This window comes from Zea mays, chromosome 4, assembly GCF_902167145.1.
Source record: "Zea mays cultivar B73 chromosome 4, Zm-B73-REFERENCE-NAM-5.0, whole genome shotgun sequence".
NCBI classification, from domain to species: Eukaryota; Viridiplantae; Streptophyta; class Magnoliopsida; order Poales; family Poaceae; genus Zea; species Zea mays.
Window position 1 is genome coordinate 244012533 of NC_050099.1, and position 72089 is coordinate 244084621.

The 72089-nt window shown below is 45.4% G+C and overlaps 2 protein-coding genes, 1 non-coding gene and 1 pseudogene across 3 annotated transcripts; 2 read left to right on the forward strand and 2 right to left on the reverse strand.

Annotated features, from left to right (window-relative positions):
• Positions 1–20892: 20892 nt before the first annotated feature.
• On the reverse strand, positions 20893–26921 carry LOC542327 (vacuolar proton pump 3). The gene is made up of 19 exons (NM_001319777.2): positions 26684–26921; positions 25900–26026; positions 25729–25784; positions 25584–25640; positions 25384–25495; positions 25226–25263; positions 24997–25098; positions 24843–24899; positions 24681–24752; positions 24434–24535; positions 24123–24318; positions 23769–23875; positions 22714–22908; positions 22509–22595; positions 22130–22234; positions 21863–21960; positions 21692–21770; positions 21383–21471; positions 20893–21301 (listed from the first exon to the last, which is right to left on the reverse strand). The coding sequence occupies exons 1-19, from the start codon at positions 26753–26755 to the stop codon at positions 21187–21189; spliced, it is 1866 nt and encodes a 621-aa protein (NP_001306706.1). The 5' UTR covers positions 26756–26921; the 3' UTR covers positions 20893–21186.
• Positions 26922–30674: 3753 nt separating this feature from the next.
• Positions 30675–33151, forward strand: LOC103656015 (protein ALTERED PHOSPHATE STARVATION RESPONSE 1). The gene is made up of 4 exons (XM_020552369.2): positions 30675–31696; positions 31779–31921; positions 32031–32254; positions 32344–33151. Exons 1-4 carry the CDS (start codon positions 30829–30831, stop codon positions 32984–32986), a joined length of 1878 nt encoding a protein of 625 aa, XP_020407958.1. The 5' UTR covers positions 30675–30828; the 3' UTR covers positions 32987–33151.
• Positions 33152–35927: 2776 nt separating this feature from the next.
• Positions 35928–41674, forward strand: LOC109945968 (vacuolar-sorting receptor 1-like; annotated as a pseudogene).
• A 1319-nt stretch (positions 41675–42993) lies between these two features.
• On the reverse strand, positions 42994–43190 carry LOC111591472 (U2 spliceosomal RNA). Its single transcript, XR_004858089.1, has one exon. It is a non-coding gene; the product is annotated as a U2 spliceosomal RNA (small nuclear RNA).
• Positions 43191–72089: the final 28899 nt, after the last annotated feature.

The window sequence follows — 72089 nt, forward strand, 5'->3', positions numbered from 1 at the left end:
GTGACCAGGAAAAGGGGAACAAAAGGGAGAAGAAGAAGCACTACAAGAAAGCCAAGGGCGAGGCGCATATAGGCAAGGAGTGGGATTCGGATTGCTCCTCCTCCGACTCCGACAATGAGGGACTCGCTGCCACCGCCTTCAACAAATCGGCCCTCTTCCCCAACGAGCGTCACACGTGTCTCATGGCTAAGGAGAAGAAGGTATGTACTCGCAACTCTACCTATGCTTCTTCAAGTGAGGACGAATCTAGTGATGAGGATGAAGTAGATTATTCATGTTTGTTCAAGGGCTTAGATAGATCTAAGATAGACAAAATTAATGAATTAATTGATGCCTTGAATGAAAAAAATATACTTTTAGAAAAGCAAGAGGATTTGTTATATGAAGAACATGATAAGTTTGTAGAGGCTCAAAAATCCCTTGCATTAGAAATTAAGAAAAATGAAATGCTTGCTTGTGAAGTGTCAACATGCCATGATTCTATTTCTAACTTAAGGAGCATAAACGATGATTTAAATGCTAAACTAATAGAAGCAAATAAATCCAACTCTTGTGTTGAATATGTTGAAATTTGCACTAGGTGTAAGGATATTGGTATTAATGCTTGTAGCGAACACTTAGTTTCTATTTCAAAATTGAATGATGAATTAGCTAGTCTTAATGCTCAACTTAAGACTAGCAAGAGTAATTTTGATAAACTAAAATTTGCTAGGGATGCCTACACGGTTGGTAGACACCCCTCAATTAAGGATGGGCTTGGCTTCAAGAGAGAAGTCAAGAACTTGACAAGCCATAAGGCTCCTATCTCCGCCAAGGAGAAAGGGAAGGCTCCTATGGCTAGTAGCACTAAAAAGAACCATGCTTTTTTGTATCATGATAGAAGTGCTTATAGGGGTTATAATGCTTATGATGATTTTGATGCTCATAGTTCTTCCTTTATGCATGGTAGAAATATGTCTAGGAAAAATGCTATGCCTAGAAAGAATGTTATTCATGCTCCTAGGAAAGTAGTGAATGAACCTTCTACAATTTATTGTGCTTTAAATGCTTCCTTTGTTATTTGTAGAAAGGATAAGAAAATTGTTGCTAGGAAGTTAGGGGCAAAATGCAAGGGAGACAAAACTTGCATTTGGGTCCCTAAGGATATCTGCACTAACCTTGTAGGACCCAACATGAGTTGGGTACCTAAGTCCCAAGCCTAAATTTGCCTTGCAGGTTTATGCATCCGGGGGATCAAGCTGGATTATCGACAGCGGATGCACAAACCATATGACGGGGGAGAAGAAGATGTTCACTTCCTACGTCAAGAATAAGGATTCCCAGGATTCAATTATATTCGGTGATGGGAATCAAGGCAAGAAGAAGTGATGGTTCACTAGCTTTTAAGGGTGTATTAGACGGCAAACTTTATTTAGTTGATTTTGCAAAAGAAGAGGCCGGTCTAGATGCATGCTTAATAGCTAAGACTAGCATGGGTTGGCTGTGGCATCGCCGCTTAGCACATGTGGGGATGAAGAACCTTCACAAGCTTCTAAAGGGAGAACACGTGATAGGTTTGACTAACGTGCATTTCGAAAAAGATAGACCTTGTGCAGCTTGTCAAGCAGGTAAACAAGTGGGAGGAGCGCATCACGGCAAGAACGTGATGACCACTTCAAGACCCCTGGAGCTGCTGCATATGGACCTCTTCGGACCCGTCGCCTATCTGAGCATAGGAGGGAGTAAGTATGGTCTAGTTATTGTTGATGACTTTTCCCGCTTCACTTGGGTGTTCTTTTTGCAGGAAAAGTCCGAAACCCAAGGGACCCTCAAACGCTTCCTCAGGAGAGCTCAAAATGAGTTTGAGCTCAAAGTGAAGAAGATAAGGAGCGACAACGGATCCGAGTTCAAGAACCTTCAAGTGGAGGAGTGAGAGCACCTAGAGGGGGGGGGGGGTGAATAGGTGATCCTGTAAAACTTCAAAAACTAAAGCCACAAAAACTTGTTAAGTGTTAGCACAATTATGGCCAAGTGGCTAGAGAGGAGTCAAAACACAATAGCCACAAGAAATCAATCACAGAGATGACACGGTGGTTATCCCGTGGTTCGGCCAAGTACAAAACTTGCCTACTCCACGTTGTGGCGTCCCAACGGACGAGAGTTGCACTCAACTCCTCTCAAGTGATCCAATGATCAACTTGAATACCACGGTGTTCTTGTTTTTCTTTTCTCAATCCCGTTTGCGAGGAATCTCCACAACTTGGAGCCTCTCGCCCTTACAAAAGATGTTCACAGAGAATCACAGAGCAAGGGAGGGATTAGCAACTCACACACGACACAAAGATCACAGCGAATACGCACACACAAGACCCAGACTTGAGCTCAAAAGACTAGCACACTAGAACGGAGCTCAAATCACTAGAATGCCGAACAAGTGCGCGAGATTGATGTGTGAGTGATCAAGAGTGCTCAAAGAATGCTTGGTGTCCTCCTCCATGCGCCTAGGGGTCCCTTTTATAGCCCCAAGACAGCTAGGAGCCGTTGAGAGCACATCTGGAAGGCTATTCTTGCCTTCTGTCGTCGGGCGCACCGGACAGTCCGGTGCACACCGGACAGTGTCCGGTGCCCGATTCCTTTCCTTAAATGGCGAAGCCGGCCGTTGCTGACCGTCGCAGATCTGGCGCACCGGACAGTCCGGTGCACACCGGACAGTCCGGTGCTTCCTTCCGACCGTTGGCTCGGCCACGTGTCGCGCGCCGATCGCGCGGCCGACCGTTGGCCCGGCCGACCGTTGGCTCACCGGACAGTCCGGTGCACACCGGACAGTCCGGTGAATTTTAGCCGAAGTCGCCGGAGAAAAAACCCGAGAGCGGCCTCTTCGGCCGAGGCAGCTTGGCGCACCGGACACTGTCCGGTGCACCACCGGACACTGTCCGGTGCACCAGACCGAAACAGCCTCTTGGCTGTACACAGCCAAGTCTTCTCTTCTCTTCTTCTTTCTGTTTCTAACACTTAGACAAGATATTAGTACACAAAACCAATGTACTAATGCTTAGAAACATACCTTTACTTGTGATTTGCAACTTGTACATCCATGGGCATATTTTCACATTTAAGCACTTGTGTTTGCACTCAATCACCAAAATACTTAGAAATGGCCCAAAGGCACATTTCCCTTTCAATCTCCCCCTTTTTGGTGATTTATGCCAACACAACATAAAGCAACTAGAACAAGTGCAAAATCACTTCAAATAAAAACTGACTTTGAGTTTTATTCAATTTTGGCATATATGGATCATCTTTTGCCACCACTTGGTTTGTTTTTTGCAAATCAAACTCAAATCTCTATCTCTAAGTCAAACACACATGTTGAAGCATAAAGAGAGTCATTCCAGAAGAGATTGATCAAAGATTTCAAAAACTCCCCCTATTTCCCATAATCAACACTTCTCCCCACAAGAAGCCAACTTTTGACAATAGAGACAAAAAGCTTTTGACAAAACAAAAACTCTATTCTACTATTTTCAAAATCTCTCAAGTCAAAATCTCTCAAGTGGTAGCTGATCCATTTATCACTTTGGCCTTTATTTTCTCCCCCTTTGGCATCAAGCACCAAAACGGGATTAATCGTGGCCTTTTTAACCCCATTGCCTCACCAAAATCTTCAGTAAGAATACAAAGGCAATAAGAGTCTAAAGATGAACTTGGAATAAGTTACCCTCTCATCGGAGTGCAGTGGAAGTCTTTCATGGTCCAAGTCCACCTTATCCCTTTCAATCCTCCTTCGAGACTAAATCATCAAACTCAAGCACATGGTTAGTCTCAAAGGGTCAAGTTGTAACACATCTCCCCCTAAACGTGTGCATCACTTTGCAACGGACTTGTGAGGTCCAGGGAGTGTTGGTACAACTTGAGCACCACAATAAGCAACAAAATGCAGAAGGAACCTGATCAAATGCATAAACACATGTATGCTACAATTCAATCCAAGTTCCGCGAATCTAAGACATTTAGCTCACTACGCAGCCTGCAAAAGGTCTTCTCATCTAGAGGCTTGGTAAAGATATCGGCTAGCTGGTTCTCGGTGCTAACATGAAACACTTCGATATCTCCCTTTTGCTGGTGGTCTCTCAAAAAGTGATGCCGGATGTCTATGTGCTTTGTGCGGCTGTGCTCAACAGGATTCTCCGCCATGCGGATAGCACTCTCATTGTCACATAGGAGTGGGACTTTGCTCAGATTGTAGCCAAAGTCCCGGAGGGTTTGCCTCATCCAAAGTAGTTGTGCGCAACACTGACCTGCGGCAACGTACTCGGCCTCAGCGGTGGATAGGGCAACGGAAGTTTGTTTCTTAGAATTCCATGACACCAGGGACCTTCCTAAGAACTGGCACGTCCCCGATGTACTCTTCCTATCGACCTTACATCCAGCATAGTCGGAGTCTGAGTATCCAACTAAGTCAAAGGTAGACCCCTTTGGATACCAGAGCCCGAAGCAAGGCGTAGCAACCAAATATCTAAGAATTCGCTTCACCGCCACTAAGTGACATTCCTTAGGATCGGATTGAAATCTAGCACACATGCATACGCTAAGCATAATATCCGGTCTACTAGCACATAAATAAAGCAAAGAACCTATCATTGACCGGTATGCTTTTTGATCAACAGACTTACCTCCTTTGTTGAGGTCGGTGTGTCCGTCGGTCCCCATCGGAGTCTTTGCGGGCTTGGCGTCCTTCATCCCAAACCGCTTTAGCAGATCTTGCGTGTACTTCGTTTGGGAGATGAAGGTGCCGTCCTTGAGTTGCTTCACTTGGAACCCAAGGAAGTAGTTCAACTCGCCCATCATCGACATCTCGAATTTCTGCGTCATCACCCTGCTAAACTCTTCACAAGACTTTTGGTTAGTAGAACCAAATATTATGTCATCGACATAAATTTGGCACACAAACAAATCACCATCACATGTCTTTGTAAAAAGAGTTGGATCGGCTTTCCCAACCTTGAAAGCATTAGCAATTAAGAAATCTCTAAGGCATTCATACCATGCTCTTGGGGCTTGCTTCAGTCCATAGAGCGCCTTAGAGAGCTTACACACGTGGTCGGGGTACCGTTCATCCTCGAAGCCAGGGGGTTGCTCTACGTATACTTCCTCCTTGATTGGCCCGTTGAGGAAAGCGCTCTTCACATCCATTTGGTACAACCTGAAAGAATGGTGAGCGGCATATGCTAGCAAGATTCGAATTGACTCTAGCCTAGCCACAGGAGCAAAAGTCTCCTCGAAATCCAAACCTGTGACTTGGGCATAACCTTTTGCCACAAGTCGAGCCTTGTTTCTCGTCACCACCCCGTGCTCGTCCTGTTTGTTGCGGAACACCCACTTGGTTCCCACAACATTTTGCTTCGGACGAGGCACCAGCGTCCAAACTTCATTTCTCTTGAAGTTGTTGAGCTCCTCCTGCATGGCCAACACCCAATCTGGATCTAGCAAGGCCTCCTCTACCCTGAAAGGCTCAATAGAAGAGACAAAGGAGTAATGTTCACAAAAATTAACTAGTCGAGATCGAGTAGTTACTCCCTTGCTAATGTCACCCAGAATTTGGTCGACGGGATGATCCCTTTGGATCATCGCTCGAACTTGGGTTGGAGGTGCCAGTTGCGCTTCTTCCTCCATCACTTGATCATCTTGTGCTCCCCCTTGATCAATAGCCTCCACTTGAGGTACCTGTACGTCACCTTCGGTTGGGGAATGCACCATAGTTGAGGAAGAAGGTTGATCTCGTTCATCTTGTTCCTATGGCCGCACTTCTCCAATCGCCATGGTTCGTATAGCAGCCGTCGGAACATCTTCTTCATCTACATCATCACAATCAACAACTTGCTCTCTTGGAGAGCCATTAGTCTCATCAAATACAACGTCGCTAGAGACTTCAACCAAACCCGATGATTTGTTGAAGACTCTATACGCCTTTGTATTTGAGTCATAACCTAATAAAAACCCTTCTACAGCTTTGGGAGCAAACTTAGAATTTCTACCCTTCTTCACTAGAATGTAGCATTTACTCCCAAATACACGAAAGTACGATACATTGGGTTTGTTACCGGTTAGTAGCTCATACGACGTCTTCTTGAGGAGACGATGAAGGTAGACCCTGTTGATGGCGTGGCAAGCAGTGTTAACGGCTTCCGTCCAAAAGCACTCGGGGGTCTTGAACTCTCCTAGCATCGTCCTCGCCATGTCGATGAGCGTCCTGTTCTTTCTCTCTACCACACCATTTTGCTGTGGTGTGTAGGGAGCGGAGAACTCGTGCTTAATCCCTTCTTCTTCAAGGAACTCCTCCACTTGAAGGTTCTTGAACTCGGACCCGTTGTCGCTCCTTATCTTTTTCACTTTGAGCTCAAACTCATTTTGAGCCCTCCTGAGGAAGCGCTTGAGGGTCCCTTGGGTTTCAGACTTATCCTGCAAAAAGAACACCCAAGTGAAGCGGGAAAAGTCATCAACAATAACTAGACCATACTTACTTCCCCCTATGCTTAGATAGGCGACGGGTCCGAAGAGGTCCATATGCAGTAGCTCCAGGGGTCTTGAAGTGGTCATCACATTCTTGCCGTGATGCGCTCTTCCCACTTGTTTACCTGCTTGACAAGCTGCACAAGGTCTATCTTTTTCGAAATGCACGTTAGTCAACCCTATCACGTGTTCTCCCTTTAGAAGCTTGTGAAGGTTCTTCATCCCCACATGTGCTAAGCGGCGATGCCACAGCCAGCCCATGCTAGTCTTAGCTATTAAGCATGCATCTAGACCGGCCTCTTCTTTTGCAAAATCAACTAAATAAAGTTTGCCGTCTAATACACCCTTAAAAGCTAGTGAACCATCACTTCTTCTAAAGACAGACACATCTACATTTGTAAACAGACAGTTATATCCCATATTGCACAATTGACTAACAGATAGTAAATTATATCCTAGAGACTCTACTAAAAACACATTAGATATAGAGTGCTCATTAGAAATTGCAATTTTACCTAGCCCTTTTACCTTGCCTTGATTCCCATCACCGAATATAATTGAATCTTGGGAATCCTTATTCTTGACGTAGGAGGTGAACATCTTCTTCTCCCCCGTCATATGGTTTGTGCATCCGCTGTCTATAATCCAGCTTGAACCCCCGGATGCATAAACCTGCAAGGCAAATTTAGGCTTGGGATTTAGGTACCCAACTCTTGTTGGGTCCTACAAGGTTAGTCACAATTTCCTTAGGGACCCAAATGCAAGTTTTAACACCTTTGCATTTTGCCCCTAACTTCCTAGCAATTACTTTTCTATCCTTTCTACAAATTGCAAATGAAGCATTCAAAGCATAATAAATTGTAGAGGGTTCATTCACTACCTTTTTATGAACATTTGCAACATTTCTTTTAGGAACAACATTTCTCCTAGTAATATTTCTATCATACACATAAGAAGAACTAGGAGCAAACATGGCATGAGAATCATAAACATATGAATCAAAAGCATCATAACTTCTATTTCTAGTTTGTCTTTTATCATGATACAAAAAGGCATGGTTCCTTTTAGCACTAGTAGCCATAGGGGCCTTCCCTTTCTCCTTGGCGGAAATGGGAGCCTTATGGCTTGTTAAGTTCTTGGCTTCCCTCTTGAAGCCAAGTCCATCCTTAATTGAGGGGTGTCTACCAACCGTGTAGGCATCCCTAGCAAATTTTAGTTTTTCAAAATCACTTTTGCTAGTCTTAAGTTGGGCATTAAGACTAGCCACTTCATTATTTAACTTTGCAATAGAAGCTATGTGTTCACTACAGGCATCAATATCAAAGTCTTTACATCTATTGCAAATAACAACATTTTCTACACAAGTTGTTGATTTACTAGCTATTTCTATCTTAGCATTCAACTCATCGTTAATGCTCTTTAATTTTGAAATTGTCTCATGGCATGAAGATAATTCACAAGTAAGCATTTCATTTCTTTTAGCTTCTAGAGCATGAGATTTTTGAGCTTCTAAAAATTTATCATGTTCTTCATACAATAAATCCTCTTGTTTCTCTAAGAGTTTATCCTTCTCATTCAATGCATCAATTAATTCATTAATTTTGCCAATCGTAATTCTATCTAGACCTTTAAATAAACTAGAATAGTCTATTTCATCATCGTCACTAGAATCATCACCACTAGAAGAAGCATAAGCAGAGTTTCGAGTACTTACTTTCTTTTCCTTAGCCATGAGACACGTGTGACGCTCGTTGGGGAAGAGGGCCGATTTGTTGAAGGCGGTGGCGGCGAGTCCCTCATTGTCGGAGTCGGAGGAGGAGCAATCCGAATCCCACTCCTTGCCTATATGCGCCTCGCCCTTGGCTTTCTTGTAGTGCTTCTTCTTCTCCCTTTTGTTCCCTTTTTCCTGGTCACTTTCATTATCAGGACAGTTAGCAATAAAATGACCAAGCTTACCGCATTTGAAGCATGATCGCTTCCCCTTGGTCTTAGTCTTGCTCGGCTGTCCATTGCGACCCTTTAGCACCGTCTTGAACCTCTTGATAATGAGGGCCATTTCTTCATCATTAAGACCGGCCGCCTCAATTTGCGCCACCTTGCTGGGTAGCGTCTCCTTGCTCCTTGTGGCTTTGAGAGCAAAAGGTTGCGGCTCGTTGATCGGTCCATTCAAGGCGTCGTCCACATACCTTGCCTCCTTTATCATCATTCGCCCGCTGACGAATTTTCCTAGGACTTCTTCGGGCGACATTTTGGTGTACCTGGGATTCTCACGAATATTATTCACCAAATGAGGATCAAGAACGGTAAAGGACCTGAGCATTAGTCGGACGACGTCGTGGTCCGTCCATCGCGTGCTTCCGTAGCTCCTTATTTTGTTGATAAGGGTCTTGAGCCGGTTGTATGTCTGAGTTGGCTCCTCGCCCCTTATCATCGCGAACCGTCCAAGCTCGCCTTCCACCAACTCCGTTTTGGTGAGCAAGGTAACGTCATTTCCTTCATGAGAGATCTTGAGGGTGTCCCAGATCTGCTTGGCGTTATCCAAGCCGCTCACTTTGTTATATTCATCCCTGCACAATGAAGCTAGAAGAACAGTGGTAGCTTGTGCATTCTTATGGATTTGCTCATTAATGAATGAAGGGCTATCCGAGCTATCAAATTTCATTCCATTTTCCACAATCTCCCAAATGCTTGGATGGAGAGAAAATAGGTGAGTACGCATTTTGTGACTCCAAAATCCGTAGTCCTCTCCATCAAAGTGAGGAGGCTTGCCAAGTGGAATGGGGAGCAAATGAGCATTTGAGCTATATGGAATGCGCGAATAATCAAAAGAAAAGTTTGAGTTAACCGTCTTTTGTTTGTCGTGGTCGTCGTCCTTTTGGGAAGAAGAGGACTCATCGCTGTCGTAGTAGACGATCTCCTTGATGCGTCTTGTCTTCTTCTTCTTCCCATCTTTTCGCTTGTGGCCCGAGCCCGAGTCATTGGACTTGTCATCCCTTGGCTCGTTGACGAAGGACTCCTTCTCCTTGTCGTTGATCACAATTCCCTTCCCCTTAGGATCCATCTCTTCGGGCGGTTAGTCCCTTTCTTGAAGAGAACGGCTCTGATACCAATTGAGAGCACCTAGAGGGGGGTGAATAGGTGATCCTGTAAAACTTCAAAAACTAAAGCCACAAAAACTTGTTAAGTGTTAGCACAATTATGGCCAAGTGGCTAGAGAGGAGTCAAAACACAATAGCCACAAGAAATCAATCACAGAGATGACACGGTGGTTATCCCGTGGTTCGGCCAAGTACAAAACTTGCCTACTCCACGTTGTGGCGTCCCAACGGACGAGAGTTGCACTCAACTCCTCTCAAGTGATCCAATGATCAACTTGAATACCACGGTGTTCTTGTTTTTCTTTTCTCAATCCCGTTTGCGAGGAATCTCCACAACTTGGAGCCTCTCGCCCTTACAAAAGATGTTCACAGAGAATCACAGAGCAAGGGAGGGATTAGCAACTCACACACGACACAAAGATCACAGCGAATACGCACACACAAGACCCAGACTTGAGCTCAAAAGACTAGCACACTAGAACGGAGCTCAAATCACTAGAATGTCGAACAAGTGCGCGAGATTGATGTGTGAGTGATCAAGAGTGCTCAAAGAATGCTTGGTGTCCTCCTCCATGCGCCTAGGGGTCCCTTTTATAGCCCCAAGACAGCTAGGAGCCGTTGAGAGCACATCTGGAAGGCTATTCTTGCCTTCTGTCGTCGGGCGCACCGGACAGTCCGGTGCACACCGGACAGTGTCCGGTGCCCGATTCCTTTCCTTAAATGGCGAAGCCGACCGTTGCTGACCGTCGCAGATCTGGCGCACCGGACAGTCCGGTGCACACCGGACAGTCCGGTGCTTCCTTCCGACCGTTGGCTCGGCCACGTGTCGCGCGCCGATCGCGCGGCCGACCGTTGGCCCGGCCGACCGTTGGCTCACCGGACAGTCCGGTGCACACCGGACAGTCCGGTGAATTTTAGCCGAAGTCGCCGGAGAAAAAACCCGAGAGCGGCCTCTTCGGCCGAGGCAGCTTGGCGCACCGGACACTGTCCGGTGCACCACCGGACACTGTCCGGTGCACCACCGGACAGTCCGGTGCCCCAGACCGAAACAGCCTCTTGGCTGTACACAGCCAAGTCTTCTCTTCTCTTCTTCTTTCTGTTTCTAACACTTAGACAAGATATTAGTACACAAAACCAATGTACTAATGCTTAGAAACATACCTTTACTTGTGATTTGCAACTTGTACATCCATGGGCATATTTTCACATTTAAGCACTTGTGTTTGCACTCAATCACCAAAATACTTAGAAATGGCCCAAAGGCACATTTCCCTTTCAAGGAGTTCCTTGAAGAGGAAGGGATCAAGCACGAGTTCTCCGCTCCCTACACACCACAGCAAAATGGTGTGGTAGAGAGGAAGAACAGGACGCTCATCGACATGGCGAGGACGATGCTAGGAGAGTTCAAGACCCCCGAGTACTTTTGGACGGAAGCCGTGAATACGGCTTGCCACGCCATCAACAGGGTCTACCTTCATCGCCTCCTCAAGAAGACGTCGTATGAGCTACTAACCGGTAACAAACCCAATGTATCTTACTTTCGTGTATTTGGGAGCAAGTGCTACATTCTAGTGAAGAAAGGTAGAAATTCTAAGTTTGCTCCCAAAGCTGTAGAAGGGTTTTTGTTAGGTTATGACTCAAATACAAAGGCGTATAGAGTCTTCAACAAATCATCGGGTTTGGTTGAAGTCTCTAGCGACGTTGTATTTGATGAGACTAATGGCTCTCCAAGAGAGCAAGTTATTGATTGTGATGATGTAGATGAAGAAGATGTTCCGACGACCGCTATACGAACCATGGCGATTGGAGACGTTCGGCCACAGGAACAATATGAACGAGATCAACCTTCTTCCTCAACTAAGGTGCATCCCCCAACTCAAGACGATGAACAGGTTCATCAACAGGAGGCGTGTGATCAAGGGGGAGCACAAGTTGATCATGTGATGGAGGAAGAAGCGCAACCGGCACCTCCAACCCAAGTTCGAGCGATGATTCAAAGGGATCATCCCGTCGACCAAATTCTGGGTGACATTAGCAAGGGAGTAACTACTCGGTCTCGATTAGTTAATTTTTGTGAGCATTACTCCTTTGTCTCTTCTATTGAGCCTTTCAGGGTAGAGGAGGCCTTGCTAGATCCGGACTGGGTGTTGGCCATGCAGGAGGAACTCAACAACTTCAAGCGCAATGAAGTTTGGACACTGGTGCCTCGTCCGAAGCAAAATGTTGTGGGAACCAAGTGGGTGTTCCGCAACAAACAGGACGAGCACGGAGTGGTGACGAGGAACAAGGCTCGACTTGTGGCAAAAGGTTATGCCCAAGTCGCAGGTTTGGACTTTGAGGAGACTTTCGCTCCTGTGGCTAGGCTAGAGTCCATTCGTATCTTGCTAGCATATGCCGCTCACCATTCTTTCAGGTTGTACCAAATGGATGTGAAGAGCGCTTTCCTCAACGGGCCAATCAAGGAGGAGGTGTACGTGGAGCAACCCCCTGGCTTCGAGGATGAACGGTACCCCGACCACGTGTGTAAGCTCTCTAAGGCGCTCTATGGACTTAAGCAAGCCCCAAGAGCATGGTATGAATGCCTTAGAGACTTTCTCATTGCTAATGCTTTCAAGGTTGGGAAAGCCGATCCAACTCTTTTTACAAAGACATGTGATGGTGATTTGTTTGTGTGCCAAATTTATGTCGATGACATAATATTTGGTTCTACTAACCAAAAGTCTTGTGAAGAGTTTAGCAGGGTGATGACGCAGAAATTCGAGATGTCGATGATGGGTGAGTTGAACTACTTCCTTGGGTTCCAAGTGAAGCAACTCAAGGATGGCACCTTCATCTCCCAAACGAAGTACACGCAAGATCTGCTAAAGCGGTTTGGGATGAAGGACGCCAAGCCCGCAAAGACTCCGATGGGGACCGACGGACACACCGACCTCAACAAAGGAGGTAAGTCCGTTGATCAAAAAGCATACCGGTCAATGATAGGTTCTTTGCTTTACTTATGTGCTAGTAGACCGGATATTATGCTTAGCGTATGCATGTGTGCTAGATTTCAATCCGCTCCTAAGGAGTGTCACTTAGTGGCGGTGAAGCGGATTCTTAGATATTTGGTTGCTACGCCTTGCTTCGGGCTCTGGTATCCAAAGGGGTCTACCTTTGACTTGGTTGGATACTCAGACTCCGACTATGCTGGATGTAAGGTCGATAGGAAGAGTACATCGGGGACGTGCCAATTCTTAGGAAGGTCCCTGGTGTCATGGAACTCTAAGAAACAAACATCCGTTGCCCTATCCACCGCTGAGGCCGAGTACGTTGCCGCAGGACAGTGTTGCGCGCAACTACTTTGGATGAGGCAAACCCTCAGGGACTTTGGCTACAATCTGAGCAAAGTCCCACTCCTATGTGATAATGAGAGTGCTATCCGCATGGCGGAGAATCCTGTTGAGCACAGCCGCACAAAGCACATAGACATCCGGCATCACTTTTTGAGAGACCACCAGCAAAAGGGAGATATCGAAGTGTTTCATGTTAGCACCGAGAACCAGCTAGCCGATATCTTTACCAAGCCTCTAGATGAGAAGACCTTTTGCAGGCTGCGTAGTGAGCTAAATGTCTTAGATTCGCGGAACTTGGATTGAATTGTAGCATACATGTGTTTATGCATTTGATCAGGTTCATTCTGCATTTTGTTGCTTATTGTGGTGCTCAAGTTGTACAAACACTCCCAGGACCTCACAAGTCCGTTGCAAAGTGATGCACATGTTTAGGGGGAGATGTGTTACAACTTGACCCTTTGAGACTAACCATATGCTTGAGTTTGCTTGATTTAGTCTCGAAGGAGAATTGAAAGGGAAAAGGTGGACTTGGACCATGAAAGACTTCCACTGCACTCCGATGAGAGGGTAACTAATTCCAAGTTCATCTCATAAACTCTTATTGCCATTTGCTCTTAATTGAAGATTTTGGTGAGGCAATGGGGTTAAAAGGGCCAAGATTGATCCCGTTTTTGGTGCTTGATGCCAAAGGGGGAGAAAATAAAGGCCAAAGCGATAAATGGATCAGCTACCACTTGAGAGATTTTGAAAATAGTAGAATAGAGTTTTTGTTTTGTCAAAAGCTTTTATTGTCTCTTATTGTCTCTATTGTCAAAAGTTGGTTTCTTGTGGGGAGAAGTGTTGATTATGGGAAATAGGGGGAGTTTCTGAAATCTTTAATCAATCTCTTTTGAAATGACTCTCTTTATGCTTCAACATGTGTGTTTGACTTAGAGATAGAGATTTGAATTCGATTTGCAAAAACAAACCAAGTGGTGGCAAAGGATGATCCATATATGCCAAAATTGAATCAAAACCAATTTGAGTTTTCATTTGAAGTGATTTTGCACTTGTTCTAGTTGCTTTATGTTGTGTTGGCATAAATCACCAAAAAAGGGGAGATTGAAAGGGAAATGTGCCCTTGGGCCATTTCTAAGTATTTTGGTGATTGAGTGCCAACTCAAGTGCCTAAATGTGAATTGATGCAATGGACGAACAAAGTGCAAATCTAGAGCAAAGGTATGTTTCTAAGTCTTAGTACATTGGTTTTGTGTACTAATATATTTGTCTAAGTGTTAGAAACAGAAAGAAGAAGAGAAGAGAAGACTTGGCTGTGTGCAGCCAAGGGGCTGCTTCGGTCTGGGGCACCGGACTGTCCGGTGGTGCACCGGACAGTGTCCGGTGGTGCACCGGACAGTGTCCGGTGCGCCAGGCCGCCTCGGCCGAAGAGGCCGCTCTCGGGTTTTTCTCCGGCGACTTCGGCTAAAATTCACCGGACTGTCCGGTGTGCACCGGACTGTCCGGTGAGCCAACGGTCGGCCGGGCCAACGGTCGGCCGCGCGATCGGCGCGCGACACGTGGCCGAGCCAACGGTCGGAAAGATACACCGGACTGTCCGGTGTGCACCGGACATGTCCGGTGCGCCAACGGTGCGCAGATCTGACTCAGACAGCAACGGTCGGATGCGCTGTGTATGGAAACAAATCGGGCACCGGACAGTGTCCGGTGTGCACCGGACTGTCCGGTGCGCCACGAGACAGAAGGCAAAGATGGCCTTCCAGATTTGTTCCCAACGGCTCCTAGCTGCCTTGGGGCTATAAAAGGGACCCCTTGGCGCATGGAGGAGAATACCAAGCATTCCTACAACTCTTCTAAGCACCAAGACATCAATCTCACGCATTCGTTTCATTGTGATAGCATATAGAGCTCTTGTGGAGTTGTGAACTCTTTGTGTTGCAGTGCGAGCTCTTGTTGCGACTTGTGTGCGTGTTGTTGCTCTGATTTTCGAGTCTTGTGTGCGTTGCTCATTCCCACCTTACTCCGTATTTCTTTGTGAACTCAATTGTAAGGGCGAGAGACTCCAAGTTGTGGAGATTCCTCGCAAACGGGATTGAGAAAAGAAAAGCAAGAACACCGTGGTATTCAAGTTGATCATTGGATCACTTGAGAGGAGTTGAGTGCAACTCTCGTCCGTTGGGACGCCACAACGTGGAGTAGGCAAGTTTTGTACTTGGCCGAACCACGGGATAACCACCGTGTCATCTCTGTGATTGATTTCTTGTGGTTATTGTGTTTTGACTCCTCTCTAGCCACTTGGCCATAATTGTGCTAACACTTAACAAGTTTTTGTGGCTTGAGTTTTGAAGTTTTACAGGATCACCTATTCACCCCCCCCCTCTAGGTGCTCTCACTTACGCACAGACAGATCTGTCAGGTGAGCTGAGCGGCAGTTCAATCGTTTGTGAGAATTGTCCTCATCAATCCATCCCAACAACGCCTTGTTATTTTCCTTTATTTTTTTCCAGGCTTGTTTAGATCCAAGAACTTGCGGCAACGAAAAAACCGCAAGGTTTACCCACTCGTTCTGTTTTTTCTGTCAGAAATCGATTTGCTCCCCCTGCCGTTGTTGCTACCGCCACCTTGAGATCCTGACCCACCACCCATCTGCTCCACTTCCTCCTCGTAGGTAGAGAGCAACACATACATGTGCGTAAGTACAACAATGGCTCAGCCTTCAGACGTTTATGCAGCTCCGACTAACGAAATCCATGCGTGCAGGTAGGCAGGTACCTGTTGAGGGCGAGGGTGGCGGCGATGTGGCTAGGGCGCACTCCGCGATCGACGAGGCCGGTGGCAAGGCTCTGCACGCCCCCGCCGAACTCCGCGCTGGTGAGGCATCGACCGCCTGGGCCGGCAGCGACGACGACAGTGACAAGTGATAAGGGCTGCTGGGCTGAGGCGGTGCGAGGCAAGAAGCCTGCTAGTCGCGCCTCGAGAGGGCAGCGGTGGGGACCGATATCTGGGGTTGTGATGGGAGAAGAAACTGAGGAGAGGCCGAAAGCGGACGGGGCGAGAAGGTTGGTGTGGGAGGGAGAGGAGGAAGCGGACTGCAGAGGTGTTGCCTAGTCGCGCCTGCACGAGGAGGGAGAGAGCGCGGTGGGTGTCAGCGCGGCGAGGAAGAGGACGAGGTGGCGGTGCAGGTACGAAGAGGATGAGCGGGTATGCTCGCATCGTCGAAGAAGAGAGGGGATCGGAGGCGGAGCCGACCGTGGAGGAGGAGGCGTGCGCAGCCATGGTGAATGCGTTGACCGAGTTGGAAAAGGAAGACCGGACGCAACGCTCGCAATTTGGATGATTTGTTGAAGTAAAATTCCGGGTCCGTGGCGTGCGGCCACGCGTTGGCACGCGCGCGTCCGAGAGCGCGTGAAGCGCGGGGAGAGGCTGGAATCCGAGCGTCTTTTAACTAAAGGTAACTAGATCAGGTGGCGCCCCCTCGGGCGCCCTATCCATCACAAGATAAAAATCAATAGCAAACATTTGTTGATGAATTATCTAGCACAATTGTTGCTTCAAAGATGGAATTTCCCACAAAAGTGGTTAGTACGATAAAGACAGAGCAACATAGCAATGTTCATAATAAGCACATAGAGAGACTGAACATAATTTATATTAAAGTTGCGGTTGTTTTCTGTTTCAGCACACAAGTTATCATACATAGAGATATAGCAGTGTAATGAACAGGCTTGATACAGCAAGAAACTGATTCAAAATAAGATGACAGGATCCAAGCCTACGTTAGGTGTTGTACGTAGGGACAGGCTCATAGGCACCACAGCGGGAGGTATATACATGGTATTAGGGCTATTGCAATCCACATAGTTATATACATAAACCTTACAAAACAACAAGCGCTGCTCCACTTCATCTACAAAAGCCATGGGAACAGCCATGTGTTCAAACTCCAGGTTTCACGAGGCTGCAAACAACAAATGCAAGAATGTGAGTATAAAAGCTCCATAAATATTCCCTATGTCATGTTCCATCTACCAAAAATAAATCGGCATCTGAATTCATTGTATACGAGGATGCATACGACACATGCAAAGTTAACCAAAATAAATCTTGCGCTCGCAGCCATTGTTGATGAGATGTTTTTTTTTCTTAAAATACAAATAGTCGACTACACGGATTAAACTGTGGTTAGAGAACATTGGTAGCTTTCAAAGAACATTGGTAAATGGTAAGTACTTAAGCAATGATGGGAAAATGATTCAAAAGAACATGTAGTTTTCACTATATCGTTGAACCACCTCTCTTGAATTAATTTAAGGCGAGCTAGATTGAAATGTGGTTCCTTGGATCAGACTGACTGTTTCGGTTCTTCGAGAACAGCCGTGATCAAATCCATCTATTCTCCAAAAATAATTGTTCAGCCTTAACGGTCTCTCGAGGCATATACTATATTATTATTATTATTATTATTATTATTATTATTATTATTATTATTATTATTATTATTATTATTATTATTATTATTATTATTATTATCATTATCATTGTGTGCTTGCATGAATACAAGATCAGCACTTAACCTAGAGTCCTAGACTGCCTTTTGGCATGATCTAGGATGCAAAACTCAGCTGTTATTAGATAATAGCAAAATTAGCGCTTCCTTGAAAGCTCCAATATTAGAAAATCAAGCTTATAAGTAAGTTTTAGAGGATGGGTCTTCAGTACAAATAATCAGTTAATCACCCACCTAGAGATGGCTGCTTATATCTTCACAGTCATCAGGTGCATGATCCTCTCACGTGTAGCCGCTGTTAGCCACACAAAAAAATAAAATAAAAGGCACATGGTCATGTTTTAGGTATGAGATATACTTACACTTGTTTCCCCCAAGAGATTCGATAGCCTCCAAAAACTTTTTCATGGAGCTCAATGGTCCATGTGACCCGATTCTGCTTCTTTGGCTCTTCATATCCATTGCTTTCAGGATAAGCACTTCCTTGGGCTTTACGGTAGATGGTGAAACATTCTATTTTTTGGTACTATTATTAATACCTAGTGTCCTTGGGGTGCTGCCTTTTTAGACTTGTGTTCCAGTGCTTGGTGCCACAGAATGCTGAAGCTTCTTCTATCCAATGGCTTCAGCACATGGAAGCATGCACCCAGGTGGCCAGGTTCATATATTTAGAAAGCGCAACTTCATCGTCATAAGAACATATTGCTGTAAAGAAGAACAACCATGGAACGTTGAGTTTGGGACATGTGAGAAATTCTTAAAATAATAGAGCACTAAATATAAACTCTTACCGATAAGAGGGACTCTAAGTTCATTCAGTATGTGATTTAACAAATCATAGTTTGTCGAAGTCTCTGGTACCATATTGTTAAGACTAACTTCCACCAACACGAAATCAAGGTTCTGTCCATAGATACAGATCACAGTCTCTTCTTCTCTGCACAAAGAACAAATGTTTAATTCAATAGTCCAATCTCTATGATGCACAAATCCAGAAAGCTACATATTGGGGCTACTTGAGTAACATATCATACCTTATATGCATTTGAACCATGGCTTCCTGAATTTTGCCCTGATCTCCAAAATTCAACACCTGGAATACTGATCATAGTAAGGACCACTCATTATGTCTATCTCAATCCTCAAAACTTCAAACCTTTTTAGAGCACAACATACTGCTCAAACTGCTATAATTTATAATGGTCCAGCTAGGCAACGAAAGGTGATTTCTAGATATCAGACACACAATCAGGAACCATATAAACATAAATTGACAAAAAAAACAAAGATGGCACCAGATGACTCTGAATAGAAAAGGATACATATGAAATACCAAACGTGTCAACAAATCAAATAGCATTTCAAGATTCTAATATAGAAGGATATTACTAACTCGAAATACTCTTAACCCAAGTTGATAAATATAGCAAATAAGATTATCAAGAAACTCATCAATAACATTTTTATAGATTTTGCGCCAATGAAGTGGTAGCATAACAAAATACCCAAAACTCTACCTGCAAGGCTGACCAAACATGATATGGAGAAGGAGTTGGATGATCCTGTAGCTAGAAATAATTGAGGACACTAAACAGTAAATAGATCAGACAAAATTCCCATTAGAATAAAGTATGTTACCATTCTTTGTAAGTTTTAAAAATAGCAAAATTCACAAGAATGGGTAGGCAGGATTCACCATACGTGTCATACTGACAGACTAAGATCACACGTAAGTCTGAAGGGAGGCGGGTTCAATTAAGATCACACACAAGTTCTAACTATATACAATTAGTTGGCTTCGAAATTTCAACAGAAATCATGTTTAACTGATGGGCTAAGCGGTCATTGCTACTTAAGTGTACTTTTAGAATTGAATACCTTAGAAGGGGATGCTATATTTCTAGTCTTCCGGTAGCAATAGCTTCATCATGGGTCACCAGCCCATGACAAAATCAAGAGCTTCTGTGAACCATCACCTAACTTCATAAACGATGACATTTTTTCCTGAACAAACTCAAGGGCCTCTGTGCTGTCAGTCAAAACAGTCAGGTTAACCAAAAAAATGTAAAGTTTTCGCTCCAAACTAAAGTTCAGAAACTCATTTTGTCTACAACGAACAAGCTCACCTAGCAGACCAAACTGCATAACCATATCGGTCTGCAGCAAGTTAGGCGCCATCTCTTCTGTTAGCTCTATCTCTATGGACTTAAGGGTATTCTGTTCCAGCACAAAATTAAGACCTGACGAAAGAAAATCAAGGCTATTTAGATACATGCAATGCTAACATTAATGAATGGAAATATAAATACCTAGTTCCCCATGAACCACATCGGCTACCTGCGCATCGGCGAGGCTCAACCGTGGGATCCACCTCGGCCTTCCCGGACTTAACGAGGGCGATTCGAGGAACAATACATCCAGCGCGTAGGCGAAGGAGACGTCCAGGAGCATCTGGATCGCGCGGCGGCGAAGGCACATAACGACGGCCCGCGACGGCCTCCGCACTGAGCCGAGCGCAACGGGGCCTGCGACGAGTGCCCTAACCTTAGTAGGAGGAGGTGGTGGTGGGTCGGTGGACAGAGCAGTGCAGAAGGCCAGGCACGCGAGGGGTGGTTCTAGGGTTGGCGCGGATGGAGCGAAGCAGCGGCGAAGGTGGCCGAGCGGAGACAGGAGGAAAAGAAAGTGCTCGGTCCATACGCCCATACGGGCGACATGGCGAGATGGAGTGCGCGGCGGAGGAAGACGATGGTCGAAGGCCTGGGCTAGTGGAGCCGGCCGCGACGCCGGGGATGTAGGTCGCGGCGAGATCTGGAGGAGGCAGGTGTGCGGCAGTGGGCATGACGTGGGAGTGAGAAGAGGCGGCAGTGAGCCGACGGCGTAGGAGAGAGAGGAGCACGAAACGTCCATAGGTCGATTGAAGATAAAATTTCGGGTCCGGTATAGGTGTCGCACGCGCACAGGTTGGCACTGGCGGAAACGTGGAGGAGGCCTCGATTCCTAGCGTCTTTTAAGACTTTAGATTAGTCAAGACTCCAAATATAACCTAGCTAATTAATTGGCAGCTAATTATTTAGTGGCTAATTGTTAGCTATTGGCAAACAATTAGGCCATAGTTCAACAACAACCTGACCATTCAAATAACAACACGCCACAACTGGTCGGACGTGTTCCCGTACTCGTATTCACATATATTAAAGGTAGTTTCCAAAACATGATTAAAACTAGCACGAGAGAGGGAGCATGAGTGTCAAGGGCAGACCATCCTGGTTAGACACCTCAGCTGCGTCAGGTCTTGACGCAGCGATGACTCCCCCTTGGATTAAGTTCAACTGCTCATGCAGCACTCAGAATAAAGTTTACTTGTATCGTTGTATGCTCCTTTTCAACCATCCTATGCGGATTATAGCTGGAGATAAAAGGGAAGTTTAACTCTGAAGTCTGCCACACAGCCAAGATCAGCACGAACAAATTCCAAAAAGGCAACATAGTTTTTTCAACAAACAAATAAACATGACGCTGATGTTTGAATACATGGACATTGTACTTATTCAACTACAAGCATGCCCATCGCTTATTACAATGCTAGCAATAAAGGGTACGTCGAAATAAACAGGGTGCCCATCCAGCACTGATGACTAAAATAGTGGTGGCAAAGAAATGAGTAGCGGTGGGGAAAATTCTCATACATGGTCTCAATCTACAACTTCCGTACCTTATAAAACATTTGGCAGCCATTATTGTCTTACACAAAATCTACAGCAGTTCACCGTGCCTCATCTTCTAGGTTGCGGAACCCAGTGGTAAGGTCGTCGTACAGTTTCTTAAACTTGCCGACCAAAGCTTCTTCGCCTTCTGCAGGATCCTCGAACTTTTGGGATCTGTGATTTTATATATAAATAAAAGGATCGTTAGTGATGATGCACCAAAATTAGTGTTGAAAACATGTTGAAAATGCTTACACTAGGCGATAAAATAGATCCCCCAACCGATGCTTTATGACACTGTATGTTATCTTATGGCCGTCAGTACCAGCTGCCCGCTCCACAGCCTACAAATGATACAAGCATATGATAAGATATTCTTAAACCACACAAGCTATTTATTAGTTCAGCTCACTGCAAAGACTATTCATTTCCCCTTGCACTCAGATGGAATTTATCAATCTTTACAAATCTTGACAAAACAATACAATGATAGCAGGTGGAGCAACAATAAATTGTGATAATTGATTGGTTACAAAACAGGGGGGTGGGCATTAAAGACCTTACCTGATTTGCCAATGTGTTGAAGTGAATAATGTTGCGCATCATCCAAACGGATTTGTAGAATGGGCAGAACTTATCATATCTATATAATTAAACAGCACTTGTCAAAAAAATACTTAAAATATAATGGAGAAAAATGAGCATCAAATGTGTTGAAATAAGTAGGGGACTCACGGGGTGAATGCATTTTGTGCCAAATAATCTTCTCTCAAAAGCTTTGCTGTCTCCAGCGTAATCTTGTCAGATTCTGCCAGCGCATCTTTACCAACAAGCTGAACACACGGGAAGTCACAATCAAGACAATGGAGTGCTAGTGATAAAATTTTAGTCATTACCATGCTGCCTGCCAGAAAATGCCGAGGCAACATAATAAAGAAAAAAAGGTTGAAACATCATGGTTTTTATTGCAAGTAAATGAAAAAAAATATGAGCAAAATCTACCTGCACAATTTCATTCAGATCGTCCTCCCTCTGCAACACCTCACGTGCTTTTGTCCTAATATCAATGAAATCTGGATCAAATTTCTCGTAAAAAGACTCAAGGGCCTGCAAGGCAGAAAATGGTATGGTCACATAACATCATCACGGGAGAAGGACACAACAAGCAAATGAAGAACTGTGGATGTTTGAGAGAGAAATAAGACAAAAGTACAAAACACAGTAAGCATTATGGTAAATAAATCAATAGAGCACCCTTGCCAATTTACACAACAATGTCGACATTATCAACAACCTTCTTTTCTTGTGGTCCATATTTTGCATGAAACTTTTGAGATAATAAATGCGAGCAAAACAGGTTTTACACAGGTCAGGAAATAACCTTGGAGTATTTCGAATAGGAAATGAGCCAATTCACAGATGGGAAATGCTTCCTTTGAGCGAGCTTTTTATCTAAACCCCAGAAGACCTGCAAAAAAAAAGAGCAGCATATGATTTAATATATTGAAACAACAAACGCTGTAAATCAGGCTGGACTAATGATCAGAGGACTGAAGTATATTGAAGTAATTTGGCAGCCTTCTTACCTGAACAATACTGAGGGTTGCGGAGGTAACAGGGTCTGAAAAATCACCACCAGGAGGAGAGACAGCTCCAACAATTGTGACACTGCCATTCCTGTCTGGACTTCCCAGACATTTTACCTTACCAGCACGTTCATAAAAGGATGCCAAACGTGCAGCCAAGTAAGCTGGGTAACCACTATCAGCAGGCATTTCAGCCTGGACCAGAAAAAAGTGCACCATTAGTTGTGAAGTCCAGCAGACAGAATGTGAAAAATGATCAACACAACAAAACAGAAGTTCAAAGTATTTCATATTATCTCAGAGCTCAAACTGCTTTACTAGTGTTATAGACCAGTTTGCAACTTAATGTAGGCCCATCTGAGTCATTCATTTTTCTTAATCATCAGTACCACTATGTAAGCTTATAAATCAAAACTAATCGCACGGTATTTACATTTAAAATTATATAGTAAAGTTCTTAAATACTCCCTCCGTCCCAAAATATTAGTCGATTTAGCTCTTGATTTTTATGTCTATGTTCAAATAGCTGATGATGAATCTAGACACACATATATATAACAAATACATTAATTATTGTATGAATCAACAAAAAAGGTAAACCAAATTTTATTTTGGGACGGAGGGAGTATAAGTTTATGGGTCAATCTTAGTATGTGGCCAATTGATGGTACCATAAATGAGACAGCATACCAAATTGTGACAGAAGATTCAGGCAGTGACAAAAATCATTAGTAACTGACAAGTACTCCCTCAGTTCCAATTATAATATGTTTTGGCTTTTCTAGATACATTGATTTTACTATGTATCTAGACACATTGTATATCTAAGTGCCATAGCAAAAGGTATGTATCTACAAAAGTCAAAACACCTTCTAATTTGGAATGAAAGGAGTAAGGTGCAATTAGAGAAAATCCAGCATCATTAAAAGATCATGTTAGCATTACCACCTGCGAACCAGAGACTATTTTATTTTTTAAAATTTTTGTTTCTATAATCTGTTATTTACTTATTATTTTAAAAGAAACCAATTTGAGGACAGAGATGAGTAACATACCAAACGCCCTGAGATCTCACGCAATGCCTCAGCCCACCGGGAGGTGGAGTCAGCCATCATACTGACGTTGTAGCCCATATCACGGAAATACTCAGCAATTGTAATTCCTGAGTTAAAAAAGGTACAACATGATTGTTAACAGAAACTCTGCACTGAAAAGCGACAAGCAGAAATACAGCTGACAAACTGAAAGAGGCACCCATATCATCAAGACTGTCACCTAGTCCTAATCATGTAATATTTCAATTTTGGGAAATATTTCTAATATTGATATGTTCCCTACCACAGCACTAGTTTCAGGGCTTACATCTGTGGCTACATGGCCAAGTGAATATCAAGGTAACAGGGTTTTACCAGTGTAAATGGAAGCTTCACGAGCAGCGACAGGCATGTTTGATGTGTTAGCCACCAGTGTTGTTCTCTTCATGACAGACTCCTCACGGCCATCAGGCAATGTCATCGTCAACTGGGGAAAGTCCATGAGAACCTCAGCCATCTCGTTTCCTCGTTCACCACAGCCCACATAAACCACAGCTTCGGAATTGGAGTACTGCAGATAACATTAGGCAAAGTTTAAAGATGATATCATCAAGACAATGAAGAAAAAATATGTACAGCTACAACAGAAGGGGGAGTAGGAGTAGTAAAGGGTGAGGGAAAATCACCTTGGAAAGTGCCTGACTAATGACAGTTTTACCACAGCCAAATGCTCCTGGAATAGCACAAGTGCCTCCCAGAACCGAGGGGAATAGTGCATCCAGTACACGCTGCAACCATTTGTAAGCAAACAAGACTTAAGGTTAATTCAGTAAGATGAAGTGAAACATCATCTGAAAATGCTTGGCAATTTCAAGTTTTTAGAAAACATTGATAATTATTGACAACCAAGCTCAAGGCAACTTATAGACAAACCTGCCCTGTCAGAAGAGGTGTATCCGCAGCAAGCTTCGATGCAACAGGCCTTGGTGAACGCACAGGCCATGTCTGCAAGGAAATGAATTAAGCATATTAAACGGATGCTTCAATCCTTACGAAATTTGATCTTCTACAAAAGAGAATTAGCTTTTTTTTTACCTGAAGCATGGTAAATTTCTTTTTTATGCCCTGAAATTCCAATTCTAGCACTGTGTCCTGCATAAGAAAGCAATAGCATGGATTGAGATTAAAGCTCAGAAGTAGAAGACACCAAATCAATAAGGCTTAGTATAAGGAAATAACATCAACTAACCTGCAGGTTGTACTGGCCAGCTGGTGCAATGTAACTTATTTTCCCCATAGAACCCGGTGGAAGAGCAACATGGTGCTGCATCAATGTGTTCTCAAAAACAGTCTGCAACACACACCCAGTCCGCAATCATTAGGATGTAAACACGGGTTAACAGCATGCATTTACATATCACAGACAGCTAGTCTTCAGAATGAAGCCATAGATGGAAGTCAATGTCATAAGAACTTACAGCGTATAGATCTCCACCTGTGATGACATCTCCAACACCTGGAAATATAGCACAAGAAAACCTATTTAGATAGCATCAAAGTTCAAATACAACTTAGAGATAACAAAAACAGCATGCAAAACCATTTCAACAATGGAGGTACTATGTTAAGTCACTACCTAGCTTCGTTGGCTGAAATTCCCACAATACATCTTTGTCAAGGGCAGGAACTGAAACACCACGAGGAATATACACATCTCCTGACTTAATAGCGATGGTTTTTAGAGGTCGCTGCAAACATAATAGAGGGCGAGTGAGGATAATAGACAAAAAATAATGTAAATGGCCGCAAAAGTAAGCCCTGTCGTGTTCAGCACACCTGGATACCGTCAAAAATGTTTCCAAGAATTCCAGGTCCCAATTCAACTGAAAGAGGCTGCATGGGAATAGCCATTACATGTTAAATGATAGCAAAAGAATGATATTAAAAGATATAGTAAGATCTGAAGACAACTAAAACAAACCTTTCTTGTTCTCAATACAGGGTCATTAACCATCAGTCCAGCTGTTTCCTCATAAACTGCAACACGCAAATGACGGCACTCGCGAGGTTAGTACCGTGTATTCAACTGGAAAGGAGCTTTTCATGCCCATGGGTGAATAATTTATTATAGATGATCTGCCATGTTGCATACCTTGGATTGTAGCTGAATCGCCCTCAAGACGGATAATTTCCCCAATGAGGTTATCATGTCCGACACGAACAAGTTCATACATGGCAGCACCACCCATTCCATCAGCCACAACCACAGGTCCAGAGACCTGCAATAACCCAGCATCAAGGCTAATCAAAGTGGGGCTTGTTATATACATAACTGCAGTGCGAACATCAGCAGAAGATTTCACTCTTGTAAACAGATGGGAAACAGTCAAGCTAGATAATAAGGTATAGCATCAAAGGTACAAGCAAATGGGGAACTGTATTGTAGCATTAGAAGCTCAAAAAATGAATCTAGCTTCTACAAAATGGTAAACTTATGCACATCTTTCACTAATTCAACTAATTACATGGCAGCGCGAACCAAAGACCCCAATAACTCTCGAGCATCGAGGTAGTCAAATCACAACATTGCAATCAAAACACCACCCCGCAAATCTCCAGAACCACTGCACCAAGCCACCCCCACCTGACCACCAATGCTGGCTAGATCCCAGCAGGCCAGCACCACCTGGACAAGGCCAGCCACGCCCAAGAGATCCACGACAGTAACCGCCAACACCACCCAAATCCCAAGCCGAGAACCCGCAGGTAACCAAATCTGACAGCAATTCAGCTCGATCCGAGCACGCCAGACGCCGACGACCCATACACGGTGCCGTGCAGGCGTGCAGCCCACGCCCACTATAGATCGCGCGAAACCGAGCAGCGGGATCTAGGCGCAAGCGATGCGGGCGGGAGAGGAAGGGGGAGGCGCGGACCTTGCGGACATAGCCGTACTCGCTCTCCTTCTCGGAGTCCTCGAAGGTGGTGACGCGGTCGCCGTACGCCATGGCCGCCGGCGGCGAGAGGGGTCGTCGGCGTCGGCCTGGGTCGGATCGCGCGGCGTCTCGTAGCGATCTGGTCGGGGAGGGGTAGCGGACAGACGCGATGGGGAGGAGGGCCACGCAGGCAAGGTGGATTTCAGCCTTAAATAGATTAGACGTCGTCGTCGATTTTATTTCGTTTTTTTTTAGGAGTATCGTGTTGTGAAGAGATGTGTGTTGTGATTTTGTGAGCTTCTTGTGATCGGATAGTTGCAAGATGTCTTCGCTGATACTCGTACCGTCCGTTTTGTGAAAGTTGAAGACGAGCCTATTTGATGTAGCTTAGACTATCCAACATTTCTTATCTCACTGCATATCTCATTTTCTATTTTAAACTTCACTCTCAAATAGTGTAATTTACAGTACAAAATAGTACTTTACACAACCTTTTACACAGGCTGCTAAAGATGATCTTATATCATCTTACCATCTTAGAACATATCCAAAAAGGCTCTTAAACGAGCTTCTAACTCGAAATATAAGATTTAGAGATAAAAAATAACTCCAACAAAGATCTTATTTTATTAAAATTAATCAAACTAATTTAGGATTTAGTGACTCAGGTCCTAAAAATAATACCTGACTATTTGAGCCTTATCTCTATTTTTCATGCTAAGTTATTTTCGTGAAACTTCGTATCCGTCTACCGTGAACCTTCAACTCCGGCCTAGCGTCACCCGCCACCACCGCCAAGGGATTCATCATCGTAGCCCAAGAGATTCATCGTCGCCGCCACTCAAGGGACTCCCTCGCCACCGAGCTCTGTTACTTGTGTGTTCCATTTTCTTCAGAGACCATACATTCACATCACTTTGAGCTAATTGACAGCACCGAATGACAAAAAACAGGGCTGGTAGAAAAATGACATCTTAGGCCTCCCGTGGCAAGGCCCCGGATCCTCTAGAACAGTTTCGGCTCTAGCTTCTCTGGCTCTTTAGCTTCTTTATAGGAGTCGGAGTTGTTTTGCAATTCGTTTGACAAAACAGCTTCTCTTGTGCTTATTTCGAATAATGTATTAGAGAAATGAAGGAGGATGGTTCTGGACGAGAAGCCGTTTATGACCGTTTGGTAGGGCTTCACGATGAGCCCGAGCTAGAGCCGTCCAAAATGCCATGCCAGAGGGGCCCTTATTTCGTCACAACCAACAAACTTGAAATAGCAGTCAATAGTTAGCATTCATTGGACTACTTGACTACACTACAAAATTGTCTATCATACGATGTATAACGTCTTCTCCATTAGAATTAGTAAATCACTACTGAATAAGTAAAGTGGTATATACATTAAGGGAGAGGTCCACAAGTACTGATCAAGTAGCTCTCGCAATACGGAGGGAAATGGGAATAAGGTGGTAGTTCAACCGTAATAGTGATTATAGTGTCTTTTGTTGGAGTACTAGATATTGTTAGGCCTTTGAACTATTTAAATTGAGTCCTTGTTTTAAATTGTAGGACTCTATTTTAGGACTCTTATAGATACATACTATACGAGGTTAGAGTTTTCTTTTCTCCTTTGGCCTTTGTGTACGTGGAGAATGTGAAATCATATTACCATTGTTAGGGGTGGAAGGGAGTGGCGATGGCTAACGAGTGAAGTCGTTTGTTCTTTGTTATACTAAATCTAAGGGGGTATTTGGTTTATAGGAACTAATTTTTAGTCTCACTATTTTATTACAATTTAATCCATAAATTGGAAAATACGAAAACTAAAATAGAGTTTTAGTTTCCATATTTCACAATTTAGAAACTAAAATGAAATAAAATGGAGAAACTAAAAATTAGTCTCTAAAATCAAACACCCCTAAGTGTTGGTGAACTATTTTCCCATAGTTTCGCCTTTGGTGATTGTGTAGCAGCCATGTAGCTTGGCATAGCTGGAGAATTTCTGGAGCCATTTTCTAGACATTCAAGCTTAGCTCAAAATGAAAACCTTTTGCTGCCTTCCGAGTATAGATTGCCAATAAGTACGAGGCCCGCGAGCCCGGCACGTAGCCCGCTATTTGGGCTCGATCTAAGCCCGTCACGGTCCGGTTCTATGCAGGTCTAGGTCTAGCCCGGCACGGGTGCTATGTAGGGCTCGTTGCGAGTTTTTGACCCACAGGGCTAGCCTGAGCACGGTCTGTTCTAAACGGGCTAGGACTCAGCCCATTTAATAAGGCAAACATTGCAAAAATAGCTCTATTTTTTATTTAAAGTCTATTATTTATTCGTGAAATATGTATTATTTGTAATATGTTATTGTATTTAGTTATATCTTTCAATTATGATTTATAAATGTGTTCAATTTTATGGTGATTTAATTTTAAGTTTGATTTATGCGCCGGCGAGCTTGGACCGGTCGGCACGATCTTTATTTTCGGGCCGGACTCGTTCGGCGAGTTGAGCCCGTCGGGCAGCCCGACCCGGACCAGTTAATTAATTGGGTTTAACCGTGTCATGCTTCAGCATGTCCGGTCCAGACCGGACGATCCGTTTGGACATCTCTAACTTTCAAGCTCTCATTAGAAGGATGTTTTTCTTTGGATCTCTCCTCTTCCTTTTTTTACTTTGTTTTCTCTCCCTCCTTTTCCGTGGGTTCTCAATTCTCCTTTGGGCTTTGGTATTTTTCAGCCAAACTGAGACCACATTTCAGCATGTGCCACTTTATCACATTCTGGATATAAACTGAGCTTCCGCATGTTCTCTAGAGGGATCCTTACTGTTTGGCCAAGATCCTACAAATGATATTACATTGGAACCTAATTTAACGGTATTCATACGTCATGGTGACATGGATGCTGGGCGCAATTGTGCATTGGTTTTGTTTTAACATATGTGTATACACGGATGACAAATTTATGTAGATCATGGCAGACATGCTACTATTTCCAAACAAAAAAAGAAACAAACAATCCATGACACTGAATTCCTTTTCGTATCGGATACAAGATCTGTGTAACAGTAGACATGGACAGAGCAAATTCCATTGCGGGGGTCAAGGATGGAGCCAGAAAAAAAATAGGAGGACTGAATTAAACCGATACATCAATATAATCTTACTAAATCACTTATAATATATATAATAGTTTAAAATGATATTATATCAAAACATCAATGTAGTATTATATTAAAACACTAACAAAAATAAAAAAAAAACATGTATAATAAGTTTAAAATTTTAGGATGGATTTCAATGAGACTCCATAGACTTGGGAGCTATAAAGGGCTAGAGCCTCACTCGCCCACAGCAATATCTGTCCCTACCTGTGAATCTGAGAGCATCATGGCCATTCCACAAGAGCAACAGTCGCCCCATGACATGAACAACAGAGATGTTTGGTTTGAGGAACTGTTCCAATTAAGATGGGGGCCGTATACCATGAGTCCATTATTTAAATTTGGTGGGATAACACAATTTTTTATATTAATGCTAACTAACTAGCTACGAGGAATGGGGTGATGATGGATTAACTCATTTCATTCCATAAAATAAAAAAATGAAGAGTGAGAAGATGATGGATTAGCTTATTTCTCCAACCAAACAATCTAAATATTTTTCTTTTAATCAGATGAAGGAGAAGCACCAGCCTAGTCTAAACTTTTAACTTTCTAATTCCACGGTTAAATTTTATCCTACCTCTTCTCATGAGTTATTTTCTTCATCTTAAAAACAGCATAGGATTCCTATCTCATCAATGAAGTTGAGTGAAAAGAGTGAAAGAACTAGGTAGAGGGCAGCTTTGTGAGCATACCTCGTCAGTAAAGTTCAGAATCTGATAATCGCTTCCATTCATTCGATTGTTCCTAATCCGCAAGCCAAAAAAAGAGTTCTTATCAAGCTAGCATTTTCAGTTACCTCGCCGAGAAAGGTTCGTTTCTTCATCACCCAGCACAAACCAAGAATCTACTTAACCTTCTCTCGATGGCCCAATACCTTATCCACATGCATCCGATACGAAAAGGAAACCACCATTGCTGCTCCCAGTTCCTCCTCTGGTACCTCCTGGCTCCGATCCGGCTCAGGAAGAGGAGGAGGAGGAGGAGAAGGAGCAGGCAGCAGCAATGGGCTGCTCCTCGTCGAAGCTGGACGAGGAGGCGGCCGTGAAGACCTGCCACGACCGGAAGAGCTTCGTGAGGAAGGCGATCGCGCAGCGGGACCTGCTGGCCTCCTCCCACGTCGCCTACGTCCAGTCGCTCCGCCGCGTCTCGATGGGCCTCTTCTACTACTTCGCCGAGGACGAGCACCTCCACCGGCTGCAGGAGTCCTCGTGCGTGCACCGCCCGGGATCGCCCGACAAGGTTCTCGTCGTCGTCAACTGCCTGAGGCCGGCGGGTGCTCCGGTGCATCCGGTGGTCGAGCAGTGGGAGCCGACTGATGAGGCCATTGAGGCTGCCACGATAGACGGATTCTTCGGGGCGGATGGCCCGTTCCTCCGTCCTCCGTCCATTGATCCGATGTTTGGCCCATCGGTGTCGCCGCAGCCGCGGAGATGGGACCTCTTCTGGGACCCTTTCTCTTCGCTGACCGATCATCCGAGTTACAGCGTCGAGGAGGTGAGAGATGATCAAGAAGACGAACAGATACCAGAGCTGGAGGAAGAGAGTGACGGCGGCGGCGGCGACTGTCACCGAGAAGGTGAAGGCGGAGCAGAGGAGGAGGAGGGTGAACAGGCAGCAGTAGCAGCACAGGTGGCGGCGCCGTCGAGGGAGCAGGTGGGGAGAAAGGTGGACCATGTGAGCAACGAGCTGAGGGTGCTGGCAAGCGCAGAAATCGAGCAGCATGGCGCGCCTGGCTTCACCGTGTACGTCGACCGGCCCCCGGCGAGCATGGCGGAGGCCGTGAGGGACATCCAGGGGCATCTCATGAAGATCCTTGACACTGCCAAAGAGGCCTCCGTGCTGCTGGAGGTTGTCCCCTACCAGAGGAGAGGTAAGCGCTCTGTTTCTGACAGCGACATTGCCAGTACATTGAGATCCTTTCCATTGACCACTGCTCTCTTCTATCTAGACAGTTCAACCACCTGTCCCGAGGGACGACGGCGAGGAGCAGGGCGCCCCCGAGGTCCCGCCGGAGCCGTTCGAGCTGTTCCAGAGCCACAAGGAGAGCCTTGACAGGCTCTACGAGTGGGAAAAGAGGCTGTACGAGGAGGTCAGGGTACGTGCATGCAATCCGCTCCCCTGATCCATCTCTCTCTCTTGTGCTGAAAGAAAGCCTGAAACTAGTCACTAAGACTGAGCTGAGAGTTTCCCAACGTGAACGAAAGGCAGGGGAGCGAGTCCGGCTGGCCTACGAGAAGAAGTGCGCGCTGCTGAGGAGCCAGGACGCCAGTGGCGCCGAGCCGTTCGCCATCGACAAGACGAGGGCCGCCGTCAGGGACCTCCGCACCAAGCTGGACATCTCCCTCACATCCGTCGACGCCGTGTCCAGGAGGATCGCCGCGGTGCGCGACGACGAGCTCCTGCCGCAGCTCCTGCAGCTCGTGCGAGGGTACGTGCTTCCTCGATTCGAACCACGCAACAGCACGGCCACGCGAACGAATTATTGCAACACTTTTGTAATATTTGTTGCTCCATCAGGTTGGCGAGGATGTGGAGAGTGATCGCCGACGCGCACCGGGTGATGAAGCGCACCGCCGACGACTCGATCGCGCTGCTCACGGCCTCGGCCGCCGCGGCCGCAGCCGCCCGGCCCGACCCGGTACGCGAAGGAGGTGGTACCAGGGGGCCGCCGCCGCCCCCGGGCGTGGCGCGCGCGGCCGCGGCCGCGGGCGCGCTCGGCGCGGAGCTCCGCGGCTGGCGCGCGGCGCTGGAGGCCTGGGCCGAGTCGCAGCGCGCGTACGCGGCCGCGCTCTGGGGCTGGGCGCGGAGCTGCGTCAAGGACGGCGAGAACATGCCGCGCCTGATCGTGAGCTGGGCGCGCGCGGTGGAGGCCGTGGACGTGGAGCCGGCGGCCAGGGCCGTGGACGCGGCCGCTGAGGCGGCCGCCGCCGTCGCGTCGGCCGCGAAGCGGCAGCGCAGCGGCGGGGGCGAGGAGTGGTTCAACGAGGACGAGGGGAAGAAGAAGGTCTGCGTGGGGCTCGCCGCGGCGCTGGGTGCCATCGCTGAGGCCGGCGCCTTGGCCGTCTTCGGGTACGACGAGCTGCTGCTCGAGATGGAGATGGGTGCGAGGGAACGAGAGCGCGAGATCTCCGGCAGGGACGACGAATGCTTCAATCCGTAACTGAAGCCTGCAGCTGTAACTCGCAAGACATGCAAATGATCCATATATCTGCTGTAAAAAGAAAAATGTTGACAGACACGTGTCCCCGTCTCCAACAGCGTTTGTGAGTTGTGATTGTCATGATCCGCTTTAGGGTGCGTTCGTTTATGCCGGATTTGACAAGAATCATTCCAGCTCATCAACCCTTATATAAATTAGACAAACAATCCAGCTAGGAATCATTCCGGTGTTCAATCCACCAGAACCGAACAGGCCCTTATCACGTACTCGGCCAGGGGCGGATCTAGGAATTAAAGACATATTAGGTCTAGTTTGAATACTCTAATATTAAAGTGGTTTAGAGGATTAGAGAGTGTATAAATCCTCAATAGATCAAAAACTCTCATAATACATCTTAATCCACTTCAATCCCTTTTATTACTAGATTACCTAAACTAGGCCTTAGGTGAGATTACGTTGTGATCTTTTAGACCTGCGCTCGTGCTATGTGCTACATTGATTGCTTACTTTTTGTATTCCCTCACATTATCCATTTCAAGACCCACAAAAACATATCAAAATTTATAATTTAACCTATTGATAATTTATTTTTTCTTTTATTTATGTGGGCCTCCAGGTGATATATGCGAGTGGCTACCAAAGACTAAAAGAGCGTGTTTACCACCACAACTCAAGAAACATTATTGCACTCCCCCACAACTCAACTGAAGATAGTACTGGTTGACAACTATTTATCACCACCTCAATAATATGGTTGACAACTATTTATCACGACCAGCGCGGCGACGAAGCCGGAGAACTGTCTAGCAAAGGAGGAGAAGGGTCTGCACACCGCCCTGAAAGAGCCGCATCCTTGCCTTCAGAATCCGCAAGCCCCAAGGTGAAGGCGAAGGCGAAGCCCCCTGCTCGGTCCATGTCCATGCAGCCAGAGATGTCGAGGGGGAACGTGCATCCGAGCATGCCGGATTTCGACGAACTCGCCGCCCGCATCAGTGCTCTGAGGAACGCGTGAGCTGTGCCCCAAGACTGACTGCCCTTAAGCGACGCATCTGTTGTTTCAGGAACAAACCAGTGCCATGGAATCTGAAACCTGGTAGTGCCTGCGAGTCACGGAGTGATAAGAGGACACTCGAGGAGATGTAACTGGCCTGTTTCCGCAGCAATTTTTTTGTGTGTCTTGGTGGTATACTTGTTCGTGTTGCTCTGAGTGTGTCTTGGTGGTAAGGTATTGTCATCAGGAAGAGTTGTTAAGATGTGGCAATTCATAGGGATACCATACTACCATACCGATAGCAAGCTACAGCGATCTGGATGTGGTTGTTTGTTGTACTCATAGAACAGATATTGTTGGTGTGTAAGATGTCCATTGATGCTGCTACGATGATAAAGAAATTCCTTCTTTTATTATAAGTTTTCCCTCCATTTGCTGATGAGGCCCGGAGCAGATGCCGTTTTCTTCAGCGAAAATCAGGCAGCCTGGCGGCAGGCATTGTCCGCTGGTTCCTTGTTTTTTTAGTCTCTCCTGGGAGAGGAGAAGGGCATGTTGTTGAGTTTGTGATCCAAATTCTGAAGAAGACGACCAAGTTGGCGAGCGAAGCGGAGGCCCGTCGCCGGGAAGGAGGGCATTGTGAGGCACCACACTATACCATATACGCCTCAACAGAACGGTGTGGCAGAGCGTATGAACAGAACAATAATCTCCAAGGCTCGGTGTATGTTGTCCAACTCAGGTTTGAGCCGAAAGTTTTGGGCTAAGGCCGCTTCCACTGCTTGTCATTTTTGAAGAATCAGGAGGGGGGCCCTACTGAGAATTTTATTGAAAATGAGACAAGAAAATGTTACAACTTAGTCTTTTTACAAAAGTTAATCCGAGAGATCTAAACAAGAGGTTTAAATGCAATGGATTAGGAAGAACTACTCCTATGTTTGCCACAAACTCAGCCAATTCGTGATGGAGATGTCAAAGTTCCTACGCGCTCTGTGCATGATCAACCGCAACTCCTTACAGAATTCTTGTGTACAGTGATGAACCGAAGGATCTTTGTTTGAAAACAACCACTCATTTCGGCTTTTTCAGATGCTCCATGTCATGAGAATAATAATCTCCATAGAGAAGGGGACGTTAAGCTGGTGTTTAAGGTTCGCTGATGCCTCCTCAGGATTAGAAATTCTGAGGGGGGTTATGCCAATTGAGTTTCAGCAAGCTTTCGCAAAATTGCATCTGAGGAACAGATGATATAGAGTCTCCTCTCTTTGCCATAAACAGTTCTCGCAAGAATAAGATTCCAGTTCCATGTTTTTCCTTCTCAGCATATCTCTGGTATTTAGTCTATTTTTAAGCCACAACCAATAGAAAACTCTATGCTTAGGGTGACATTTGCTTTTCCATAAGTGCCTGTAGATAGGGTGAACCTGCGTCTGGCCCATAAAATGTCTGTAAGCTTTTTGAGAAGAGTAGTTGTCAGAGCCCCAAATGTATTGCCAACGGTCGTGGGCATTACTGAGGGCAATTTGCTCCCAAACCACCTGCAACTCCAGGTATTGATCATATGCTTGTTCAGAGATAGGCAAATGAAAAAAACCAGCGAACTGATCCTGCTCTTTAGCTTCTTCAATAGTCAATTTTGTGTTTTTGAACAAAGAGAATAATTCTGGGAATTTTTGCCTTGGGATGTTCTGACTCCACTGATCCTCCCAGAACGAAATTGATCTGTCGTTGCCAATGACTGGGAGTGCCAGTCCCTTAAAGTTGGGAAGAAGCTTGATCATGCTCTTCCACCAGAAAGAGCCCATGTTTCTATGGCCTGGGAGTCCACCCGGAGGAACAGCGGCAGGAGGCCCTGCGTGCACGCAACAGCGCCGAAGACCGCGTTAGCAGACTAGCTTAGCTAGCTAGCTAGGCACGAAATGCTGCGAGAAACCACGTGTCGACGTGCTCACCATGCGAGGTTCTGTGGCCGCCCGGCTGCCGCGCTCGACGGACGACGGCGACGATGCATGTGCGGCCTGAAGCGTTAGCTCTCGTCGCCTGTGCTTATTTATACATTGTATATCTATACAACTCTATTAAGACCCTAAAGTGTGCGTCCACACCCTCTGTGCCCCCGCCGTGCCCCCGCCTCTGTCCTCCTCCCACGCCCACGCAAGGCACTTAGCCCCCACCGCCGCCCACGACCACACCCTCTATCTTGCTCCCTGAACCACGCATGGAACCAGCCCCCGACGCCCACGCCAGCTGATCTCGCCTACGGATATCGTGCCCCTCCCCGCCCCTCCCTCGTTGCGCGACGCCAGTGCCTAGCCCCCTCCCCCACGTGATTGTCGCCCTTCCCGCCCCCTCTGCCCCTCGACAAGACTGCCGAAATTGTCGCCATCCTTCACCCCTGCTCCGTTCTCTATGGCGAGACTTTCGCGCCCGCCCCCACTCGCCGATGCACCATGAAGAAGGGAACTCCAGTCCCGCCGACGTCCCTGACCTGCCACCTAGGCCACGAGCCGCCCCCGACCTGAGTTAGCAGCTGCAGATGGTTACAAACTTGAGAGGGATCGCCGTCGTGCTGAGGCAGATGTTCTTTGTGCTGCCTAAGGCTTCGCGGCATCGTTGCGCCATCGAATCAAGGACCAGACAGTTGCCAATGTGCACCTCGCGGAGGAGGCCAACGTCTACATCGAGGACGACATCATCGTCGTCGTCCGCCCAAACATCCCGGTGAGTGCTTGATGACTTATGCCTTCGCGAGATCCACTGGTTAGTTCCCAATTATTTTAGATCCTCATTGTATGTGTTCCACTTGGGTTACCTTAAGACCTTTACCTGGTACAGTAATTTTTATGTCTTGATGTGATGTTGATAATGTCAGAGTAATCGACGTAGCAGGCAAATATGTCATGCCAGGTGAATTCATCCAGGTGGATGTCACGCTGTGACCTTGCCGTCACTCCTCCTGTAGTGACGCTATTAGAAATCCAGGTTGGGGATTCTGTAGGTCGGAGGAACAGACTTGATAGGCTGATGTTCAGGACAAATGAGCGGCTTCCTGGTGCTGTACTGCAAACCCTTAGTTCAGAATAATCCAGTGTCCTAACAAGCGCGTGTCCTGACAACAAACCCTTAGTTCAGAATAAGCTTATAACCACCATGGAGTTTCACTGTTGTAAAATTCGCTGTTGTGGGCATGCCAGTTAATCCGGTGCTCCTATGGCGACATGTAATTTCTAATATCCTAAATATTTTGTGTTGTGTCGCTCAGAGAGGTTTATGGTGTTGTGTGCGAGTGCAGGCTGGTAGCAGTATAGCTTAGAAAGCACCCTTTTGTGTGTATGTAGCGAGGGATCACACAAATGATCTTGTACTACTCATGATAATGTTCTGATGTTTGAATTTCAGTTGTAAATGCATGCTTCTTGTTATGGAGGGCGAGGAGCATGACTTTGCTATTTCAGAACTATAAATCTGTAGTGCAAAGAAATTGAGTAAACTAAAACGTAAGAAGCACTGCTATGATGCAGTTAAAAATGCTCTGCAAAATACTAGGCTGAAGGAGTCAATGTCAGTGTCACCGGCTTTTACATTTCTCTCTCTGAGCTGATTTCTTCCAAAAGCATGATCATTATTATTTTTCTTTCGAAAAGCACTTTGAACTTATTTCTTATCCCTTTTTACATGAGATATGGAATTCGAAGCATTCAGTCTAGATCAGAGCCGATCGATCTGTCCAACGCTAGCAGTTGGTCTGTTCTCATCAACAAGTCGTCGCCTTGCCAAGCTGGTGTTTCGCTGTCGCGTCACCATGACACCATATGTTAATTGTGCCATTTACATAAACTGCAAGCTCGAGACGTCCTTTCAACTTTTATCCTTTGCTGCTCTTGTTTGTTTATCTTGAATGTATCGTCAAATGGAATACAAATGCTTTTTTGTAGTCTGCTTAATATACTTGTGCTAGCCAGTTCTTTCGACTTGCAAATTTCCCCAATGTGCATGCACCAGATATTCCACTAAACTTATATTGGTCTTTTTTTTGTAAACAAATAATTTCTAAATTTTCACACAGTTTTGCATGGTACATACTTTCTTGGCACATAGTTTCTTCCTGTCATGAACTTATTTTTTCATATCAATTTTAGAAATATACCACTACTGTCATTTGGTGAATGTGTTTAGCACATTGCTACTGCTAGGATTTGTGGGACTAAATGGCTCTACAACTCAAACATCATCAAGGCCCAAGATGTCATATGTATGCTCATGAGTCAAAAGAATTTGTTATTAACAAGGAAGAGGTGTTAGTGTACCATGGGTATGCAGAACACTGAATTTATTTTTAAAGCCATAGTGAACACTCTCTTAGTTGACCTTTTGGTTTGAAATAAACCACTATAGAACATTGATTTTTCTTTTACAGTCATAGTGAACACAAGATAACTTAAGCACAATTATAACAGTCTGTCCCATCCATGTATCGAGGAAGGAAGTTTTTCTGATTGACAATTTGTTTCTTAATTACCACTTTATATACTTATGCAGGTTTCATCACCTTGCTCTGTTGAAGTTATAGAATTTTCAGCAAGGATATGGAGTACACCCCCTACACAACAAGCTCCTATGTATCTCACATCTCGCTGCTCGAGGAAGTTCTTGGCTGGAGGTTTTGGCTTTACGGAGACTTCATGTTCATCTGTTTTGTCAACTGCACCTGAGGATCAACCAGCAGTTAGCGACTGCCTTGAATGGTCCCATGCTGTCAGACATTAGGTATGTGCACACTCTCTAATGTAGACATGATCTATTTATGACTTATCATTATGCAGACGTATTCAATATTTTGTTGTCGCAAAAGCATGGGATTAGCATACATAACTTTGAGAGTAGTATCCAGTGACTTTGGTGTTGTAACATCCAAATACACTCATGTTATACAACTATTCTGAAATAAGGGCAGTTCTGTGCACCACTAGCGAATAAAATGGAGAGGTGAAGATGTTCTATAACCAGATGATTATAACAAATTAGAATATTTTCTAAGCTATTTGGATATCTTTTTACCTTGTTTTTGCATTGAGCACTAATGAATATAGTGTGTGATATATGCTTATACAAGATCATGCTAACTAATGTAATGTTCATTTAAACATTAGACTTGTTAAAGGAGTATGGCGTGTACTAAAGGGTCCATTCAACTACATGACTCGTGATGAAGCTGGTATACCCCGAGAATGGTAACTTCTGGTTCACCTTAGTTGTAATTTGACTGCTTATGTACGACAACAAATAGTCATGTTCCAAAATCGTGCATTTCTGGTCATGATAAGTGTTTTTTTTCCTTTCTAACTGCATTCAAGACTTTTTGAGTGCTTTGGTGTTTTACTGTTTGATACTCTTTTTACCCATCTCAATATGAGACTTCCCTTTGTGGGTTGTCATAATAAATGTTTTTCTTTGTGCCTGAGCTCATTCAAGAATTTTTTTAGCGCTTTAGCGTTTTCTATTTTCTTAACAAGATGTGTGATTTAAACAATTAGCATGTGAGATGGAGTGGCACGCCCGACCACGCTTGCCACTGCAGTGCATCCATCGATCCGATCCAATCTCGCCTGATTTGGACACCTGCCTCTCTGCTCTACAGGACCTAGAGGACGAGCCTGGCGCAACAAGAAGGTCGGCGGCGCCAAGCGCCAAGCGCAGCTGCACCACCGAGGTGCACAACCTATCAAAGTTTGTGTTCTTTCTATTCTTGTTCAGTAGTTGTAGTTACAAATCAAGATTATGACCATTTTCCTTTTTTGCTCTCTGTTCAAAACAACCTTCTTTTTGTTTCACGTATAAAAATATTGGTAGCATGGTTAGACAGTAGAACTGCATAAGATCATATAATTGTATATGAGCATTGCAGTCCTGATGGACCTTTGTTTTCCCTTTCCATCTTCTGAAAAAATGCTTGTTTTGTTTTTTCCTTTCGGCCAACCAATTGCAGTGTCGAGTGTGTGTGACTATCAATTCCCATTTTTACCATGTTTCAGCTTGGGGTAGACCTAGGCAAAATTTTCATACGCAATACGGTAAAATTCACTAAAATAAAGGTAACTGAACAATTAGTCAGTAACTTGTCACTCGTATTTGTTTCTCACATTATTCTTCACTAGACAATGCAAAGATTACTGCTGATCTGACAGCAATTTACTAAAGAACCGAAGACTGGTGAATTCTCTATTGAGGTACTACCAAATTTTAGAAACATATTTCTTTTTTTAGGACAATTATTGTTGAATGCAAACAAAACATTGAGAAATCTGTATATGTAGCATGCTCTTAATATTCATTGTATTTTGATCTTAGATATACAAACAAATGAGTGCTTAGAGAAAAATGGTGGCTGTTGGCAAGATAAGGCTGCTAAAATCACTACAATATTTGTTTTGTACAGCCTATACATACAATACTTGTTCGGTTTATATACAGGATTCATGGAAGAGTTTGCGAGTGTCCAATTTGATTTGTGAAGGTACATACAAAGCATTAGGAGATTCATCTTCTAGCATTTTCTTTGATCAGGTGTTAATAAAGCCTTATGGATTATAAAGTGTGTTTTTAGCTTCTGGATTTGCACGATGTGAAATCAATAATTGAGGATGCTGGAAAGATACCAAGAATAGTGGGGCATACTCTACTCTTTAAGTGTTAGCTGAGGTTTTGTTTTCCTTAAAAATGCCCTGTCCAACTTTTTATTAAGGAGTTCTTTAAAATCTGATATTTTGTTTATGGGTCTGTTATATGCTGGATGATGGTTGCAAATACCTAGATGGATTCAAGGGTGGCAGTAGGCACAAATGTGAAGGTAAGGCACATTTCCGAGGCTTGTCTTTCTAGAAGTGCTTGCATGTCCTCCACAACTTCTGATGTAATGTTCTTCAGAGTTGTGTTTCTCTCTTGAGCCATATTATATATCATTGGGCTTGTCACACTTCCCTTTTGTGAATGTAAATGTGAAACATGTTGTGACAGATATTGATGAATGTAAGGAAAGGATTGTGTCAATGCAAAGAATCCAAATGCAAAAACACATGGGGAAGCTATGAGTATGGCTGCAGTGAAGGCTTGCTTTACATGAAGGAGCATGATACATGCATAAGTATGTGTAACCATCGTACAGGTACACTATCAGCTTATTATTGAGTCACTCTTTTTTCATGTTGAATTAGTTAACCTTAGAGGTGGTAAGTTAGCAGAAGTTGCTAGCTCTACCTCACAACCTATTCAAGGCACATGAGTCATGATTTTGGATTTTTGCTCTGGCAACTTAACAGTTCATATCTCAGAAGTAGCAACTATGTTGAACGTAGGCATGACCTTGACACTCAAGTGTTGCTAATTGGGTGATTATTGTACTCAAGAAAAAGTGGATCATCATAATCTGGCTGGGGCTTCTTGTGGGCCATCTTCTTCAGTCTTGTCGCAACAGGAATTACAGGATATGCATTGTACAAGTACAGGGCCCGGGTAAGAAATAGTATATGCTGACACTTTTATGTTCATTACCTTCTGATAACTTGGGTGCATCTAATTTTATACTTGCATTGCATATGCCTACAGAGGTACATGGATTCAGAGATATGTGCCATCATGGCTCACTACATGCCCTGTACAACGAAGGATAGATCCAAATCCATTCTCATCACATTGAGATGTGAGGCAGTAGGACACAGACTTTGACGAAGGGAGACTAGGACTTGATCTATATCTATTACTGAAGTAATAGATCACTTGCATCAGTTCTATTGTATTCTATTTTTATGTATGCCTTTTCATACACACTGTATGCTTTTGGTACGATGCAAGTGCATCGGTCCCTATTTCACACACTCTCTCTCACCGCTTCTTTTCATACTTCTTCTTTGGATGTACCATTGTAATAATTAGTGTTACAGTGATATTATGCTACACGTATTTTACATAACTTAGTGATGTTTATCGTCTCATATCTATGTTTTACACTAAGATTTACTTCCGTGTCAACGCACGGGCACACACCTAGTATATCTATAAATCAGTAGGTAGCATCGGAACCATCTACTGGGAGCGCGGAGGCCGCAAACGGGCGGCGGTGGCAACGACGGGCGCCCATTGTCGCGTCGCGTTGGGATTTGGGAACCGGCAGCAGCTTGTTTTGTTCGCCTCGTTGGTCGTCGTCGCCGTGCAGTGCTGCTTTTCTCCGGCTCCCGGTTTTGGACTCTGCTGCGCCTGCGCGTCCTCCTCCCTCGTTCTTCGCCTGAGCGAGCGTGGCTGCCTTTTTCTAGTCGCAAAGCCCCCCCCCCCCCCCCCCCCCCCCGACCGATGCTGACAGGGTTATTTATTTATTTATTTATTTGAATGCGTGCCATTATAATTTTCTAGATTTTAAAACACGATAGTTTGCCTATTTAGAAGTCTGCCATTGTAACTTTATCTCTCCTTTATTTATAATTTTATACTACCATTTTCTGCATGCATCGCGTGCATGAGCCAACTGTCAGCAGCGGACACGTACAGGGATGTGCGTGCGTGTTTATTGTAATAATTGAAGTGTTTGATAAGGCAATTTGCATGGATGATGATGCTGAATTTGATGTACTGGACTACTGGACTGGAGCCTCTCTCTGTGGTTGCTTCCTCCTGATGCAGAGTTAGGGCCTGTTCGTTTGGTCCGGAATTGTTCCAGCTAATCAAACATTATATAAATTAGGTAAGTAATCCGACTAGGAATAGTTCTGGGTGGCCAATCCCCAAGAACCGAACGGGCCCTTAGGCAGATGCTAACATGACTATAGAGCCAACTAGTGCTGGAGTTGACACTGCTGGTACCTAAGAAGAAAAGAACCTCTAAGAATAAAAATACACCACTGAAGAAAGAACAGAAGAAAGGATTTGCAGTAGTTGCAGTAGCCTGTGATCGAGTAATGGCCTGTGAGCTTTGTTGGCCTTTCAGAAGTTGCAGTAGCCTGTGAACTCCAATAATTTAATTTCGCTTTGGTTGGGGCGCGCCTAGCTCAGCCTGTAGTGCAACAGCCGAGCGACGCTCGAGGAACCCAGTGGCAAGCCACTGTTGTGGTCCCTCCCCCACAAAAAATAAATTTAATATCGAAGTGGACACATGGTCCACATATCAGATATTAAACTGATAAGAACAGATACTACACTTGATCTTAGCCAAAAGGCCGAGAAAGGTATGAATTTGGACGGTGCCCTGCACCTTCTTTTGTAGTCTGCTTCGGTTGCCTCACCCACCAAGGGCTGCCGAGTTGGTACTATATCCTGTGAAACCGGAAGCGGAAGCGGGGCGGAGCGTTGTGGCTCGGCGCCCCGGCTTCCCGGACGTTTTCTCCCGGCCCGTTACGAAGGTTGCAGCGCACGCTGCTCGCGCAGCCCAGCCCAGCAATTGGCCTCCTGGACTAGGACGACAAGGACATGCTCTTGCTCCTGTCCGAAGAGAACTAACACAGCTGGCATGTGGGGCGGGCGTTCATCGACAGGTTTAATCACGAACCGAGGAAGCCACGACCCTAATAATAAAAGGCTAGCCTAAAAGCTCGGGTTACTGGCCTGACTTCGTCTTAACGATGGTTCGTAATCCTAAGCTCTTAGCTACTTGTCTGACCTGTAAGGCTTCATAGCATTTTATTGCATCGCCGTCTTAATGATGTTGGAAGACGAGTGCAGAAATACAAATATAAGCCACAGCTTCTTCAGGTTCTAGGTCATCCAATAGATTTTGAAACACAGATATTCTGTTGATTTTGGCACTCCTCACCGCAATTCATTTCACGTGATACTCTATGATTAATTCAGAATCAATGTTGCGGATTGCCTGTTCGCCTTTAGTACAAAAATCGGCAGAAAAAAAGAAGGAAATAGGTGTTAGCAAAGTACTTGAAAATTCTGACAATAACCATTCAATGTTTAAATAAATAAAGAAAATGGATTGACAACACAGATATAGCTTCCTCGTCCTTTATGGATTGGGTGGATACAACTCATTGACATATTAAAGCCCTAAGCCCAGCATTCAGAACCCATGTCCAAACCGTTCTCCTGGTACAGTAGAGTTGGAACCAGAAACAACGCCCATGCATATCCCAAAAAAAATAAGAAACGAGAATATTATTATTTTTGACAACTCAACTCAAGATAGTACTGGTTGACAACTATTTATCACCACCTCAATAATATGGATATATATAAACCTTGCGTTCGCATATTTAAAAATACATAGAAAGTATAAATAAGGGATAGAAGAGAGGGAATTTTTGGAATCAGATATTTTTTTTTACCTGCACCCTTGCCTTGGTCCTCGTCAATTGATTTAGATCCTGTTTCAATCACACTAGATAAAATTTAGCAGCTTTTTTAGCTACTTTTAACCATTTAGTGATCTAAACAGGAGAGCTATTGGTGGTGTGATAAAATTTAGCACCTATTAGCTTATAAGCTGCTCAAGGGATGCTAAAAATAGCTAAACGTGGGCCAGAGAACCCTATTTTCCACCCATACCCTCTGTCGGTACCCTGGAATAGGGATACCCCTTACTATAGTATGAATGCGCGGTAAACAGCGTCCGACCCCACCACATGGTCGACTCCGGGGCCGTCAAAAGGCCAGAGTAGGTAACATATACCGTGATATAGTCAGTGGATCCGGACCCACGTGAGAAAGTGCCGGACCCCAGCATACATGACCCGGGCCTCCGGGTATGACCCGGGTCCTCCGCGTTCCCCTGAATGGGACCTGGACCCCTCTAAGGGTTGATTTGGTGACAAGGGGATCCCGGGAGGATTGGAGGAGATTGAGGGGGAAATAAACTAATTTCCCCCTCAATTCCCTCCGATCCTCCCGGGATCCCGGGTCACCAAATCAACCCTAAGTGAGGTTCGGGCCACCCTCGGCAAGATCCCGGGACGAAGAATACCCTGGCCTAAGTCAAGGACATACATGAGTCCGGTGCAGACACTTGTCAGGGTCTTGCCCAGTGTGCTTCCGCTCCCCGCTCAGGCGGGGACCCGGTGCTGCCACGTGGCCTATTGCCCATGACGTAAGCCGGCGGGCAGAGCCTGACGTAAGGCCTCTGGGCCACGCGATCTCTGCATTTATTGCGGAGAAGACGCGCCGCCTGTCCGCCCTGCAGACAAGCGATGTGCTGTCTCGGCATTTAATGTGCCCCGTCCACTCTGATGGCAGGCGACGACTAGACCGCCCTACAGGCGGCGTGCCTGTCCAATCAGACAGTGGGCAGTACGTCCATACCGCTGCACGCGTGATGGTCATCATGACTTATACGATGCCAGGGAACCTTCTGCTGCACGCCAACGCTACTCAAGCGACGGATATCGGGGCACAGAGAGATTGCACAAGGTGACTGACATTAGTTGCTCCGGGTATTCCATCCATTATGTCCCTGGGCCCACATGTCGGGGTTCAGTGTCTTTGTACGTGCCCCCCTTTGAGCTATAAAAGGGAGGGCACGCGCCACAGATAGACTCAGACTCTCAACGCTCAAGCTTCCACAACAATCCAACACACAGTGGAGTAGGGTATTACGCTTCGGCGGCCCGAACCACTCTAAATCCTCGCGTGTTCATGTGCTCGGTGATCGCTTAGCAAGATAGGCAAAACGTTTAATCCCCTTCCTCATCTTAGGATTTAGGGCGGGTGCATTCCGCCACCCGGCCAGAGAATTCCCTCTCCGACATTTGGCGCGCCAGGTAGGGGGGCTAGGCATTAGGTTTTTGCTTGTTTCCTCGCTCAGCATGATGGTGCAAATTGTGGAGCACCGCGCCAAGACTTCAACGGATTTCCTGGTGGAGGAACAAGTTGTTTCTTCCACGCCACAGGTTCCCAACCGCCCAGTGACGGGCACTGCTGCTGTGCACGCTGCACGGCAGCATACAACTGCACAGACATTCCGGACTCCGTCGAGGGCGGTGATAGTCGCCTAGAGGGGGGGTGAATAGGGCGAAACTGAAATTTACAAAATTAATCACAACTACAAGCCAGGTTAGCGTTAGAAATAATAACGAGTCCGAGAGAGAGGGCGCAAAACAAATCGCAAGCAAATGAAGAGTGTGACACGCGGATTTGTTTTACCGAGGTTCGGTTCTCGCAAACCTACTCCCCGTTGAGGAGGCCACAAAGGCCGGGTCTCTTTCAACCCTTACCCTCTCTCAAACGGTCCCTCAGACCGAGTGAGCTTCTCTTCTCAAATCAAAACCGGGAACAAAACTTCCCCGCAAGGGCCACCACACAATTGGTGCCTCTTGCCTTGATTACAATGGAGTTTTGATCACAAGAACACGTGAGAAAGAAAAGAAGCAATCCAATCGCAAGAGCTCAAAAGAACACGGCAAATCTCTCTCGCTAATCACTAAAGCCTTGAGTGGAATTGGAGAGTATTTGATCTCTTTGGTGTGTCTAGAATTGAATGCCTAGCTCTTGTAAGTGGTTGAGAAGTAGAAAAACTTGGATGCAATGAATGGTGGGTGGTTGGGGGTATTTATAGCCCCAACCACCAAACTAGCCGTTTGGTGGGGCTGACTGTCGTATGGTGCACCGGACAGTCCGGTGCACACCGGACATGTCCGGTGCGCCAGCCACGTCACCAAAGTCGTTGGGTTCTGACCGTTGGAGCTCTGTCTTCTGGGCCCGCCTGGATGTCCGGTGGCGCACCAGACATGTACTGTAGAGTGTCCGGTGCGCCAGCATGGGCGTGCCTGACTTCTGCGCGCGCTGGAGCGCATTTAATGCACTCGCAGGTAGCCGTTGGCGCTGAAGTAGCCGTTGCCCCGCAGTTACACCGGACAGTCCGGTGTACACCGAACATGTCCGGTGAATTATAGCGAAGCAGCCGTTGCAAATTCCCGAGGCTGCCAAGTTCCAGAGCCGCGTCCTCTTGGAGCACCGGACACCGTCCGGTGTACACCGGACAGTCCGGTGAATTATAGCGCGCCGGCTCTGAAAATTCCCGAGGCTGAGGAGTTCAGCGCGAAGTCCCCTGGTGCACCGAACACTGTCCGGTGGCACACCGGACAGTCCGATGCGCCAGACCAGGGAGCCTTTCGGGATGCCTTTAGCTCTCTATTTTGAACCCAACAGTGGTCTTTTTAATTGGCTTGTTGTGAACCTTTGGCACCTGTATAACTTATACACTAGAGCAAACTAGTTAGTCCAATTATTTGTGTTGGGAAATTCAACCACCAAAATTATTTAGGAACTAGGTGTAAGCCTAATTTCCTTTCAATCTCTCCTTTTTGGTGATTGATGCCAACACAAACCAAAGCAAATATAGGAGAGCATAATTGAACTAGTTTGCATAATGTAAGTGCAAAGGTTACTTGAAATTGAGCCAATATAAATACTTACAAGATATGCATGGATTGTTTCTTCATTTTTAATATTTTGGACCACGCTTGCACCACAGATTTTGTTTTTGCAAATTCTTTTGTAAATCCTTTTCAAAGTTCTTTTGCAAATAGTCAAAGGTAAATGAATAAGATTCTACGAAGCATTTTCAAGATTTGAAATTTTCTCCCCCTGTTTCAAATGCTTTTCCTTTGACTAAACAAAACTCCCCCTAAATGAGATCCTCCTCTTAGTGTTCAAGAGGGTTTTGATATATCATTTTTGAAATACTACTTTCTTCCCCTTTTGAACACAATAAGATACTAATTTGAAATTTACCAATTGAAAATCTCCAATTTTAAAATTAGGTGGTGGTGCGGTCCTTTTGCTTTGGGCCAAATATTTTCTCCCCCTTTGGCATGAATCGCCAAAAACGGAGTCATTAGAGCCCTTGAAGTACTTTCTTCCCCTTTTGGTCATAAATAAATGAGTGAAGATTGTACCAAAGACTAAGTCCTTTTGCTTTGAACTCTCCCCAAAAAGATGGAGAGATGCGCGGAGCGACGGCGAAGGATGAGTTACGGAGTGGAAGCCTTTGTCTTCGTTGAAGACTCCAATTTCCTTTAATACACCTATGACTTGGTTTGAAATAGACTTGAAAAACACATTAGTCATAGCATATGAAAGAGACATGATCAAAGGTATACAAATGAGCTATGTGTGCAATTTAGCAAAAGAAATTGCGCGAATCAAGAATATTGAGCTCATGTCTAAGTTTGTTAAAAGTTTGTTCATCAAGAGGCTTGGTAAAGATATCGGCTAATTGATCTTTAGTGTTAATGTAAGAAATCTAGATATCTCCCTTTTGTTGGTGATCCCTCAGAAAATGATACCGAATGGCTATGTGTTTAGTGCGGCTATGCTCGACGGGATTATCCGCCATCTTGATTGCACTCTCATTATCACATAGCAAAGGGACTTTGGTTAATTTGTAACCGTAGTCCCGCAGGGTTTGCCTCATCCAAAGCAATTGCGCGCAACAATGGCCTGCGGCAATGTACTCGGCTTCGGCGGTAGAAAGAGCTACGAATTTTTGCTTCTTTGAAGCCCAAGACACCAAGGATCTTCCCAAGAACTGGCAAGTCCCCGATGTGCTCTTTCTATTAATCTTACACCCCGCCCAGTCAACATCTGAATAACCAATCAAATCAAATGTGGATCCCCGAGGGTACCAAAGCCCAAACTTAGGAGTATAAGCCAAATATCTCAAGATTCGTTTTACGGCCGTAAGGTGAGATTCCTTAGGGTCGGATTGGAATCTTGCACACATGCAAATGGAAAGCATAATGTCCGGTCGAGATGCACATAAATAGAGTAATGAACCTATCATCGACCGGTATACCTTTTGATCGACGAATTTACCTCCCGTGTCGAGGTCGAGATGCCCATTGGTTCCCATGGGTGTCTTGATGGGCTTAGCATCCTTCATTCCAAACTTGGTTAGAATGTCTTGAGTATACTTCGTTTGGCTAATGAAGGTGCCTTCTTGGAGTTGCTTCACTTGAAATCCTAAGAAATACTTCAACTCCCCCATCATAGACATCTCGAACTTTTGTGTCATGATCCTACTAAATTCTTCACATGTAGACTCGTTAGTAGACCCAAATATAATATCATCAACATAAATTTGGCATACAAACAAGTCATTTTCAAGAATTTTAGTGAATAGAGTAGGATCGGCCTTTCCGACTTTGAATCCATTAGTGATAAGGAAATCCCTAAGGCATTCATACCATGCTCTTGGGGCTTGCTTGAGCCCATAAAGCGCCTTAGAGAGCTTATAGACATGGTTAGGATACTCACTGTCTTCAAAGCCGGGAGGTTGCTCAACATAGACCTCTTCCTTGATTGGTCCATTGAGGAAGGCACTTTTCACGTCCATTTGATAAAGCTTAAAGCCATGGTAAGTAGCATAGGCCAATAATATGCGAATTGACTCAAGCCTAGCTACAGGTGCATAGGTTTCACCGAAATCCAAACCTTCGACTTGGGAGTATCCTTTGGCCACAAGTCGAGCTTTGTTCCTTGTCACCACACCATGCTCATATTGCTTGTTGCGGAAGACCCACTTGGTTCCTACAACATTTTGGTTAGGACGTGGAACTAAATTCCATACCTCGTTCCTAGTGAAATTGTTGAGCTCCTCTTGCATCGCCATCACCCAATCCGAATCTTGGAGTGCTTCCTCTACCCTGTGTGGCTCAATGGAGGAAACAAAAGAGTAATGCTCACAAAAATGTGCAACACGAGATCTAGTAGTTACCCCCTTATGAATGTCGCCGAGTATGGTGTCGATGGGGTGATCTCGTTGGATTGCTTGGTGGACTCTTGGGTGTGGTGGCCTTTGCTCTTCATCCTCCTTGTCTTGATCATTTGTATCTCCCCCATGATCATTGCCATCATCTTGAGGTAGCTCTTTTGCTTGATCTTCTACTTCATCAACTTGAGCTTCATCCTCATTTTGAGTTGATGGAGATGCTTGCGTGGAGGAGGACGGTTGATCTTGTGCATTTGGATGCTATTCGAATTCCTTAGGACACACATTCCCAATGGACATGTTCCTTAGCGCGATGCATGGAGCCTCTTCATTACCTATCTCATCAAGATCAACTTGCTCTACTTGAGAGCCGTTAGTCTCATCAAACACAACGTCACAAGAAACTTCAACTTGTCCAGTGGACTTGTTAAAGACTCTATATGCCCTTGTGTTTGAATCATATCCTAGTAAAAAGCCTTCTACAGTCTTAGGAGCAAATTTAGATTTTCTACCTCTTTTAACAAGAATAAAACATTTGCTACCAAAGACTCTAAAATATGAAATATTGGGCTTTTTACCGGTTAGGAGTTCATAAGATGTCTTCTTGAGGATTCAGTGCAGATATAACCGGTTGATGGCGTAGCAGGCGGTGTTGACCGCCTCGGCCCAAAACCGATCCGAAGTCTTGTACTCATCAAGCATGGTCCTTGCCATGTCCAATAGAGTTCGATTCTTCCTCTCCACTACACCATTTTGTTGTGGCGTGTAGGGAGAAGAGAACTCATGTTTGATGCCCTCCTCCTCAAGGAAGCCTTCGATTTGGGAGTTCTTGAACTTCGTCCCGTTGTCGCTTCTAATTTTCTTGATCCTTAAGCCGAACTCGTTTTGAGCTCGTCTCAAGAATCCTTTTAAGGTTTCTTGGGTTTGAGATTTTTCCTGCAAAAAGAACACCCAAGTGAAGCGAGAATAATCATCCACTATTACAAGACAATACTTACTCCCACCGATGCTTATGTAAGCAATCGGGTCGAAAAGATCCATGTGGAGTAGCTCAAGCGGCCTGTCGGTCGTCATGATGTTCTTGTGTGGATGATGGGCACCAACTTGCTTCCCTGCTTTGCATGCGCTACAAATCCTGTCTTTCTCAAAATGAACATTTGTTAATCCTAAAATGTGCTCTCCCTTTAGAAGCTTATGAAGATTCTTCATCCCAACATGTGCTAGTCGGTGATGCCAGAGCCAACCCATGTTAGTCTTAAAAATTAAGCAAGTGTCGAGTTCAGCTCTATCAAAATCTACCAAGTATAGCTGACCCTCTAACGCTCCCTTAAATGCTATTGAATCATCACTTCTTCTAAAGACAGTGACACCTACATCAGTGAATAGACAATTGTAGCCCATTTGACATAATTGAGATACAGAAAGCAAATTGTAATCTAAAGAATCTACAAGAAAAACATTGGAAATAGAATGGTCAGGAGATATAGCAATTTTACCCAATCCTTTGACCAAACCTTGATTTCCATCCCTAAATGTGATAGCTCGTTGGGGATCTTGGTTTTTCTTGTAGGAGGAGAACATCTTTTTCTCCCCTGTCATGTGGTTTGTGCACCCGCTGTCGATAATCCAACTTGAGCCCCCGGATGCATAAACCTACAAAACATGTTTAGTTCTTGACTTTAGGTACCCAAATGGTTTTGGGTCTTTTGGCATTAGATACAAGAACTTTGGGTACCCAAACACAAGTCTTTGACCCCTTGTGCTTGCCCCCAACATATTTGGCAACTACTTTGCCGGATTTGTTAGTTAAAATATAAGATGCATCAAAAGTTTTAAATGAGATGTCATGGTCATTTGATGCACTAGGAGTTTTCTTCTTAGGCAACTTAACATGGGATTGTTGCCTAGAACTAGATGTCTCACTCTTATACAGAAAAGCATGATTAGGACCAGAGTGAGACTTCCTAGAGTGAATTCTCCTAATTTTGTTCTCAGGATAACCGGCAGGGTACAAAATGTATCCCTCGTTATCCTGAGGCATGGGAGCCTTGCCCTTAACAAAGTTGGACAATTTCTTAGGAGGGGCATTAATTTTGACATTGTCCCCCTTTTGGAAGCCAATGCCATCCTTAATGTCAGGGCGTCTCCCACTATAGAGCATACTTCTAGCAAATATAAATTTTTCGTTTTCTAAGTTATGCTCGGCAATTTTAGCATCTAATTTTGCTATATGATCATTTTGTTGTTTAATTAAAGCCATGTGATCATGTATAGCATCAATGTTAACATCTCTACATCTAATACAAATGGTAGTATGCTCAACGGTAGATGTAGAGGGTTTGCAAGAATTAAATTCAACAATCTTAGAACGCAATATATCATTTTTGTCTCTAAGATCGGAAATAGTAGCATTGCAAACATCAAAATCTTTAGCCCTAGCAATTAATTTCTTATTTTCAATCCTAAGGCTAGCAAGAGACATGTTTAATTCTTCAATCTTAGCAAGTAAATCATCATTATTATTTCTAAGATTGGGAATTGAAACATTACAAGCAATAGAATCAACCTTAGCTAACAAATTAGGAGCGCACAGACCAACGACCTCCGGGCCGAGCTCAACCGCAGGTGTGCGGGAGAGGACGCCCGGGTCTCTTTAGAGAGGGCGCGCGAGCGCCGCCAAAACATCTAGGGTCGCAACCTCGATCAAGACTTCGCTGCGGTAGCACCGCAGGCCCCAATGGGCACCCGATCCCAAGCGGGTGTCCCCTTGGTTGGCGTGGGTTGCGCCGCTCTCGTGGATCATCTCCGTGCTGCATCATGGCCACCCAAGTTCCGGCCGCACCTGCCGGAAAAGTATGACGGAACGTCAAACCTGTCGGAATTCCTGCAGGTGTACGTCACTGCTATCACAACAGCAGGTGGAAACACCGCTGTAATGGCAACATATTTTCATGTCGCCTTGTCTGGACCTGCCCGGACTTGGCTCATAAACCTCACCCCAGGGTCAATCTACTCCTGGGAAGAGCTCTGCGCGCGGTTCGTTGCCAGCAACACGGTGTGGAGGCCCACCTCCACGCAGTAAGGCAGGAACCCGGAGAGACTCTCCGGACGTTTATATCCTGCTTCACCAAGGTACGGGGCACCATACCTCGTGTATCAGATGCTTATATCATCATGACCTTCCGCCAAGGAGTACGTGATGAAAAGATGTTGAAAAATTAGCCACGCACGACGTGGAGACTGTCTCCACTCTCTTCACTCTGGTAGACAAGTGCGCCAGAGCAGCCGAGGGCCATGCATGGCACTCGGCGCCGCAAACCGGAGTCGACTAGATCGGAGGCACCGGTGCAGTCTCCCAGGATGGCAAAAAGAAGAAGAAGAACCGCGGCTATGAGAAGCCACTGTTTGTCGCTCTGACTGTCGCAGCTGTGACTAGAGGACGGGGTGAGCGCAATAAACGCCCCCGGCCACAGGGAGGCAACAACAGCTCGTGCCCAGTGCATCCCAACGCTCGCCACAGCGCCTCGGAATGCTGCTAGATCATCAAGCTCACGAAATGCGTCAGTGAGCGACGTGAGCAGTCATCCAAGTACGGCTCCCCGCCCCATCACCGGCCTGGTAAGGAGAGGGTCGACGATGACGAAGTGGTCGCGGGAGAACGAGAACTCGGGTATCAACCACCCGATGGGGACCTCAAGGACGTCTTCACTGGAGATTCCGACTCCGGGGATGACAGCGACAGCCGCAAGAAGCTGTACGTCATGTACGGCGGGAGCTAGGAACTCACCTCCCGCAGGAACGTCAAGTCCCTGCGCCGTGAGGTCCTGTCGGCAACTCCATGGGTCCCGAAGGCTGCCCCACATCAACGATGGAGGAGCACCACCATCTCCTTTAGGGCATCCAACTGCCCCGACAACATGGCAGGGGCCGGCAATACTGCCACTCATCACCACCCCTGTCATCGCCAACATGCGGCTGCACCATGTGTTGATTGACGGCGTGGCAGGCCTCAACGTCATCAGCCATGCTGCGTTCAAGCAGCTGCAAATCCCGGGGTCCCATCTAGGACCCTCACACCCATTCTCCGGAGTGGGCCCACAGTCGGTGTATCCCCTCGGGAGCATTGCACTCCCGGTTACATTCGGGACTGAGGAGAACTTCCACACGGAGAACGTCGTGTTCGACGTTGCGGAAGTCAACCTCCCCTTTAACGCCATCATTGGCAGGCCGACCTTGTACTGGTTCATGGCCATTGCCCATTACGGGTATTTGGTCCTCAAGATGCCATCCCCGACTGGGGTCCTCACCATGCAGGGTGACCGTGCCGCTGCACTTGCAGCCGTAGAGAAGCTGCATGCCCTGGCGGCAGAGACTGCTCGCCCAGACGACGGAGGGAGGAATCCCTCAACCTCCGGTACCAAGGCGCCAAAGGTACAACCATCCGGAGCGGATGGTGTCCCCGTCAAAGCCATCCGGCTCGCTACAGATTCCACTCAGACCACTCGCATTGCGGGTGACCTGGACGAGAAATAGGAACCCGCGCTCGTCGCCTTCCTCTAGGCAAATGCCGACGTGTTCACATGGGAGCTGTCGCAGATGCCTGGGATCCCCAGGGAGGTGATCGAGCACCGCCTGAAGATCAACCCCGACGCCAGGCCGATGAGTCAGAAGCCTCGCAGACAATCTGTTGAGCGACAGGACTTCATCCGAAAGGAGGTCCGGAAGTTGCTAGACGCTGGCTTCATCGAAGAGGTTCATCACCCAATATGGCTGGCCAACCCAGTCATTGTCCCCAAGGTGAATGGGAAGCTTCAGATGTGCATCGACTACACCAACCTGAATAAGGCCTGTCTCAAGGACCCGTATCCACTGCCACGTATAGACCAAATCGTGGATTCTACCTCTGGGTGTGACCTATTGTCATTCTTAGACGCTTACTCTGGTTTCCATCAAATCCAGATGTCTAGGGAAGATAGGAAGCATACCGCTTTTGTAACAGTGGATGGGCTTTACTGCTATGTTGTTATGTCGTACGGTCTGAAAACGCCTTGCCTACATTTGTGCGGGCGATGAGTAAGACTTTCAGGGACCTGATTAGGGACAAAGTAGAAGTCTACGTCGATGACATTGTAGTCAAGACTAAGAGAATGTCGACCCTAGTGGAGGACTTAACCCTGGTCTTCGACAAGCTGCGGGCAACCCGCACAAAAGCTGAACCCGGACAAATGCGTTTTTGGCATTTCCGCTGGGAAGTTGCTGGGATTCCTGGTTTCGTACCGGGGCATCGAAGCGAACCCAGAGAAGATCAGAGCAATTGAGGCAATGAGGCCCCCGGCCCAAGTCAAGGACGTCCAGAAGCTTAAGGGATCATTGGCCGCCCTTAGCCGCTTCATTTCGAGGCTGGCCGAGAGAGCGTTGCCCTTCTTCAAGCTGTTGCGGAAGTCTGGGCCCTTCTCTTGGACCAAAGAGGCGGAGCAAGCCTTCCAGGAGTTGAAGCAGCACTTGGTGTCCCTACCAATATTGGTAGCTCCGGAACCAGAGGAGCCACTGTATTTATACATCGCGGTGGCCGCGGAAGCGGTGAGCATGGTGCTGGCCATCGAGAGACCGGCACCAGAAAGCCAAGAACCTGAGGACTCGGGACCGGCTGCAGGGGTCTGAATCATTCAAAGGCCGGTCTACTACGTCAGCGAGGTCCTTCATGAGGCGAAAACTAGGTACCTTGAGACGCACAAACTCCTCTATGCTGTGCTTGTCGCGTCCAGGAAGCTACACCATTATTTCCAAGCGCACAAGATTGTGGTGGTGACCTCCTTCCCATTAAGGGCCATCCTCCACAACTCTAACGCCACATGCAACATCGCCAAATGGGTCGCGGAGCTCGCTGAGTTCCAGCTGGACTTCCGACCTCGCCACGCCATCAAGAGTCAGGTCCTGGCTGACTTCATCGTAGAATGGATGCCCCTCAAGCATCCCTGGGGGTCCGGGTCCTGATTCGGACCCCACACCTGTGGAGCCCAGGGGTACGGTCTTCACCAAGCCCCACTAGACACTCTACTTCGACGGATCTTCCCGCCAACAAGTTGGCGGGGTCGGGGTGATCCTCATCGAGCCGAGATCAAGTGAAGTACATGGTGCACCTTGAGTTCAAGGCCACCAACAACATGACAGAGTACGAGGCGCTGATCTTCGGCTTGTCGGCAGCCCTATCCCTGGGGATCCGCCAGCTCCTGGTGAAGGGAGACTCCTAGCTGATCATCAAGCAAGTCCGTGGAGAGTGTAGCTGCAATGAGCCCAGGCTCGCAGCCTACCTTCTTTACGTGAGGAAACTGGAGAAAGACTTCATGGCCCTGGAACTGCAACATGTCCCTCGGGCCGACAACTCAGCGGCAGATGACCTCTCCATGAAGGCATCAACTTGGGCACCCGTGCCCGAGGGCGTCTTCGAAAGACGGCTGCTGAGACCCTCCGCCCAGCCTGCCGAACTGGGCGAAGGGGGCGAGACTAGCACCTCGAAGCTAGCGGTCCTGGTGGCGTCTTAGAACCCAGCAAAGACTGTGTTTGCTATAGGGGGGGCTGCCAGCCCCTTAGCGTCGCAGCCAATATCTCAGAGTGGTCCTGATGCATGGATCTCCGAGATCCGGGATTACCTGAAGGAGAATTGAAAGGGAAATGTGCCTTTGGGCAATTTCTATATTATGTTTTGGTGATTAAGTGTCCAACACATTTAAATAAGCTCCCATGTACTAAACAAAGAGAGAAGTGATAATCAAGGCAAAGGTATGGTTCTAGACTTAGTGCATTGGTTTTTGTGTGTACTAATATATTTGTCTAAGTGCTAGAATCAGAGAAAAGAGAAGAAGAAAAGTACTTGGCTGGAGCAGCCAAGACTTAGCTCGGTCTGGCACACCGGACAGTGTCCGATGCGCCAGGCTGGCTTCCGGCGAACTGGCCGCTCTTGGGAGAATTTGGCGGCGTACGACTATAATTCACCGGACTGTTCGGTGAGCCAACGGCCGCCAGAGCAACGGTCAACCGTGCAATCTATGGGCGACGTGTGGCCCGCGCCAACGGTCGGCTAGGGGCACCGGACTATCCGGTGTGCACCGGACAGTGTCCGGTGCGCCAACCAGCCCAAAGTTGCAACGGTCGGTTGTGCTAATTTTTGAAGGAGATCCGCACCGGACATGCTATAGTGACTGTCCGGTGGTGCACCGGACTGTCCGGTGTGCCACCCGACAGAAGGCAAGAATTGCCTTCCTTGTTGGCCTCCAACGGCTCCTAGCTGCCTTGGGGCTATAAAAGGGACCCCTAGGCGCATGGAGGAACCACCCAAGCATTCTTTGATCATTCCTAAGCATCAAGACTCCAACTTCGTGCATTTGATTCTTTGTGATAGTGACTTGAGCTCCATTTGAGTTGAGAATTCCGTGGGTTGTGTTTTGAGCTCAAGTTGTGACTTGTGTGCGTGATTGTGCTGTCTTGTGTGTGTTGCTTTTCCCCTCCCTTACATCCGTGCTTCTTGTGTGATCATCTTTGTAAGGGCGAGAGGCTCCAAGTTGTGGAGATTCCTCGCAAAAGGGAGAAAGTCTAAGAAAAGAAAAACCGTGGTATTCAAGTTGATCATCAGATCACTTGAAAGGGGTTGAGTGCAACCCTCGTCCATTGGGACGCCACAACGTGGAGTAAGCAAGTGTTATACTTGGCCGAACCACGGGATAAACCACCGTGTCTCTTGTGCTTGTTTTTCTCGTGATTACTTGTGTTCACAAGAGCTTGCTACTTAGCCGTACTAACACTTAACCAAGTTTTGTGGCTATTAGTATTTGATTTTTACAGGATCACCTATTCACCCCCTCTAGGTGCTCTCAATTGGTATCAGAACCGTTCTCTTCACGTAAGGGACTAATCGCCCGAAGAGATGGATCCTAAGGGAAAGGGGATGGTGGTCAACGATAAGGAGAAGGAGTCCATCTTCAACGAGCCAAGAGATGACAAGCCCACTGACTCTGTCTCGAGTCACAAGAAAAAGGACAGGAAGAAGAAGAGGCGCATCAAGAAGATCATCTACTACGACAGCGACGAATCTTCTTCTTCACCAAGAGACGACAATGATGATTCTTCGTCGAAGAAAAGAACAGTTAATCAAAACTATTCCTTTGATTACTCTCACATGCCTTTCAATTCTAATGCTCATTTACTTTCAATTACACTTGGGAAACCTTCACACTTTGATGGAGAAGACTACTCATTTTGGAGTCACAAAATGCGTAGTCACCTATTTTCTCTCCATCCAATTATTTGGGAGATTGTTGAAAACGGAATGCATTTTGATAGTACTGACAACCCTGTTTTCATTAATGAGCAAATCCATAAGAATGCACAAGCAACCACTATTTTGCAAGCATCATTGTGCAGGGATGAGTACAACAAGGTGAGTGGCTTGGATAACGCCAAGCAAATCTGGGATACCCTCAAGATCTCTCATGAGGGTAATGATGCCACCATGATCACCAAGATGGAGTTGGTGGAAGGCGAGCTGGGAAGGTTCGCGATGATCAGGGGAGAAGAGCCAACACAAACATACAACGGGCTCAAGATCCTGATCAACAAGATTAGGAGTTATGGAAGCACAAGATGGACGGACCACGACGTCGTCCAACTTATGCTAAGGTCATTCACGGTAATTGACCCCCATCTTGTTAACCTTATTTGTGAGAATCCCAGGTACACCAAGATGACACCTGAGGAGATTCTTGGAAAGTTTGTGAGTGGGCGCATGATGGTGAAGGAGGCCCGATATGTGGACGACGCTCTAAACGGTCCACTCCCCGTCCACGAGCCTCAAACTATTGCCCTCAAGGCAACCAGTAGCAGGGAGGCGCTACCAAGCAAGGTGGCACAAGTTGAGGTGGCTGGGCTAAACGAAGATGAGATGGCTCTCATCATCAAGCGCTTCAAGACCGCTCTTAAAGGACGCAAGGAGTACCCCAACAAGAACAAAACAAGGGGAAAGCGCTCCTGCTTCAAGTGCGGTAAGACTGGTCACTTTATTGCAAACTGTCCCGATAATGACAGTGACCAGGGACAAGAAAAGAGCGGGAAGAAGGAGAAGAAAAAGAGCTACAGGAAGGCAAAGGGCGAGGCACATCTCGGAAAGGAATGGGACTCGGACTGCTCCTCCTCCGACTCCGACGATGAAGGACTCGCTGCCTCAGCCTTCAACAAGTCTTCTCTCTTCCCCAACGAACGCCATACTTGCCTCATGGCAAAGGAGAAAAGGTAAGCGTTCGAGAAACCCCTAAGTATGCTACTTCAAGTGATGATGACTCTAGTGATAATGAAGTAGATTATACCGATTTATTTAAGGGCTTAGATAGAGCAAAGGTAGATAAAATTAATGAGTTCATTAATGCCTTAAATGAAAAGGATAGACTCTTAGAAAAGCAAGATGATATTTTGTATGAAGAACATGACAAACTTGTTAGTGCACAAAAGTCTCTTGTTTTAGAAACTAAAAGAAATGAATTGTTATCCTCTGAATTGTCTGTGTGCCATGAATCAATCTCTAGTTTAAAGATTTTGAATGATGATTTAAATGCTAAGCTAGAGGTAGCAAATAAACCAAGTTCATGTGTAGAACATGTTGTAATTTGCAATAGATGCAAGGATTTTAATGTTGATGCTTGTGATGAACATTTAATTTCTATTTCTAAATTAAATGATGAAGTGGCAAGTCTTAATGGTCTACTTAAGACTTGCAAAAGTGACTTTGATAAATTAAAATTTGCTAGGGATGCCTACACTGTTGGTAGACACCCCTCAATTAAGGATGGACTTGGCTTTCGAAAGGAAGCCAAGAACTTAACAAGCCAAAGGGCTCCCATTCCCAACAAGGAGAAAAGGAAGGCCCCTATGACTAGTAGCATTCAAAGGAATCATGCGTTCATTTATGATAGAAAATTTTCTAGGAATGCTCATTATGATAGAAGTTATGCTTCACAAGCTATGATTGATTCAAGTTCTGTTTTTGTGCATGATAGAAGTAGGCCTAAGAGAAACCTTGTGTCTCATGTGCCTAGAAAAATGTGTAATGAATCTGCTACTGTTTTCCATGCTTGCAACACTACCTTTGTACTCTCATGTAAAAATAAGGAAGTGGTTGCTAGGAAGTTGGGAGCCAAATGCAAGGGAGACAAGACTTGCATTTGGGTTCCAAAGACAATTGTGACTAACCTTGTAGGACCCAACAAGAGTTGGGTACCTAAAACCCAAGCCTAATTTGCCTTGCAGGTTTATGCATCCGGGGGCTCAAGCTGGATTATCGACAGCGGATGCACAAACCACATGACGGGGGAGAAGAAGATGTTCACCTCCTACGTCAAGAACAAAGATTCCCAAGATACAATAATATTTGGAGATGTGAATCAATGCAAGGTCAAAGGTTTGGGAAAAATAGCCATCACAAGCGATCACTCTATTTCCAATGTATTCTTAGTAGAGTCTCTAGGCTATAATCTCCTGTCTGTAAGTCAATTGTGCCACATGGGCTACAATTGTTTGTTCACAAGTGTTGATGTTTCTGTCTTTAGAAGTGAAAGGGAAATAGGCTTACACCTTGTCCTAATTGATTTTGGTGGTTGAATTGTCCAACACAAATAATTGGACTAACTAGTTTGCTCTAGATTATAAGTTTTATAGGTGCCAAAGGTTCACAACAAACCAATAAAAAGACCAAGAAAGGGTTCAAACAAAGAGAGCAAAAGACTACCGAAGTGTGCCCTAGTCTGGCGCACCAGACTGTCCGGTGTGCCACCGAACAGTGTCTGGTGCACTAGGGAACCCAAATCCGAACTTGCCACTTTCGGGAATTCTGGGAGCCGCTCCGCTATAATTCACTGGAATGTCCGATGTAGCACCGGACTGTCCGGTGTGCCAGCGGTGTAACGGCTACACAGCGCCAACGGCCGACTGCAACGCTACAGTGCAACGCTACAGTGCGCACCTGCGCGCGCAGAAGTCAGAGCAACGCCAGAAGGCGCACCGGACAATGAATAGTGACTGTCTGGTGCACCACCGGACTGTCCGGTGGCCCAGAAGTCAGAAGCTCCAATGGTCGAATCCTAACGGTCAGGTGACGTGGCTAGCGCACCGGACAGTGTACGGTGGCGCACCGGACTGTCCGGTGCGCCATGTGACAACAGCCTTCACCAACGGCTATTTTGGTGGTTGGGGTTATAAATACCCCCCAACCACCCACCATTCATTGCATCCAAGTTTTCAGCCTTCAAACCTCATACAAGAGCTATAGTATTCAATACAAGACACAAACAAAGAGATCAAATCCTCTCCCGAGTCCGGAAACACTCCAACCAAATTAGTGACTAGAGAGAGAGAGACATTTGTGTTCATTTGAGCTCTTGCGCTTGGATTGCTTTTCTTATTCCTCCTTTCTTGTTTCCAACTCAATTGTAATCAAGGCAAGAGACACCAATTGTGTGGTGGTCCTTGTAGGGACTTAGTGTCCCGATTGATTGAGAAGAAAAGCTCACTCGGTCTAATGACCGTTTGAGAGAGGGAAAGGGTTGAAAGAGACCCGATCTTTGTGACCACCTCAATGGGGAGTAGGTTTGCAAGAACCGAACCTCGGTAAAACAAATCACCGTGTCATCCGCTCTTATTCGCTTGTGATTTGTTTTCGCCCTCTCTTTCGGACTCACATTTAATTCTAACGCTAACCTGGCTTGTAGTGTGTGATTAAGTTTGTAAATTTCAGATTTGCCTATTCACCCCCCTCTAGGCGACTTTCAATTGGTATCGGAGCCCGGTACTTCATTAGAGCTTAACCGCTCGAAGTGATGTCTGGAGATCACGCCAAGAAGGAGATGGTGACAGGTGAGAAGCCCACCACAAGCCACGGGAAGGCTCCATCTGGGGAGTCCAACAAAAAGAAGGAAGGATCCCCTTCACGCATTAGGACGCACAAGAGTGACGAGAAGAAGAAAATGAAGAAAGTGGTCTACTACGAGACCGACTCTTCATCGCCCTTTACATCGGGATCCGACGCCGCGTCCATCACTTCTAAGCGCCAAGAGCGCAAGAAGTGTAGTAAGATCCCCCTATGCTAACCTCGCATTCCTAAACATACTCCATTACTTTCCGTCCCATTAGGCAAACCACCGACATTTGACGGTGAAGATTATTCTAGGTGGAGCGATATGATGAGATATCACCTAACCTCACTCCACAAAAGCATATGGGATGTTGTTGAGTTTGGAGTACAGGTACCATCCGTAGGGGATGAAGATTATGATGAGGACGAGGTGGCCCAAATCGAGCACTTCAACTCTCAAACAACTACTATACTCCTCACCTCTCTAAGTCGAGAGGAGTATAATAAGGTGCAAGGGTTGAAGAGCGCCAAAGAGATTTGGGACATACTCAAGACCGCACACGAAGGAGATGAGGTGACCAAAATCACCAAGCGGGAAACGATCGAGGGGGAGCTCGGTCGCTTTATGCTCAACCAAGGAGAAGACCCGCAAGCCATGTACAACCGGCTAAAAATCTTGGTGAACCAAGTGCGCAACCTCGGGAGCTCCAAGTGGGATGACCATGAAATGGTTAAGGTTATTCTAAGATCACTTGTATTTCTTAACCCTACTCAAGTACAATTAATTCGTGGTGATCCTAGATATAAGCTAATGTCTCCCGAGAAAGTTATAGAAAAAATTGTGAGCTTTGAATTGATGATCAAAGGCTCCAAGAAGATCATCGATCAAGGCGCCACCTCAACACCCGAGGTGCAACCCGTCGCCCTCAAAGCGACGGAGGAGAAGAAGGAAGAGTCTACATCGAGTAGGCTTCCCATCGACGCCTCCAAGCTCGACAACGAGGAAATGACGCTCATCATCAAGAGCTTCCGCCAAATCCTCAAGCAAAGGAGGGAGAAAGACTACAAGTCCCGCTCCAAGAAGGTTTGCTACAAATGTGGTAAGTCCGGTCATTTTATCGCTAAATGCCCTTTGTCTAGTGATAGTGACAGGGATAACGACAAGAAGGGAAAGAGGAGAGAAAAGAAGAGGTACTACAAGAAGAAGGGCGGCGATGCCCATGTTTGCCGGGAGTGGGACTCCGATGAGAGCTCCACCGACGAGGACGCCGCCAACATCGCCGTCACCAAAGGCCTCCTCTTCCCCAACGTCGGCCACAAGTGCCTCATGGCAAAGGACGACAAAAAGAAGAAGGTAAAATCAAGATCCTCCACTAAGTATGCAACCTCTAGTGATGAGGATAATTCTAGTGATGAGGAGGATAACTTGCTCACTCTTTTTGCCAATCTTAACATGCAACAAAAGGAGAAATTAAATGAATTGATTAGTGCTATTCATGAGAAGGATGAACTCTTGGATAGCCAAGAGGACTTCCTTATTAAGGAAAACAAAAAGCATGTTAAGACTAAAAATGCTTATGCTCTAGAGGTAGAAAAATGTGAAAAATTAACTAGTGAGCTAAGCACTTGCCATGATGTTATTTCCAACCTTAGAAATGATAATGCTAGTTCAATTACTAAGATTAAAAAAACTGAATGCCTCTCTTGCTAGCCTTAGAAATGAGAATGAAAAATTAATTGCTAAGGCTAAAGACTTAGATGTTTGCAATGCTTCTATTTCCAATCTTAGAGATGAGAATGCTATTTTACATGCTAAGATTGTTGAATTAAATACTTGTAAACCCTCTACATCTACCGTTGAGTATGTTACTATTTGCACTAGATGTAGAGATATAAATGTTGATGCTATTCATGATCATCTAGCTTTAATTAAACAATAAAATGATCACATAGCTCAACTCAGTGCCAAAATCAATCAGCATGACTTAGAAAATGAAAATTTTAAATTTGCTAGAAGCATGCTCTATAGTGGGAGACGCCCTGGCATTAAGGATGGCATTGGCTTCCAACAGGGAGACAATGTCAAGCTTAATGCCCCTCCTAAAAGATTATCTAACTTTGTTAAGGGCAAGACTCCCATGCCTCAGGATAACGAGGGTTACATTTTATACCCTGCCGGTTATCCCGAGCACAAAATTAGGAGAATTTACTCTAAGAAGTCTCACTCTGGCTCTCATCATGCTTTTATGTATAAGAGTGAGACATCTAGTTCTAGGCAATCAACACATGCTAAATTGCCTAAAAAGAAAACTCCTATTGCATCAAATGATCATAACATTTCATTAAGACCTTTGATGCATCATATGTGCTAACTAACAAATTAGGCAAAGTAGTTGCCAAATATGTTAGGGGCAAACACAAGGGGTCAAAGACTTGTGTTTGGGTACCCAAGGTGCTTGTTTCTAATGTCAAAGGACCCAAGACCGTTTGGGTACCTATGAACAAGGCCTAAAATTGTTTTGTAGGTTTATGCATCCGGGGGCTCAAGTTGGATCATCGATAGCGGGTGCACAAACCACATGACAGGGGAGAAAAGGATGTTCTCCTCCTATGAGAAAAACCAAGATTCCCAAAGAGCTATCCCATTCGGGGATGGAAATCAAGGTTTGGTCAAAGGATTGGGTAAAATTGCTATATCACCTGACCATTCTATTTCCAATGTTTTTCTTGTAGATTCTTTAGATTACAATTTGCTTTCTATTTCTCAATTGTGTAAAATGGGCTACAACTGTCTTTTTACGGATATAGGTGTTACTGTCTTTAGAAGAAGTGATGATTCAGTAGCATTTAAGGGAGTGTTAGAGGGTCAGCTATACTTGGTAGATTTTGATAGAGCTGAACTCGACACTTGCTTAATTGCTAAGACTAACATGGGTTGGCTCTGGCATCGCCGACTAGCCCATGTTGGGATGAAGAATCTTCATAAGCTTCTAAAGGGAGAGCACATTTTTGGACTAACCAATGTTCATTTTGAGAGAGATAGGGTTTGTAGTGCATGTCAAGCAGGGAAGCAAATTGGAGCCCATCATCCACACAAGAACATCATGACGACCGACAGGCCGCTCGAACTACTCCACATGGACCTATTCGCCCCGATCGCTTACATAAGCATCGGCGGGAGTAAGTACTGTCTAGTTATTGTGGATGATTATTCTCGCTTCACTTGGGTGTTCTTTTTGCAGGAAAAATCACAAACCCAAGATACATTGAAAGGATTCTTGAGACGGGCTCAAAATGAGTTTGGCTTAAGGATCAACAAAATTAGAAGCGACAACAGGACATAGTTCAAGAACTCACAAATAGAAGGCTTCCTTGAGGATGAGGGCATCAAGCATGAGTTCTCTTCTCCCTACACGCCACAACAAAATGGTGTAGTGGAGAGGAAGAATAGAACTCTACTTGACATGGCAAGGACCATGCTTGATGAGTACAAGACTTCAGACCGGTTTTGGGCGGAAGCAATCAACATCGCTTGCTACGCCATCAACCGCCTCTACCTTCACCGAATCCTCAAGAAGACATCGTATGAACTCCTAACCGGTAAAAAGCCAAATGTTTCATATTTTAGAGTCTTTGGTAGCAAATGCTTTATTCTTGTTAAAAGAGGTAGAAAATCTAAATTTGCTCCTAAGGCTGTAGACGAATTTTTACTAGGATATGATTCAAACACAAGGGCATATAGAGACTTTAACAAGTCCACTGGACTAGTTGAAGTTTCTTGTGACATTGTGTTTGATGAGACTAACGGCTCTCAAGTAGAGCAAGTTGTTCTTGATGAGCTAGATGATGAAGAGGCTCCATGCGTCGCGCTAAGGAACAAGTCCATTGGGGATATGTGTCCTAAGGAATCCAAAGAGCCTCCACATGCACAAGATCAACCATCTTCCTCCATGCAAGTATCTCCACCAACCCAAGATGAGGATCAAGCTCAAGATGATGAAGATGAGGATCAAGAAGATGAGCCATCTCAAGAGGAGGGCAATGATAAAGGGGGAGATGCCCATGATCAAGACAAGGAAGATGCATGATGAGTGTCCAAGACCGCCACACCCAAGAGTCCACCAAGCAATCTAACGAGATCACCCCGTGAACACCATCCTCGGCGATATTCATAAGGGGGTAACCACTCGATCTCGTGTTGCTCATTTTTGTGAACATTATTCTTTTGTTTTCTCTATTGAGCCACACAGGGTAGAGGAAGCACTACAAGATTCGGATTGGGTGCTGGCAATGCAAGAGGAGCTCAACAACTTCACGAGGAATGAGGTATGACATTTAGTTCCACGTCCTAACCAAAACGTTGTAGGAACCAAGTGGGTCTTCCGCAACAAACAAGATGAGCATGGTGTGGTGACAAGGAACAAAGCCTGACTTGTGGCCAAGGGATATTCACAAGTCGAAGGTTTGGATTTCGGTGAAACCTATGCACCCGTAGCTAGGCTTGAGTCAATTCGTATATTACTTGCCTATGCTACTTACCATGGCTTCAAGCTTTATCAAATGGACGTGAAGAGTGCCTTCCTCAATGGACCAATCAAGGAGGAGGTCTATGTTGAGCAACCTCCCGGCTTTGAAGATAGTGAGTATCCTAACCATGTCTATAACTCTCTAAGGCGCTTTATGGGCTCAAGCAAGCCCCGAGAGCATGGTATGAATGCCTAAGAGATTTCCTTATCACTAATAGCTTCAAAGTTGGCAAGGTCGATCCTACTCTCTTTACTAAAACTATTGAAAATGATTTGTTTGTATGCCAAATCTATGTTAATGAATGTCTAAGAGATTTTCTTATCACTAATGGCTTCAAAGTCGGAAAAGTCAATCCTACTCTCTTTACTAAAACACTTGCAAATGATTTGTTTGTATGCCAAATTTATGTTGATGATATCATATTTGGGTCTACTAACGAATCTACATGTGAAGAGTTTAGTAGGATCATGACTCAAAAATTCGAGATGTCTATGATGGGGGAGTTAAAGTATTTCTTAGGATTTCAAGTGAACCAACTCCAAGAGGGCACCTTCATTAGCCAAACGAAGTACATTCAAGACATACTCACAAAGTTTGGGATGAAGGATGCCAAGCCCATTAAGACACCCATGGGAACTAATGGGCATCTCGACCTCGACACGGGAGGTAAATCCATAGATCAAAAGGTATACCGGTCGATGATAGGATCTTTACTCTATTTATGTGCATCTCGATCGGATATTATGCTTTCCGTATGCATGTGTGCAAGATTCCAAGCCGATCCTAAGGAAGTTCACCTTAGGGCCGTAAAACGAATCTTGAGATATTTAGTTTATACTCCTAAGTTTGGCCTTTGGTACCCCAGGGGATCCACATTTGATTTAATTGGTTATTCCGATGCTGATTGGGCAGGGTGTAAAATTAATAGAAAGAGCACATCAGGGACTTGCCAGTTCTTGGGAACATCTCTGGTATCTTGGGCTTCAAAGAAGCAAAATTCTGTCGCTCTTTCTACCGCCGAAGTTGAGTACATTGCCGCAGGGCAATTGCTTTGGATGAGGCAAACCCTTAGGGACTATGGTTACAAATTAACCAAAGTTCCTCTTCTATGTGATAATGAGAGTGCAATCCGCATGGCAGATAATCCCGTTGAACATAGCCGCACTAAACACATAGCCATTCGGTATCACTTTTTGAGGGATCACCAACAAAAGGGGGATATCGAGATTTCTTATATTAACACCAAAGAACAATTAGCCGATATCTTTACCAGGCCATTAGATTAGCAAACTTTTACCAAACTTAGGCATAAGCTAAATATTCTTGATTCTAGGAATTTTGATTGATATTTTGCACACATAGCTCATTTATACCTTTGATCATCTCTTTCTTTGCTATGACTAATGTGTTTGTCAAGTAAATTTCATACCAAGTCATAGATTGAAAGGGAAAAGGAGTCTTCGGCGAAGACAAGGCTTCCACACCACTCCATCGAATTATTCATCCTTCGTCGTCGCTCCACACTGCTCTCCAATTTGGTATAATCTTCACTCATATGTTATTTGCTAAAGGGAGAGAAAGTAACAAGGGCTTATATTTCACTCATAAGTATCCGTTTTTGGCGATTCATGCCAAAGGGGGAGAAAGTATTAGCCCAAAGCAAAAGGACCGCACCACCACCAATTTCAAAATGTAGTCTTTCAAATTTGAGTTAAGGAAAGATTTTTTCAATTGGTATCTTATTTTTGATATAATTTCAAATTGGTATACCCTCTTCATAAAACCCTCTTAGACACTAAAAGGAGGATTTCATTAAGGGGGAGTTTTGTTTAGTCAAAGGAAAAGCATTTGAAACAGGGGGAGAAAATTTCAAATCTTGAAAATGCTTCTCAAAATCTTATTCACATACCTTTGACTATTTGCAAAAGATTTTTGAAAAAGAATTTCCAAAACATTGCAAAACAAAACAAGTGGTGCAAGCGTGGTCCAAAATTTTAAATTAGAAGAAATAATTATTGGTTTCATTCCAAGCAACCTTTGCACTTACATTATGCAAACTAGTTCAATTCTGCACTTTTATATTTGCTTTGGTTTGTGTTGGCATCAATCACCAAAAAGGGAGAGATTGAAAGGGAAATAGGCTTACACCTTTTCCTAATTGATTTTGGTGGTTGAATTGCCCAACACAAATAATTGGACTAACTAGTTTGCTCTAGATTATAAGTTTTACAGGTGCCAAAGGTTCACAACAAACCAATAAAAAGACCAAGAAAGGGTTCAAACAAAGAGAACAAAAGACTACCGAAGTGTGCCCTGGTCTGGCGCATCGGACTGTCCGGTGCACCACCGGACAGTGTCCGGTGCACCAGGGAACCCAACTCCGAACTTGCCACCTTCGGGAATTCTGGGAGCTGCTCCGCTATAATTCACCGGACTGTCCGGTGTGCCAGCGGTGTAACGGCTACACAGCGCCAACGGTCGACTATAACGCTACAGTGCAACGCTACATTGCGCGCCTGCGCACGCAGAAGTCAGAGCAGCGCTAGAAGGCGCACCGGACAGTGAATAGTGACTGTCCGGTGCACCACCGGACTGTCCGGTGGCCCAGAAGTCAGAAGCTCCAACGGTCGAGAGAGGGAAAGGGTTGAAAGAGACCCGGTCTTTGTGACCACCTCAACGGGGAGTAGGTTTGCAAGAATCGAACCTCGGTAAAACAAATCACCGTGTCATCCGATCTTATTCGCTTGTGATTTGTTTTCGCCCTCTCTTTCGGACTCACATTTAATTCTAACACTAACCCGGCTTGTAGTGTGTGATTAAGTTTGTAAATTTCAGATTTGCCTATTCACCCCCCTCTATGCGACTTTCAAAAAGGAGTGATGGTTCATTAGCGTTTAAGGGTTTATTAGACGACAAACTCTACTTAGTTGATTTTTGGAAAGAGGAGGCCGATCTAGATGCAAGCTTAATAGCTAAGACTAGCATGGGCTGGCTGTGGCATCGCTGTCTAGCACATGTTGGAATGAAGAACCTCCACAAACTTCTAAAGGGAGAACATGTGTTAGGACTAGCAAATGTGTGTTTCGAGAAAGATAGACCTTGTGCAGCGTGTCAGGCAGGAAAACAAGTGGGGAGCACTCATCACAACAAGAATGTGATGACAACATCAAGACCACTGGAGCTACTACTTATGGACCTCTTCGGACCCGTCACTTACCTTAGCATTAGAGGAAGTAAGTATGGTCTGGTTATTGTTGATGATTTTTCTCGCTTCACTTGGGTGTTCTTTTTGCAGGATAAATCAGAAACCCAAGGGACCCTTAAGCGCTTTCTAAGACGGGCTCAAAACGAATTTGAGCTCAAGGTGAAAAAGATTAGAAGCGACAACGGTGTTAGAAATATGCCCTAGAGATAATCATAGAGATGATCATATTTCTTTGTATCCATGATATATATATTGCTAAATTGAATATCCATGGAAGGCACCTTGTATTGATTAGCAATTATGTGAATTGTTTGTGAGATTCTTTACTTATATGGTTATTCTAAATGATGTCCCTAGTCAGAGTCGATGACTAGCACATGTATTAGTTGATGACTACATTTCACAAGTCATGAACATGGAGATGTTAAACTAATAATGTGGGCACATGTATGACATGAGGCTGGACCGACCCAACGTAAGATATTGTAATATAGTTCTCTTTTTGCAACATGAATACTGTATCCTTAGACCTGAGATTGTCGCATGTTCTCAAGATGTGAATTGACTTACTTAGGGACTATCAAACGCTATTCCATAAATGGGTAGTCATAAAGGTAGTTTTGGGTTTGTCAGGAAGCATGCTGTGAGGCATGGTCAGTCAAGATGGAATTTGTCCCTCTCTTTGTGAGAGAGATATCTCTGGGCCCCTCGAGTGATTGGATCAAGAAATGCATGGCCGTGCTAGGGTTAAGAGTTAACCATTGAAAGGATTCCAATTCACAGTATCGAGAAAGAGAGGTCAGCTTAGAGCCAGACCAAATATCGTGAGACAAAGGGAACAACATGTACGTAATGTTGCAATGGTTCGTCTGATATGATCTTTACGTGCGCATAGGAGTTGACATGTCTTGCTAGAGGCTGCTGTCAATTATTGGGCCAAGTAAGAGTACTCGGGCTATGTCTATTTGTACGTGAACCTATAGGGTCACACACTTAAGGGGAAGGAAGCCTAACTCGGATTAGATCCGAAATTAGACTAGGCTTTAGGGTTAATGATGGGCCTCGGTGTCAGAAGCCCACCATAACGCCTATATAATGAGGGGCGGGGGCGCGGTTAGGCTTAACCTAATTTGCCACCAGCAAACGAGCAGCCGCCGCTCACCTCTCGCCCTCGCCAAGCCGCCGTCGCGAACCTAGCAGTTCGGTACGCGGCGCTTCCTCCCTATACGTGTGGATACCTTGGAGGTGCTGCATCTGGAGCACTAGGACGAACCGTGCGAGGACATGAAGGACACCGACGACTGCACGGCACTGCTCGACGCGTTCGTCTACATCGAGACGTCTTCTGCTGCTCTGCGCGTCTAGTGGTAATTCCATGACCTATAACCGCAGTAGTTCTTGGTATTATGGGGTTGAAAATTTTGTTTTGCGCTAGCGTAACCTCCTCGTATTCCAACAAACGGGTCCGAGTTCAAGAATCTGCAGGTGGAGGAGTACCTTGAGGAGGAAGGCATCAAGCATGAGTTCTCCGCTCCCTACACACCATAGCAAAATGGTGTGGTAGAGAGGAAGAACAGGACACTTATCGACATGGCAAGGACGATGCTTGGAGAGTTCAAGATGCCTGAGCGGTTTTGGTCGGAAGCTATGAACACAGCTTGCCACGCCATAAACCGGCTCTACCTTCATCGCCTCCTCAAGAAGACCTCGTATGAACTTCTTAACGGTAACAAACCCAACGTATCATACTTTCGTGTATTTGGGAGCAAATGTTACATTCTAGTGAAGAAAGGTAGAAATTCTAAATTTGCTTCCAAAGCTGTAGAAGGGTTTTTACTAGGTTATGACTCAAATACAAAGGCGTATAGAGTCTTCAACAAATCATCGGGTTTGGTTGAAGTCTCTAGCGACGTTGTATTTGATGAGACTAATGGCTCTCCAAGAGAGCAAATTGATCTTGATGATATAGATGAAGATGATGTTCCGACGGCCGCAATACGCACCATGGCGATTGGAGACGTGCGACCACATGAACAACAAGAGCAAGATCAACCTTCTTCCTCAACAATGGTGCACCCCCCAACTCAAGAAGATGAACATGTTCATCAAGAAAAGGCATGTGATCAAGGGGGAGTGCAAGAAGAACAAGTTATGGAGGAAGAAGCACCCTCCAACTCAAGTCCGAGCGACATTTCAAAGGAATCACCCCATCGATCAAATTCTGGGTGACATAAGCAAGGGAGTAACTACTCGCTCACGATTAGCTAATTTTTGTGAGCATTACTCGTTTGTCTCTTCTATTGAGCCTTTCAGGGTAGAAGAGGCCTTGCAAGATTCGGACTGGGTGTTGGCCATGCAGGAGGAGCTCAACAACTTCAAGCGAAATGAAGTTTGGAGCCTGGTGCCACGTCCAAAGCAAAACGTTGTGGGAACCAAGTGGGTGTTCCACAATAAGCAAGACGAGCACGGGGTGGTGACAAGAAACAAGGCTCGACTTGTGGCAAAAGGTTATGCTCAAGTCGCAGGTTTGGATTTTGAGGAGACTTTTGCTCCTATGGCTAGGCTAGAGTCTATTTGCATTTTGTTAGCCTATGTCGCTCACCATTCTTTCAGGTTGTTTCAAATGGACGTGAAGAGCGCTTTCCTCAACGGGCCAATAAAGGAGGAGGTGTACGTGGAACAACCCCCTGGCTTTGAGGATGACAGGTATACCGACCACGTTTTTAAGCTCTCTAAGGCGCTCTATGGACTTAAGCAAGCCCCAAGAGCATGGTATGAATGCCTTAGAGATTTCTT

Bases quoted from the DNA above. Each gene is read 5' to 3' on its own strand.
- LOC542327 (NM_001319777.2), bottom strand. From the start codon at position 26,755: ATGGCGTACGGCGACCGCGTCACCACCTTCGAGGACTCCGAGAAGGAG. The intron at 24,753-24,842 runs GTAAAAAAAAAG...ATTTCCTTGCAG, and splicing joins AGAAATTTACCATGCTTCAG to ACATGGCCTGTGCGTTCACC. The intron at 23,876-24,122 runs GTAAAACCCTGT...TTTTTAACTCAG, and splicing joins TGAAGCTTCCATTTACACTG to GAATTACAATTGCTGAGTAT.
- LOC103656015 (XM_020552369.2), top strand. From the start codon at position 30,829: ATGGGCTGCTCCTCGTCGAAGCTGGACGAGGAGGCGGCCGTGAAGACC. The intron at 31,697-31,778 runs GTAAGCGCTCTG...CTATCTAGACAG, and splicing joins TGTCCCCTACCAGAGGAGAG to TTCAACCACCTGTCCCGAGG. The intron at 32,255-32,343 runs GTACGTGCTTCC...TTGCTCCATCAG, and splicing joins CTCCTGCAGCTCGTGCGAGG to GTTGGCGAGGATGTGGAGAG.